Source organism: Nicotiana tomentosiformis, chromosome 10 (genome assembly GCF_000390325.3).
Source record: "Nicotiana tomentosiformis chromosome 10, ASM39032v3, whole genome shotgun sequence".
Lineage (NCBI taxonomy): Eukaryota > Viridiplantae > Streptophyta > Magnoliopsida > Solanales > Solanaceae > Nicotiana > Nicotiana tomentosiformis.
The window spans coordinates 11,879,784-11,951,872 of NC_090821.1; the positions used below are offsets into that span (position 1 = coordinate 11,879,784).

The 72,089-nt window shown below is 39.2% G+C and overlaps 3 protein-coding genes across 7 annotated transcripts; 1 reads left to right on the forward strand and 2 right to left on the reverse strand.

Annotated features, from left to right (window-relative positions):
* Nucleotides 1-18,492: 18,492 nt before the first annotated feature.
* LOC104102886 (probable arabinosyltransferase ARAD2) lies at nucleotides 18,493-23,307 on the reverse strand. Of its 5 annotated transcripts, none has more exons than XM_009610735.4 (4): nucleotides 23,059-23,307; nucleotides 21,567-22,778; nucleotides 20,063-20,608; nucleotides 18,493-19,110 (listed from the first exon to the last, which is right to left on the reverse strand). In XM_009610735.4, exons 2-3 carry the CDS (start codon nucleotides 22,536-22,538, stop codon nucleotides 20,087-20,089), a joined length of 1,494 nt encoding a protein of 497 aa, XP_009609030.1. In that variant the 5' UTR covers nucleotides 22,539-22,778; nucleotides 23,059-23,307; the 3' UTR covers nucleotides 18,493-19,110; nucleotides 20,063-20,086. The 5 variants fall into 5 exon arrangements, with proteins under 5 accessions (XP_009609030.1, XP_009609031.1, XP_033513770.1 ...); XM_009610736.4 differs by lacking the exon at nucleotides 18,493-19,110 and adding an exon at nucleotides 19,663-19,860; XM_033657879.2 differs by lacking the exon at nucleotides 18,493-19,110 and adding an exon at nucleotides 19,663-19,964.
* A 20,252-nt stretch (nucleotides 23,308-43,559) lies between these two features.
* Nucleotides 43,560-44,096, reverse strand: LOC138899762 (uncharacterized). The gene has a single exon (XM_070186451.1). It carries the CDS (start codon nucleotides 44,094-44,096, stop codon nucleotides 43,560-43,562), a length of 537 nt encoding a protein of 178 aa, XP_070042552.1.
* Nucleotides 44,097-68,897: 24,801 nt separating this feature from the next.
* On the forward strand, nucleotides 68,898-70,216 carry LOC104104100 (uncharacterized). Its single transcript, XM_070186452.1, has 3 exons — nucleotides 68,898-69,003; nucleotides 69,589-69,779; nucleotides 69,884-70,216. The coding sequence occupies exons 1-3, from the start codon at nucleotides 68,898-68,900 to the stop codon at nucleotides 70,214-70,216; spliced, it is 630 nt and encodes a 209-aa protein (XP_070042553.1).
* Nucleotides 70,217-72,089: the final 1,873 nt, after the last annotated feature.

Sequence of the window (72,089 nt, forward strand, 5' to 3'; positions counted from 1 at the left end):
CCTAATGGAATAGTAACTTCTACAGGAGAAGCTTTAGTAAACCCTAGCCTAGAATCTATCTATGCGTTGCAATTTAAGATGATGCAGGAATCTTTAGGAGCTGGGGAACATAATTTCATGGTTATGAAGGAGACAAATATAGCTCAACATCAACAAGCTATTGTACCACAAGCAGCAAGTGCTATTGAACTATGTCCTATTGCTTGTGCTTCTGGAATTGGCCAACCAATGCAAATTCTGATTAATGTACCTTTGAAAACACCAATTCAAGTACTGCATGATCTTGTTACACATAATGTTACTGTCACCACCCAATTTCACCTATAGGTCGTGATGGCGCCCAACATCACCGCTAGGCAAGCCAACTAGTGAATTAAATATATATTTCCTCTTTTAATATTTTTGAGTAATTAAACTTTCCTTACTTGCAAGATTTAAGAAGAAAAGAAATAGAAATTCTAAATAAATAAAAACCAAAATAATAATTTCAAGACCACAATTATACTAGTGTATGTGCCAAGACCTGGTGTCACAAGTGTATGAGCATCTAGTAGATTATACAAAATTTCAAGTATTGTCTGAACATAATAGACAAAATACAAATACAAAGAGAGGTACTAGGTGATGCGGAACGGCTCAGGAAAGGCAGCTCAACACTAGTCCTCGGGATAACGGGGATGCGCACCGGTAGGATCGCCTGATGCACCTGTCTCAGTTCCTGCACAAAAAGTACAGCAAGCATAGCATGAGTATGTAAATAACGTGTACCCAGTAAGTATCAAATCTAATCTCGAAGAAGTAGTGACGAGAGGTCGACTTCGAAACTCACTATGGGTCAATAATATTAAGATAAAGATTTTTCTTTTATAAACATGGTTTATGTGGATAACAATAATTTCCTTAACAAGTAGAAATAAATAATTCTTTCATAATTTAATAATTTTTAATAAATTATTTATCTTCACAAGCTGCAATAAAATATCAAAGCATCATGTAATTGTTATTATTAAGCACGATTTATGCTGAGGTCGTACGACCCGATCCAGAGTGACGTGTACATTGCCGAGGGACGTGCAGCACGATCCATAGATGCATCTATCTACTGCTGAGGCATTCGGTCCGCTCCATAAGAAGAGAAGGATATTTTATAAGCATTTGACTTAAACATTATTAATGATTTATATCCAAGGTAATACAAATTTCATTAACTACCTTTCAAAATTTCTCTAACAAGTTCTAATAAAATTTAGGCATTTTTTTAATGTAACAAGTATAGTGTAAAATTTCAAATAGTTCATGAATTGGGTCCTAAGACTACCCGAACAATAACATAATAGTAGCTACTCACGGACTCTCATCACCTCGTACGTACGTAGCCCCCACAATTAGAAAGTAATATTTATTTACAACACCTATGGGGTAAATTCTCTCTTACAAGGTTAGACAAGAGACTTACCTCGTCTCAAAGCTCACTTCCCGATCACAATTTTGCGTTAAAGCCTCAATTTGGTGCCGAAAAATCCAAAACTAGCCAAATGTTATATAATTTAATCAATACATGCTCAATAATTCAAAATTAAATTATTAGATTAATTAACCAACCCAAATTAGTAAAATTCCTAAAATTTACCCTGGGCCCACATGCCAGGATTCTGGAAATCTTTGGAGAAAATCGTCACTCATAACCTTAAGAACCCAAATATACAATTTTCATCCCATTCCATAACCATATTCGTGGTTAAAATCTCATTTTTATCAAAATCTAGGTTTTTCATCTAAACCCTTGATTTTCATAATTTACATGTTATAATCTACTCATAATCTGTTTATCTAACTGACAATAGGTAGAATTAACTTACCTCCAAGTTGCTAGGCGAACACCCCTCTCAAGAAGCTCCAATATCGCCCAAGAATGGAGAAAATGGGCTAAAAAATGGCTGAGCCCCGTTTTTAAGACATTCTACCCAGCTCTGCCGACCCCTTCTTCGCGAACGCGGTAAGTGCCTCACGTTCGCGAAGGCAAAATTTCACCAGCCCTAAAATACTCTTCGCGAATGCGAAGGCTTGCCTGGCCTACCCTTCGCGAACGCGTGGACTCCTTCGCGAACGCGAAAGGTGAAATACACTGGTCCCCGTCCTTCTATGCGAATGCGAGAAGGCCTTCGTGAACGCGTAGGCCTAGGATCCCAATCTTCGCGAATGTGATACTCTTCAAGCGAACGCGTAGGGAAATTGTTCAGCTCCCAAATTCCTTCATCGCAAACGGGAGAGTCCTTCCGCGTTTGCGAAGAAGGAAACCAGAACTGGAATTTCTGTTTTTTCCAACTTAACTTCGGGTGGTTTAAAACTAACCCGAGCCATTCGGGACACCGTCTAAATGCACCAACAAGTCTGTAAACATAATATGGACCCGCTCGAACTCTCGAAATGCGTAAATCAACAATGAAACCAAGAATCGCACCCCAGAACCGAATTGAATCAAAACATGAACTTCAAATTTTCAAATTGCTCCGAACGCGCCGAATCATACTTAGACTACACGGAATGACACCAAATTTTGCGTGCAAGTCTTAAATCACCATACAAAACTATTCCTAAGCTTAGAATTCCAAACGGACCTCGATTACTCCAAAATATACTCCAAACCAAATTTAAATAACCTTAAAACCTTCAAATAATCAACTTTCACTGTTAAGCGCCGAAACGCTCCCGGGTTGTCCAAAACCCGATCCGAACATACGTCCAAGTCCAAAATCATCATAAGAACCTATTGGAACTGTCAAATCCTGATTCCGAGGTCGTTTACTCAAAACATTGACCGAATTCAAACTTGGCCTTTCAAAGCCAAACTAAGGAACTAAGGAGGAAAGATTATTACAATGATCTCATTAAGAAGGTGAAGGCAGAACTACACTCCTGGAAAGGGAAACTACTGTCTTTTGGAGGCAAAGCTACTCTCATATCTAGTGTACTGCAAAGTTTACCTACTCATTTTCTGTCAATGTTGGATCCTCCTGACAATGTTCTTGAACATTTGCATAAGATCTTTGCTAGATTCTTTTGGAGTACTAAAGAAGAAGGTAGAAGCAGGCACTGGACCAAGTGGCAGAACTTGTGTCTTCCTAAAGAGGAAAGTGGATTAGGGTTCAAGTCTTTATTTGATATTTCTAAAGCCTTGTTTGCCAAGTTATGGTATAGGTTCAGGACATCTAAATCATTGTCGTCGAACTTTATGTGGAATAAATATTAAAAGAAGGAGCTACCTACTGTGGTACAATTTAGAGAAGGATCACATGTGTGGAGGAAAATATTAGAGGCAAGAGAAGAAGTTGAACATGAAATTCTGTAGGAGATGAATATGGGATCCACTAATGTTTGGCATGAAAACTGGACTGGCATTAAAGCTTTGTATCATGTAGTACCCCCAGATTTCAATATCAATGAAGAACTATAGGAAGTGGTAGACTTGAGGACTGAAGATGGATGGAATGATCAACTTCTGGATCAATCTTTTTCAGAAGACATTGCAGATCATATAAGGCAAGAAGTATACTTTGATCATAGTCATGAATTTTGGGACACACCTAGGTGGATGCCTACAGCTTCATGTAAGTTTACAGTCAGTAGTGCATGGAAAATCCTAAGGCATAGAGCTCCTACATATCCAGAATACAAACTACTATGGACCAAAGGTTTACCTTTCAAAATATAATTCTTTCTTTGGAGATTATGGAAAGGTAAGGTACCTACAAATGAACTATGGAGGAGAGGTGGATACCTCATTGTTTCTAAGTGTTGGTGCTGCCTACCACCACAAGAGGAAATATTTCAGCATATTTTCCTTACAAGTCCTACTGCTTCTAGGGCATGGAAGGTATTTTTGCAGGTTGCAGGTGTGGTGGTGAATATGGTACAGATTCATCAGGTGATTAGGGCATGGTGGAGTGCTGATTGTTGTGCTAAGCTCAAGCCATTGTTTCAAGCTGCTCCGGCTATTATCTCTTGGGAACTTTGGAGGTGGAGGAATACTATGAAGCATGAAGGTGTTGTCGTCTCTTTTAATAGGGTGGTACATGAAGTTAATAAAATTCTATATTACCTTGCAAGAGTAAGGTATCCTTGGCTGCCAAATATTCCTCTACTTTGGCCAAATATGGTTTGTTTCTTTGAAGGCTATAAGCCTTATGTTGTTACTAAAAGAGTTACTTGGCATGTGCCTTATGAAAGGTGGTACAAATGCAATACTGATGATGCTTCTAGAGGTAACCCTGGTTTTTGTGTGAGGGATTGTGCTGGAGATGTGGTGTATGCGCAGGCAGAAGAGATAGGATTGTCAACTAATATTGTAGCAGAAGCAAAGGTATCACGACCCAAAATCCCACCACAGGCGTCGTGATGGCACTTAATCTCTAAGACTAGGTAAGCCGATTACAATTACAATTCAAGCCATTTTATTTTCGAAACAACAATTAAAATAATAATAACACCTTCCCAAGACTGGTAATATTGAGTCACAAACTCTAACTGAATACATACAATGATCTCAAAGATCGAATATATAATATTGTTCGAATAAGAGTTAACAGTACAATAAAATGAAAAGACTCCAAGGGACTGCGATGACCAAGAAGCTCTACCTTGAATCCTTGCGATCAACACACTAACTCTGCTCGAGTCCGATATCTCCAATACCTGGCTCTGCATAAAAATGTGCAAAAGTGTAGTATGAGTACACCACAGTCGGTACCCACTAAGTATCAAGACTAACCTCGGTGGAGTAGTGACGAGGTACAGTCAAGACACTCACTAGTCAAATAACATGTGCAATATAGCAGTATACAATAGTACTGGAAAATAACTAGCAAATAACAGCAAAATCAACCAGTGATATAACATCAAGGCAACAAGAACATCATAATTATTGCTCAAATGAATAAGGAACACAAGTACAACCAATTAATCAAGTCCTTCAAATATAAATTCTTCACATATTATTCTTTAAGATAAATATCTTTCGAATATACTTCTTTTGAATAATCTTTCGAATGTATTTCTTTCAAATAAATATCTTTTCAAGTAAAAGTCACCATGTCATACCTCATTTCACAATCATAAAAAATTACGGGTGTCAGCCCACTTTTATATTTTTCACGGCACCTCGTGCCCATATTTCTATTACAACTTCACAGACAACTCATGTGCCCAAAAATATCAATATATAAAAATCGTAGGATCAATTTATTTTCGATAAAGTAAGGTTAAAATCTTTAAATTAAGTAAGAAATCAACAAAGAAATAAGTTTATTTTAGAAATAGTTTGAGTGATGAAAAATGATATTTTCAATCTAAATAAAACGTCAAATAATCTACTGATTTGGATGCAATACTGATTAAAATAAAATATAATAGTAACTTCTTTTATTTAAAATAACTCAGTCATCAAAAATCGGTAAACACCAGGAATATAAATCTTCAGAGTCTCATACTAAAAACAACCCGAGCCAACACAATACATCAAGGAATACAAACACATATAAAAATTAAATAATACATCACGGAAGATCACAAGGATTTACCTATCACGGAAATATAAAATAACCAAAGACAAAAGCAACCGTAGAGAAATGTCAACTAAAGGGCACTCCCGAGATACCGTCTTGTAGTTCCAAAAGTAAATGCTCAATAGGGGATCTCCCGAGGTACCACCTCGTAGTCCCAAAAGTAAATATGCAAGAACAATAATGCCCCCAGGCCATCACAAGTCATCACAATTCAATTCCCGATATAGCCCACCTTGTCTCGCCATGTGCGCAATAATAAAGTAAATGCCCGCCTTATCTCGCCACACGCGCATAATAGTATTCCTACCTTGTCTCGCCACATGCGCATATATATATATATATATATATATATATATATATATATATATATATATATATATATATATATATATATATATATATATATATATGACCAATGTGATCTCGCCGCATGTGAATAAATCAATATTAACAATAGCACGACAGAAACCTCGTGCAAACACCCGAATAAACCTCCCAACAATATAGCGTGCTAATATCACATCTCATAAATTGCACCTCAAGTGCTCAAATATTACAACATATCACAGATTAAACATCAAGTGCTCAAATATTACAACTTACCACAAAAATTAACAATATATTATTTTCCACAATAAGGAGCCCATGGCTCGACCATAATGTGCACAAAATCTTAACAAAATATCCGGGAGTGTACAACTCATCAAAATAATATTTCACATAAAATCAAGGTGGTAATCACACCAAATCATCGTATAAAAATAATTTCAACAAACAAGGATCTAGGCATGACAAATAGAGGATTTAATAAGTTCCAATAATTTTTAATTTAATACATAAGGGTGTCTAAGAATTTTAACCAATGTAATTTGCACATATAAACCAAGTACGTACTCATCACCTCGCGTACATGGTTTTCAATTACACAATTTGCAAATAAGACTCAATGCCTAAGGGGTATTTCCCCCACTCAAGGTTAGAAAAAATACATACCTTTTTGAAGTTATGCCGATATTCCAAAATCGCCTTCTTTCTTGAATTGACCTCCGGACCGCTCAAATCTAACCAAACTAATTATATAACTTCATTAGAATTCATCGAAAATAATTCTGGATAATAAAACGTCGACTTAAAAATATATTCTAAAAGGTCAACAAAAGTCAACGCGGGGCCCGCCTCTCGGAACCCGACATAATTTCCATTATAACCGAATACCCATTCCGATACGAGTTCAACCATACCAATTATATCCAAATCCGACTCCGAATCGGTATTCAAATCCCAAAAATTCATTTTTATGGAATTTCTACAATTTCCCCCAAATTTTCATCTCAAAATACTGATTAAATGATGAAAGCAATGATATATTCATGTATGTTAACCAAATCTGAGTTAGAATCACTTACCTCGATGAATTTCTTGAAACACCCATGAAAAATCGCCACAAACCGAGCTCCCAAAGTCCAAATATAAAATAATAACCTAACCCAGATATATAATATCAAGTCTGCTTTCCCAATGTGCGGTTCGCACATTTTCAAGTGTTGCCACACATTTCCAAGTTCTGCAGCCGCACAATTTTGAGTGCGATTGCACTTTACTGTAACAGATTACCAAGCTTTAGTAAACTGCCCATAACTTTCTGTACAAATGTCCAAATGATTACTTCTATACCTTTCTGGAAACTAGATTCAAAGGGCTATAACTTTTATTTTTAAATCATCTCAAATTCGTTGTAGATTAAAAGATATAAGCCTCCTAAGTCAGACCATCGAACCTGAAGAACCCCTAATTTGCGGCCGCACACAAAATTGTGCGGTCCGCACTTATCCTCTGCGGTCCGTACCTTTCCTCCGCGGTCCGCATTTTCCTCTGAAATGCGGCCATACTCAAAACTGTGTGGTCCGCGCTTTTCCAAAAGTTTCAGAACAACATTAGAGTGCCGAAATGCCCGGACATAGCTCAAAACTCACCTCGAAACTCACCGAGAAACTCGGGATCCCGTTCAAATATACCAACAAGTTCCATAACATAACACAGACCTACTCGAGGCCTCAAATCATATCAAACAATATCAAAATGACGAATCGCACCTCAAATCAAAATCTCTGAACTTTGAACTTTTAAATTCTATATCTTGTGCCGAAACGCATTAAATCAATCTGGAATGACTTCGAATTTTGCACACAAGTCATAAATGACATAACGAAGCTATGAAAATTTTTAGAACTGGATTCTGACCCCGATATCAAAAAGTCAACTCCCCGGTCAAACTTTTCGAAAAATCAATTTTCGCCATTTCAAGTCAAAATCCACTACGGACTTCCAAATAATTTTCTGGACACGCTCCTAAGTCCAAAATCACTATATGAAGCTATTGGAATCATCAAAATTCAAATTCGAGGTCATTTACACATAAGTCAAATCTCTGGTCAACTCTTTTCATTTAAGCTTCAAAAATGAGAATTGTTCTTTTAATTAAATTCCAAATCTTCCGAAAATCAAACTCGACCACACCCGCGGGTCATAATACATATTACGAAACTATTCGAGACCTTAAGTCACTGAACGGGGCGTTAATTTTTAAAACGACAAGTCGGGTCGTTACATTCTCTCCCTCTTAAACATATGTTCGTCCTCGAACGTGCCAAGAATTATTCCGATAACATTAGATTACTGAGTGCATTATTTAACACATACTCACGGATGATTCTACGTCACCGTAAATTTAACAGGGGTTCGACAACATCATCTCAGTGGAGATTATTTCTTTTATTCACACTTATAAGCCTTTAAGCCAATTCCTTACACTCCAAATAAATTTCAAATTCCTTACATCAACACACGGTATTAGTCTCAACCAGATATAGCAATTCGTGCCTATGCACACATCATACGTATGTCCATAATCATATCTCTGGTCGTAATAGTTGTTTATAATTAATTTCAGCATCCTTAATTAGTCTCATCTTAACCAAAATCTCATATCTAATTTTCACAACACCGATGGCAACACACGAGGCATGAAGACCTCATAGTTATTTACCTAAATTAACGGGTCATATTTAACGCTGCCTGGGGACTCGCCTTGTAGGCTAAAACTCAATAATCACAACAGAAATATGGTAAATTATGCATAGAGAAATTCATACAAGAATTATTTTTAAATAAGCCTAACATGCATGACTCCATATAAGTACTATAGTACAAATTTAATTTCACATGGGAGAATTTAAACACATAAATTTTTATCACAAGGATCTCGTCCTTATATAACTTCCACCGCGGCTCGTAGCCCGGTTTAAACATATCAAATCATATTAAAATATGAGGATCCCGTCCTAAGTTCTGAATCACAAGTATTTTGCACATTGCGCCAACTGAAATTTTCAATTTTCTTTCTTTCTTCTTTTCAATAAATTTCGTAAACAAATTTTTTTTTCACAACACATAAGGAACCCTCATACCGGTAGGGCATATAATTCGTAAAATTGAATTCAATTATTCCGAAATCACATCGAAACCCACTGTAGTGAGAATAAGAAGTTACCTTTGGACTCATAGCCCACAATAATGTACAAAACAAAAATAATACATACAAGCTAACACCATAAAATCTCCCCACAGGGATAAACATATAAGTGGGCCACAAAGTTACGAAGCTCACCCATAAGTAGAGTATAATAGGAGAACTCGCCTCAAAATTCAGAACCAAATCAAATTAAGGAATATATCATTTTATAACATATCAGGATCATACCTGTAACGACACCATTTGGTGTAATGGCCTCAACCACACCATAACAGATATATCAACGGGCTGGGCCTCCCCCTCTAGGGCACCCTCTACCCTCTTGTCCTCCACGCCTAACTGGCTGTGCATGTGGGGTAGTAACTGCATTAGGGCCCATAGCCTGAGGTTTCTAATAAATTCCACCCCTCCCAAGTCTGGGACAATCTCTCATAATGTGCCTAGTATCACCACACTCATAACAACCCCTCTGAGGTCGCGAATGCTCATACCGAGACTGTGCCGGATAACTAGAATAACCATTGTAAGAATCTCGTGTCGGTGGTGCACTATAAGAACTTACTGGAGCACCCAGAGTAATCTGATGTGCGGACTGAGCTGGCCGACTGCTCGAGCCTCCGCCATAATGGGTCATAGCCGAAGAGTAAAATCCACTGAACCCTCCAGATCTTTGATGTCATGTCCCGAACCTGGGGGGCGAGACCGGCACCCGGTGCCTCACCTAACCTAGCATATCAACTTGTGACTAAGGGACTCTGAACATATAATGTCATAATTTGGCCATGGGGCCACATTGGAAGACACTTTGCGAAGCAAAATATAAAACTGAACGGAAACTAGCGCTGACTAAAAAATAATATAAAGTTGGGCTGACAAGGCCGTCATGACTACTATAGCTGACAAACCAACAAATTATACATATCAGGTCTACAAGTCCAACATACTACACTAGCTGACAGGATATGTCTACAAGCCTCTACTGATGGATATATTATGATCGGAACAGGGCCCCGACCTACCCATAACATATATACATACATATAGAAGATGTACACAAAATCGTAGACTCGACAACTCCGAAGGACGTGGAGTGATGTCGCCCAAACTCACACCACAAATATAGGTAGTGAGGCGATCGAAGCAATAATAAAACCTAACGCAAGTGGGTCGAATCCTCAAGGAGTTAGAATTGGGATTAGGTATATATTTAGTGTAATTGTACGATATGCCTTAGATTATACTTCCACATTCTTGTTTGTTGTTTCTACTTCTACTTTAAACTATCGATTGCAATTATAAAACTAGAAGACAATATTTTTGGTTTTGGTTGTTTTCCAAATGATAAAAGATCTAGGGTCGTAGCGTCCACCTAGGTGGTTACCTAATGGGTTGTAAATTTTAGGGCAAGTTTGATTGGTCGGGGTTGTAATATAGCAATCACATGCAATTACCCACTCTATACCTCTCGGTAGTTTGAGTGATTTTACCCAATTTGGCTTTCTCAAGTCCAACTGGGTATTGCACAAATCAAGTGATAAATGCTCAAGTCGGGTCTTACTATCTCTAGATTCAACCCTTTAATTGGGGCTACCAATTTCTTGAGTTCACCCTAATTTCTTGTTAGCCAAGTTTTTCTAGACTTAGTCTCTCTTTCCCAAGTAGAGACTAAGTCAATTAGGCATGAATCAATGTTTGCAACCATTAATTCTTGAATTCAAGCAAGAACTAGGCTAAATATCACTAACCCAATCACAAACAAGTCCTAAAGCAAACACCCATTAAGTACTCACACTAGGGTTGGGCCACAACCCTAGCTAGAAATTTAGCTACCAATGAAAGATGAAGAAATACAAGCAGAAATTAAGATAGAATGCATAATAATTGATTAGGAAAAGAAAATTTAATGTTTAAATGTTAAGCTAGTACAAAGTTGCCCAATACAGTAAATAAAAACGCTCTCAGTGTTTAGGTGCATAAAACTTAACCTAAAAATGACAAAACGTTTTATACTAAGATGAAAATATATGACAAAAATGCCCCTGCGAAGGTTATGCGGCCGCATAATTTTGTGTGCGGTCCGCATTCTTGGAACTTGGGCTTGGCACTTTGGGATTTCTGCGGACCACATAAATATGAGTGCGACAACGCTTCTAAGTGTGCGGCCGCACAAAAAATAGTGCAGTCCGCATTCCAACTTGACTCTGAAGTCCCATATCTATGATCTTTGTCTGCTGCGGACCGCGTCATATTGAGTGCGGCTGCACTTGATATTCTGCGGCCGCACAATTATGGTGTGGTCCGCACTCCTTGAGATAAAATGCAAGTAAAAGAGAGCAAATACGCGATCAAAATCCCTACTTATTATGGAGCTTACCAATCAGTCTGAACTCAGGAAATACCTACTGAGGAGGTCTACCTGTCTGTCTATCTGAACCTATACGCATGAAATGCAGCGTCCCCAGAAAAGGGACATCAGTACAAAATAATGTACCGAGTATATAAGGCAATAAGATAACTAAAAGCTGAAACTGAACTGATAATATAATAACTGAAAGTAACTGGGAGTCAAAGATGATCTGGAGATATACTTACCTACTGATACTGACTCAACTCCTTCAATATAGTAAGTAAAATAAATGTCCGGCCCTATAAGGCTCGGTACATGTAACTGCTCGGCCATTATAGGCTCGCTCATAGGCGCTCGGCCATACTAGGATTTGTATCTTGGCCATCTTGGGCTCACTCATAGGCGCTCGTCCATAGTAGGCTTGGTATATAACTTACCATCTGATCAAAGGTTGCCGAATAGGGGCCCGCCCACCGATTATAGCTTGATGGTGGTGAAAATACTGTAATACCGTATATATATATATATAGGCCCTCTGCTCTCTTGACTGAAAAAAGACAATAACTCAATTGAATATAAAGTCCCGATAAGGGAGAATACTATAACTTATGAGACTATGATAATGTATATAAATTCGGGAGTATGAACTTCTCTTTATGCCTCGTTATCAAACACATGTAGTTACAAGATCATGCCAAAATGAAGGAAGGGCTTAGCCTTAACATACCTTATCACAATCTTTCCAATCACCAAGTTGAACTCGCCCCTTCTCACCTTAATCTAAAACAACGATAATAATACTATCATTAAGTTACAAAAGGTACAACTATCGCACAACGAATGATAAGCTAATTTTGTATTAAAACGAATAGTGATGTGTGGCTATAATTCATGGTTTAGCACACTATTTGCCTAGCATTTTATACGCTTTAATGATAACTTACACTTTATTTGCTCGTAATGAAGTCCATTTTATGTGTAGGTGAATTGGAGATGAAAGCAGAGCAAAAGGGATACTTAAAAGTCGAAAGCGTTCTCGGGAAGCAGTTGAAAAGGAGAAGCTGGCGAAGCCAGGCCTACACCAGGCGTTATACCTGGCAAAACCAGGCATAGAGCAGGCCTTATACCTGGCGACGGCAGACTTGTAGCTGGTGAGAGACCTGACAAAGTGGGGCAGAAGGCTAGATTGACCAGGCCTTACACCTAGCGACGCCAGGCCTGGGGCGAGGTCCACCAGGCGTTAGGCCTCGCGAGGCCAGGTCTGGGCATGCATAGTCCGAATTTTGAAGACTTATTTCGTCTTTGGGTTTGACTAGGACTTTGCCTACATATTTAGGTATTTTCCTACACATATAAAAAGACATAAAAATGCCAGTTTTGAGGACTTGTGCAACCTGAGGAAAGAATAGCTTGTGGAATCAACCGTTGGGAGTTAGAATCATCGATTTCTACATCCTATCATCTTTACTTTGTAATTGAATTATGCAAAATATTTGGGATATTGTTACTATGAGTATGAGTAGCTAAACTCCTAATCTAGGGTTTTGATGGAACCTATTGAAGGATGATTTTCTTGTTACGTTAATATAAATTTGCTGTAGTATTTTCTCTATTTGTTCAACTATATTATTCATGTGGTTGATTGAAGGGCCCTCAATTAGCTGTGCCTATTTAGTATGTATTACTCAGGAGAGAGTGCATATTTAGGTAGTTATTGAACAACATCTCTCCTAACGTATATGAGGGATCAATACGAAGGGTTTAAAGGTGGGATTAGGGATAACGAAACCTTGGTACGATCTGAGTGAGTCGTACTTAATGCCAGCTAGCGTAATTCAGGAGAATATGTCTAGTAAATTATGGTAATTACTCGGGAGAGAGTTACAATAGTCATAGTGCTCATGATCGATAGAGAAGACTTAGGCAAATTTATAAAAAATGTAGCGGAAAAGATTCCGACAATAGGGGAAATCACAACTTTAGATCATTCCAATTCTTGTTTACAAACTGGTCGTAGTTAGTTATTTATTATTACAATTTCATTACGTAATATTTAATTAATAAACGTCCAAATTATTATTTAAATATTTCTTAAGATTGATTGCGTGAATTTGTGCGGGTCTAGCAGCTGTGGTTGATAGGTTAATTCCCTGTGGGATTCGACTTCGGACTTATTAGCCGGAATATATTTGCGACGACAACTTGTCATTTTTATAAGACATAGTTGAGCATGATCACACAACATCTCCCCTATAATCCTTACTTCCTCCAAATTCAAGATAACGCCAACAACACCAAAAACAACAATAACAACATATATATACATTATTTTCCAACCTTATGTACACCACAAAATACTACAAAACATCCCAACACACCCCAATCTTTTCATATACAAAACAACCACCGTAGTAGTGTCAACAACCCGAAAATATTACGACGAACGACCATCCCAACATCCTGAATTTATGTGGTGTTTCTACACACTCTTCCTCCTCCAAAACTTTACAAACCAATAGTAAAACACGCAGCCCAACAGCAACACCAAACAGTCTACAAAATAGTCCACAAAACAGTCCACTACAAGTAAATAACTCGAACTCACGGCTTCCGATCACCGTCCCGTGAGTTCTTACAAATATAGAACAAATTACTATGCATATACAGCAGAAAAATATAGATGAAGGAGAGCAGTAAACTTACCTTATTTGTTGGATAACTCAGCTCCTATCTTGGTTCTTCAAACTCTAGGCTTTACCTCCAATTAGAACTTGAAAGGGAGAGAAAGTCAATTGGGGTTTGTGTGAAATATTTGGGACACTTTTTGCAGTGATTAAGTCTGGTTATTTTTTCCTATTATCAGTCTAATATATAAAGGGGATATTCCTTTAAAAAGGCCTCTTTGTACGACCCGAACTGGCCCATTTTTTGGATTCTTGGTTAAGCAAGTATGTGACAGTCTCCGCAGTCTCGTAAAATCGCACATATCTCTCTACTACGATATCGTATTGATAAAAGGTATAATTCTTTATAAAATAGACTCATAGATATTTAATTTGATGGGTAGAAAACCCCATAAATCTAAGTATATTGGGAGAAAATTACAGTTACATTTGACCCAAAGTTTCAGTAAAACTTATGAACGTAACTTGTGATGACTTTCATCGACTTTTGTTTCACCACTCGCTTGACTTCAAAACATAACACATGACTATCATACGACTAACATAACTTATAACATAACCTCATTGTTATATTAAACACCCTAGTCTCACACTAAAAGTACATGCTATAACATTCCCAACTTGTCGACTTTCGACGAAATATTATTTCTTTAACTCCTTTAGCTTCTGAACCTTCCAACCCTCTTTGTACTTGTTGTTCATGATCTTCAATATTTGTAACCTCCGAGGTAACATGATTAACTTACTTTATATATTTTCAAAGATGATCTCATTTTTTTTGGTCCTACATTAGTTTACTCACGACGCAGTTTTACGTACAAAAATATAGGGTGTAACATTATTCCCCCCTTGGGAACATTCGTCCTCGAATGTTTACTCTTAGAGACTTTGGAAAATTTTTGCCAGAGTCTCCTCCGTACACTAGACTAAAACCAACCTGCATGCAGCTAGAAAACATACTATGCATGCCATACATGGCCAATGTCTATAAATAGCAACACTTTGCCTCACACAGCCATAAATTATAAATACTGAAAGTCAAGAAATAAGAGCTTACCTGATGACCTACTAGCCTGAATAGAGTTGTGCTGTAGCATCCCATCTCGAGCCATATCTTCAGTTTGAAATAGGTAGGGGTATTTATACATTATTTATTCTCCGCTTCCCATGTCATCTCTTCCACATTCTTGCTTCTCCATAAAACCTTCACGGAGGCTACCTTCTTATTTCGTAGCTTGCGGATTTGTCGGTCTAGGATGAAAACTGGAATTTTCTTGTATGAAAAGTCCTCCGTAATTTGTACATCATCTGTGGGCACCACTCCGGTAGGATCGCCAATGCACTTCTATAGCATAGATACGTGAAATACCGGATGGACTGACTCTAATTCTGAGGGCAATTCTAACTCATAAGCTACTTGGCCCACTCTCCGAATGATCCTATAAGGCCCAATATACCGTGGGCTAAGCTTGCCTTTCTTGCCAAACCTCATCACGCTCTTCATAGGGGATATCTTTAAGAATACCCAGTCATTAACCTCGAACTCTAAGTCTCGTCGCCACACGTCAGAATATGACTTCTGACGACTCTGAGCTGTCAACAGCTGCTTCCGGATAAGCTTTACTTTCTCTAGGGCCTGCTGAACTAGGTCTGGCCCATGTAACCCAGATTCTCCAACATCAAACTACCTTATAGGAGATCTACACTTACGTCCATACAAAGCTTTGTACGGAGCCATCTGGATACTAGAGTGGTAACTGTTATTATATGCAAACTCGATAAGAAGTAGATGTTCATCCCAACTTCTTTTGAAAACTAACACACATGCCCGTAACATATCCTCGAGCGTCTGAATTGTGCGCTCGGCTTGTCTATCTGTCTGTGGATGAAAGGTTGTGTTGAGATTCACCTGAGTCCCTAGACCTCTCTGAAATGACCTCCGAAAATATGCTGTACACTGGGCCCCACGGTCAGATATAATAGATACTGGTACTCTATGTAGCCACACTATCTCCTTAATATATAACTTTGCATAATCTTCTGCTATATATGTAGATCTGACTGGTAGGAAATTAGCTAATTTTGTGAGCCTATCGACTATCACCCATATAGAATCGAACTTACGATGAGAACGAGGTAAACCCGTGACAAAGTCCATGTTTATCGCCTCCCATTTCCACGTCGGGTTCTCTATAGTCTGCATTAGCCCTCCGGGCTTGTGATGCTCTGCCTTCACCTGCTGGAAACTAGGATACTAGGCGATGAACTCAGCAATGTTCTTCTTTATATCGTTCCACAAGTATGCATCCTTAATGTCATGATACATCTTTATCGACCAAGGATGAATGGAGTATCACAAATAATGTGCCTCTGACATAATCCTGTCTCGTAGCCCTGCTACATCTGGAACACACAGACGACCCCTATATCTAAGAACCTTATCTCCCTTGAGCTCTAAAAATTACTTCGTGTCTTAAAAATTGTATTTACATTGAATTATTTTTAACCAGAGTCGATCTATTTTAATTTTTCATTTTGTTGTTAAATTAATTTTTTTCACACACATATACGTAAGGAAAAATCTTGTGTTGAATGACACTCTTTCTAAATATCTCCGCCACTATACGTATAGTTACTTGAGAGAATCTCAGAATCCTATCAACGTGCAAGTTAACGAATTCTTCTTAGTTGGACAAAGCGGGCAATATGGAGAAATGAAGTCTTGAAATTGCAAATACCAAAAAAACGAAAAGGGAAAGGAAGAAAAAGATGGCCCACGAGACACAAGGTGATTGAGAGGAGAAGGTTGTTGGTTTTGGGGGGGTTGAGATGTACCTAAGATGGTCAAGAATGAGTAAGTAGTCTGAAGTTACCAATTTTGAATAAGCTGAGGCTGCACAATCTAAACTAAAGATGGAACAAAAGAAAGGCATGAAGGGAAACCCATTAAACACAAGAATGGAGTCATCTACTTTTTCGGCTAAATTCTAATTTAGTTTTGCTTCTCCTGATCGCCCTAAGCTCCACTCTTTTGACTGATTGTTTGCATTGTATTATGAGCAGTAGCGTATGCAGAATATTTCATAAGCAATGACACAATTTGAAGAAGTGGACTAATGAACAAATAACTATAATGATAAGTGGTGTCATTTTTCTTATACAATCCTCAATATTTTTATTTTTCTTACATATCTAGTAAAAAATTTTGACGAAGCGGTGTCCCGTTACACCACATGCAACAAGGTGCATGCGTCCCCTAATCCCAGATTCTCTATTGCACCATGTGAATATGATTCTTATCACCTTTCCTCATGCTATCTGTACGCGGTCTTTTTTTTCCGACCTCTCACTTTGTTGTTCTTCTTCTGTGCTGTCGCTTGCATGAAGACCCCGATTAATTCGACTTCCCAAAATGCCCACCTCCACCACCACCCCTCACCACCACTACTGCCGCCCTTCTCCTTACAGGTTTGTATTTTCGCATCGTTTTAGTCGATTGATTGAATTTTAGAGAACTACATGGCAAAAAGAGGATTACTCGAAACAAACTTAGAAGATATTTTAGTAGGCCGATCACAAATGACTAAGACACCTTTGAGTACACCACATTTGAAGAATTATTCGTTTAACTTAAACTCGATTGGGTATATAAGTGATTTATGTAGGATTTTTTGCGATGGCATCAAACTAATATCACAAATCGGTTTATGAGCGAATATGGGTCTAGGACTATCTCAATTTTGAAACTTGTCCGAAATTGATATTTACTCCACTTTTTATTATTTAATAAAACAAAAAGGGAAAGGAAGAAAAAAGATGATAGCAAGAAGAAATAAAGAGACAACAGGTTGTTTGGTGTGTGAGTCTGTGTGTGTGTTGGAGAAGTACAGAAGAATGAGAAGAATGAGTTGGAGGTCCAAAATTACCAATTTTGAATAAGGTGAGGCTGCAAAATCTTTACTAAAGATGGAACAAAAAGAGAGGCATAAAGGGAAACCATTAAGCACAAGAAACCAAGACTGTCAATTTTGATGCATGGAGAGAAGAGCTTGGAATTCTAAAGTAAGAGTAGTCATAAAGCAAGTCCTTGGATTTGTCTTGTTTTTAGAAGAGGCTTCTATTCCTCCCATTGTCCAATACCTCTACTTTATCTGCCTTTCTTGCAACTGTTGTTATTCTCATTCTTTTGCCGCCTCAAAACTTATGTTCTCGCAATTAAGCCATTTCATTTCAAAATAAAAATAGCATAGAACAAAATAAAAAGGCTAAAAGCTCACTTATAATGGACCGGAGGGAGTAATGTATTAGCTGAACATGTTAGCAAAGCTAAAATGCTAAGAGGTTCAAAAATCAAGAGCAAGCAAGCCGTGAGCATAATCTGATGAGGTGGCAGATGAGTTGGCATAAAGTTCAAACAGACTGGATTGGTCATTGTTTGGTCCAAAAGAACAAGACAAATGATAGGGATGTGGGGAACAAATGTTAAGATTCTTGTCTTCCCAAGAATGGTTCCAATTTTAACTTTCTATTCAAACCTGCCAGTGTCTTCTAAAACAGCCTTATATTATTGCTTCCATAGCAGGTTCATGATTGAGGTGAATCTTGAACTTCTTAAGATATTTGCCCTGGGTCCCTCCCTGCTTTAGTACCTTTAGTTTTGCAAATCCCATTAAAGATGACACACAAGTTTATATATAAATTCCTTAGGAAGATATAATGCAAGAGTATAGCCACAGACAAAGCACTTATTCTCTCTTCTATTCCTCTTTAAGTGAAGAAATATGTGCTGTTCTTCCTGTAAGGTGATGGTTCTAATTCTTTGTATTGGGTTCTTAAATATTCAACCAAAGATGGTTTCTGCTCTGGGAAGTATAGATATTGCTCTCAGATGGGGAGAAGGCAAGTTGTTTTTTCTCAGAAGTTCTCGGATTCTAAAGGCTGTTGACATGCAGGATCTACACACACAGCTGAATATAGCGCCTGCCCCTGCAATAACGTTTGATCCAAATCAATCGAGCAAAAGAAGTGTGAAAAAAGGATCAGACCCCATCCACAATAGGTGTTGACGATCTTCGCAGAGTATGCAAAGATGAAACCATAACAATACTCAAGAGCAAAGAAGGAAATGGCTGCCTTCTTTTTTCATCAGAACATTTTGTTCGAGTATAAGTCATTATTTGAAAGCAGACGATGAAAGAGGGCAGCCAGCAGCTTCATATGTTATGTAAAGCAAGAACCATAGTCAAATAGATTAGGTTTGTCATGCTCATTGTGATACACAACAGAATGTTATCTTACACTACATAGGTTTTGTTAAACTTATCATTGTTTTGTTGTTTGAATATCAGTCTTTATTCAAAGCAGAAGATGAAAGAATGCAGAACCTCATATTTCTTGTCAGATAGATTAGGATTTGCAATCTTGCTGTCATGAACAAGCAAAATGTTATCTTCAACTATATAGGTTGGTTAAACTCATCATCACCTCTTGTGCATGCAGAAACTTCATATGCTATGTAAAGCTAGAACAAGAGCAAAATAGAAAAATATATCCATGCGCATAATAGTTAATTTCAAACATCAGCAATTCTTGCATGTATGATGAATTACATTGAATTTTCTGAACCTTTTTCTACTGCGCAATTTTCTTCATCTCATGCATATGCTTACGATAGTAACATATTGTCAAGACTGTCTATTGTTGGTTTCCTTTATTCTCTGCTGACAAAGTATCACTCTGCATTTGAGTTAATTTCCATTTACATCAATGGTAATATTCTGGTTGTAAATAAAACATCTCTGCCAGAGAACAATCCAAGAGCCATAAACTTGTATATGCAACTTCATAATGAAAATAATATACAAGGAGTTGTTAAGAATGGCACAAAACAGTTAAATATATTCATAGTGCAAGTACTTCTTAAAGAATCGAGACTGACCTCGCAGCTGATCTCCTATTAGAACTAGCGGTCCTTGAGGAACAGCTGTGAACTATGGTATCTGTTGTTGCGATGAGCCTTGAGTTGTATAAATGACAATTTTCTTGAAATTGCCTGCCAAATCATATCCACTGCATCATTAGGTTGGGATGGATGTTGGTATTCAAAATGTTTGGTGAGCTCCTTTAGCCTTTTCCACATTTTGGTCCATTGATCCTCCTTGATTCCTCTAAGAAAGTTCAGAAGATAACCCTTCTTTACAGCATCTGAAGAACGGACAAAAATGCAGAACTTGGAATAATCTATAACATCTTCAAATGGTAGCTCAATGTCATCGCTAATTATTACAGGAACACAGTGACTAGCAATGGCATCAAATAGGCGATTGGAAGAGGGAGTGTCTCCAGCAATATTCAGGCAGAATTTTGAAGAGGCCATTCCTCGTCCAGCCTCCCTGACGCCGTTTGATCTGATGCTCCCAAAGGTAAAGTGTACATCTTTTTCATCCTTGAGAAGGTAGTATAATTCTTGACGGATTGTTCCACCCTGGTATTATATAAGCAAAGAAATGACATCATGTACTTCAGGTCAACAGCATAACGATCAAGCTCCTATTCTCAAGCTTGAAAATGACGTTTACAAGAAAATCACAATTTTGTTACTTAAGTGACATCTCAAAATCATAATAAATAACTTCATTTTTCTGTTTGGCTTCTTCTGTTCCTATATCTCTTCTTTCTTGAGGAGCTACTGACAGTACCAACAGCTCATCATGGGATTCTTCCCGAATTTCTTTGATAACCTTAGAACTAAATTAGATCTACAATGTCCTGAAACTATTAAAACAATTAAATCCATGACATCTTCCAAATTCCAAACACGATATTCAAATCTTAATAATCTATCATATTTGGATAAAAGAGAACCAAGGGAGTAAAATGGGGAATGGCCAACGTTGACTCCGGGGGAAGGGGTTGGTGGTAGGGTTTGTGTAGGTTATCATCATATTAATAAAGGTCAACAAAAAAGGAGAAAAAGAGAGAAATCTGTTATACTTGAGCGATAGAAAGAAAGAAATAATTTCAGTTCCTCTCTTAAATGCTGTACGTCCTCAACTATTCCAATATTACAACATAGAAACGGCTATTGTCTGGAGGTACCAGGCAAGAGAATATTATGGTGCATGCTATTTGTGAACCATGAACAATTTAAGTAGCATAGGGGATTCAAGGACGACAAAGGTTTGAAATGAAAAACTGCTGCTACTTTATTCTTTCAAATTGATTTCGTAATTTCCAGTGAAGGTTTTACCATAATTAATAAGAGGATATGTAGAAATTTATCTGGCAATAGTACTCAATTTTCGCTGCTGTTAAGTAGATTGGGGTGCACCGACTAAATGCAGGCTATGTTATAGTTAGATATAGATTTAATTTTATCTGCCCTGAAAATAGCAACACAAGCAACAATATAAAATGTAGGCAAAAGAAGATATGCAACTTACATCTTTCCTATAAATTGCCCCCTGGAAATAAACCAATATATCACGCTGTCTAAAAGAGGGCGAGTTCTCAGCATCTAATGTCCTGACCATATGTTTGTAAGGAGCAATCACATCCTTTTCAATGTTTGCTGTTTCAGCTCGGTACCTTCCAAAATCTGCAAGGACAAACATGGCTGATCCCAACTTCTTTCTTGCAACCAACATGCTATTGGGATGGTGAGCGACAATCAGATGATCCGCCCCACCCTTTAACTTCCACTCATCTCTACTTCTTAAATATTCCACCACTCTATCCTGTAGTATTCTATTTAGACTTACCTTCTCCTTCCCATGAGGCTTAGAATGCCGATTGTAACTCAAAGACGAAAAAAAAGCCACAAAAATCACATCGGCTTCACTTGAATTCTGCACTCTAATAGCAGTGCATGGTCTAGTAATATTTGGTATATTTGAAGATAGAAGGTCAAGTGTAAGCCAATATTCGATGCTATGCTGTAAATTTAAGCCGCCAGGGTATGAGGGTACTTGACCCTGTATACCAACATTAGGCCACATTTCATTCCCACTTCCTTTCCAACCTAATAGCCCAAAGTGAAATTCAGGGGGTAAGTCATGCATATACACCCTAAGAAGAGCTTGTTTCGCGTCACAAGCTTTATTAACTCCTACTCCAGCTGAACTGTTGCTGGAACTGGATGTTTGACACGCTACCTCTTGGCTTTTCAAGCTTTGTTCAGAAGAAGTTTCAGGGGTCAAGAAAGGGGTTTTAGATTCTCCACTTGTGACACTCGAGGTCGAGTAAAGGGAAGTAGTATTAACAAGAATTAACCTAAACACTGATCTTGGTATGAAAGAATTGTCAGCAAATTGAAGAAGGGACAATGAAGAAACTACCAAAACGAAAACCGAAATAGCTATTAAACAAGATAGAAACCTGGATGCTAGCATGCTCTTTTCAAGAAACAATGACATTTTTTAAGCTAAAGAGATTTATGCCAACAATACTGATATAAGAAAAATTAGTATCTGCTTTTTCATTCACACAAATTCAGCAGGCACTAACTACTTTCATAAACCCCTCAAGGTTTTCCAAGAACCAAAATTGGTAAAGTTGAGATTTTTCACCACCTAAATTTAGCTCCTAAAATCCATAAAGTTTGAATCTTTAACCAGAATTTATGCTTTTATACTGCAGAAGAAGCTAATATATACCTGCAATACCAAAGAAAAATAAGGAAGCAAGATTTATCAGACATGCATTAGCTGCAGAATTAAAAAAGCCATAAAAAAAAAAACTTTGTCAGCTGAAAAACAGATTATATTTACCTTTTATGATCTACTGAACAAGAAAAACCAAACCCAAATTGAGAAAAAAAGAAAAACATGAATCTTGATGATTTGCAAAACCGAATATTTAATTCTAATAAGGGTCATCAAGATTCATAGATATTCAAGAAAGGAAATACTCAGCTAAAAGTTGAAAGAGGAGTACCAGGTAAAGTTGATAGTACTTTCACATGGTTAGTCTGACCAGTTCCAGGCTTAAAAGGACCGATTCTTGGGATTGTTGGGTACAAAATATATTCCTTAAGCTTTCTTTTAATAGCCTTTAATATACTCTAAGTTAATACCCCATTTGATTTAATTAATGTCCATGTTAAAAATTGCAACTTTTGGAGAGGACTAAGAATGAAGTAACAGCTGGTGTAGTTGATTTTTGTGACCTCTACTTTTCTTGTGCCTTACCCACACCGCCATTCAGTGGCGGAGGTGTAAAATGACATCCTTAGCGAAGAAAATATATTGTGTAGCTAGATAAAAAAATAAATTATATATGTATATACAGGAGCGGAGCTATAGTTATGGGTACGGGTTCGGGCAAATCCAATAACTTTTTTCAGAATTCTGTATTTGTATTAAAATATTTATTAAATCTATATAAATATATACTGCCGAACCCAGTAACAAAAGGGGTCTTGGTTCAACGGTAAAGGTTATGGGTTTGTTGGAAAAGATGGGGGTTTGATTCCCCCTAGAAGTAATATTTTATTTTAAAATTTAGAACCCACACACTTAAATCTCTAGCTCCGCCTCTGTGTATATACTATATATTGACTCACCTTAATTTCTTGATATATTTACTTTTATATATTTTGACACACCTTAACGTAAATTTGATTTATTAGGGAAGACAAGATTCGCTTTAACCAATACGGTAATAACACATGATGAGGTTTTTGTTTCTTTCTGGTAATAGGTTCCTTTGAGATTACGGAGTCAAAGGAATTACGTGTCAGAACACAGGCAGTTGATCAAAGGTAAACTAATCTTGATTATTTTTGGGTGATGGGTCCTATTGACCTTCTGAGTAGGATTTACGTTGTCATCACCGGCATATGATTCCAATGATATAATGAATATATGACATGTATCTTTAAATACATTATTAATATTAGCACTCGCACGGACGTTAATCATATCAAATATTTGAATTATTTGGATTCTATATAAATAATCTTAAAATTTAAACGTTCTCGATAAATATAGATAATCATTGGATATTAATTGAGAAACACTACATGAAAAAGATTAACCATTTCTCAAATCTCCTTGTTATAATTCTATTTTCTTTTTTGGTATCATTTTCTCCGGTGTCATTGGATCGTAAAAATAGTCAGGAAACAAAATAGTAACTCATATTTATGGCAAAACAATCAAATGTTAAGACTATGAAGGACTCTTTGGATACGACTTGACTCTTTACTACTACTTGAACTCTTATTTGGTATGTTGATATCTTTCAAAAATTATTTCTATTTTAAAATTCCAGTTTCTAAAACTTTATTTTTCAATAATAATTATTTCTATAATAATGTAAGTGAAAATATTATACTTAATTCAAAACTCAGGCTATCTAAAAATTTAAATAATTCTTTAGCCAGTGAATTATTTTTTCCAGTCTGACTCCATTTTGATATTTGACACTAACCATGTTAAATATTTGAGTTATTTGAATTATATGTAAATAAACTTAAAATTTAAACCTTCTAGATAATTATAGATAATCGTTCGATATTAATTAAGAAACACTACGTGAAAAAAGACTAATATTTTCTCAAATGTCGTAGTGATAATTTTGTTTTCCACACCATTCTCATTGGTGTCATTGGAACATAAAAATAATCATGAAGCGAAATAATAACTTGTATTTATAGCAAAGCACAAAGGTTGACACAATATGAACGACTCTTTGGTTACGACGTGACTCTTTTACTACGACTTGAACTCTTATTTGGTATGTTATTTTCTTTCAAAAAATATTTCTATTTTGAATTCAATTTCTAAAACTTTATATATATTTCAATAATGATTATCTTTATAATGATGCAAGTGAAGATATTATCCTCAATTTTAAAAACACTTTAATCGGCTATCTAAAATTTTAAGTGATGCTTTAGCCGGTGAAACTTTATTTCAGTATGACTCTATCTTGAGTTTAATAATGTCTCTAGCCACATATTTTGAATTTTGAATAGGTTTTGTTCGTTGAATTGTTACATGTTAATTAATTGATTGTTATTATATAACATTGCATATATTATCTTAAAATTTCCAAGTAATATTTTTTCTCGACACCATATTTGGCTTAACGTCAATGCAAACTACTCAAATTGCATTTAAATTCAGATTCGAATATCATATCAGTTTGTTAGTGATAGTAATTATTTTTAAAACAACACACTATGTAAATTAAAAACAATATTCTAAGATATACTTATCTTATAATTTTGTATTTGAGTTGAAAAATATATTTGAAATCGATGAGATCAGCTTCCAAATTTTTTATACTCAACAAAGATGAAACATAAGAAACAATTCGTTGTCATCTCTTATTTCTGGTTATTAGATTTTCCATACATTTTTTCTATATTTATTTTCTTTTATATTATTTTTTATGTCTTTCTTTTTTTACAAAAAAATAATTTATTTCGCCGTAAATGGATGAGTTTTAATAGAAAAGTCCATAAGAAATTTATTTCTATTTTTAGTCTTTAGTTGATTCTTTCGTATTTTTCTTTTGGCTTTATCTAATCAACCTAAATAGGTGCTCACTCAACCACTTAAATTAAAAAAAATTGAAGGATATATAATTTATATATAGTTCATATATAATATGTGTATAATCGTGTGTTATCGGTGTCACGACCTATTTTCTGAACAAGCCGTGACCGGCACCCGATCACTAAATATGACCGAGCGAACCATCTGTGCTTATCAAATCTATTATAACTTCAAACTTTATATGCAACAAGGCAATACTTTAACCAAATACTTTTGATTAATTTAAATATTTAAAATAAATCAACTCCAAAACTTTATTCGTAGTAACTACTGAAATACTGCTAAGTTATTATCAAAAACATCTGAATCTTAACCCACCGACTGTGTCTATGAAGCCTCTACTGATAAACTGACGCACTGCTCAGGACATGAGAATTCCTGGCCAGTTCTCTAAGTGAACAAAGAAATAGCTAAATAAAGATGACTCTAAGGAGTACTCCACGAACAAAAGCGGAGCTCACCAATAGCACTGGAAGTGAGGGAAGTCCTAACACGTAACCTGCTCGCCTGTAAAACTGGTTCCTACGTTGTACCGCAGACCAACGTAGGTTCCCAAAAGAGAACGTCAGTACCATCCATTGTACTCAGTGAGTCTCAATGACAGGGGACGAAACTTTAATAACATATACATTACAAGCAAAGATTCTAAATGCATGTAAAACATAAAGCTTATAAGAACAATTCTAAAATAATTGCATAATAGCAGTTTATGAATATTCTAAAAGAAATTCTTTTCTTTCTTTTTTTCTTTTAAAAAAAAATACATCACTTTATACTTTGGGAGTTCCAACTATCCTGACCTATTTCTGTCTTAGTCACCATGTGATTGGCACGGGTTCGATCCCAACCTGATCGAATAGGCCCAATCCACGAGGTACCACTCGCTTCATGGTTCTCAGCGCTCATGTATCATACCTTAGCCTGGCTAAGTAAATTCTCAATAACGAGACCCTCGGCTCGTGTGCTCCCTACTTTGGCACAAGTAGTTTCAGGAAGTCAACGCCTTGGTCAGGACCCTCGGCCTGGACGATGACCCCTTCTCAGAATAAAGGAAACTCCCAAAAATCTTTTCTTTCTAAAACTTCTTCTTGTGACTTTTCAAGTCTAAATCTTTTCTGGAACATCCTATACATACTCATGCTGGCATCCTTAAATGTAAAGCATGATATAAGAATAAAATAAACATTCAAAAGTATTTCTAAAGATTCTTGCTTCTTCATAAATTTTCAACATGAAAATGGCATATAAGAATAACACAAAAATCTGAAAATTTACGGCCTTTACAACATACACAGCAGCAACTTAACAGCTCTACACCTTCAAAGAATGAATCAAAGTAGTAGCTTTTGGGAATTTCTGGTCTTCGTAATATTTATATTAGTTTCTTGATAGATGTTGCAAGAAGTACTGTCATTCAATTGCATTTATTTATTTGTTTTGAATTACAAGAAAATACGCTAAAGACATGGTATTTATCTATAGGACATGCATGTTCATTGGAGTAACTAAGTATCATAGAATCTTTTGGTGTATACGGTTCCTTTTTCACATGATAACTCATTTTGTTGTTACGGAAGTTAAATTAAAAATGAAATTGGCTTGCTTTCTGGTCCTTCGAGTTACAACGTTGACTAGTAATTCTTCTGTTTCTCTTTCTATGTGATAAACTTATGTGTTGTTTGCTAATATATTAGAATAAATCATCTAAACTTTAACTAGAACAATTCTAAGTCAACAGGTGCTCATTCGCTCCAATTAAGTACATATTAACTCTTTTAAGCAATTCATCAAATATCTTGTATGCGTGCTTTTGTGAGTTAAACCACTTTAGTAACGGGTTATATCAACTCACCTCAAAACTCCTTGAGTCAATACGTAGGCCCCAGTCCAATTTATACCCGTCAAATAATTGATTCTACAATAACCAGTGCATTTGAATTAATTTCAAAGTTTCACGCCTAAACATGAAATTTACTGTTGATACAGAGAAAGAAGGTAATTAACTATCCAATTCTTATACTGTATAATAATTGAGAATAAAATTTTTTATATACCTGAGTACAAGAATTAGTTATTTGTAAAGAAATCTAGAACTTCCTGTTGCCTGCGTGAGTAAGCTGCCCGTGGTACTCTGTTCGTGAGAATGAACAGAATGCTTGTTCTCGTATAAGGATTTTCAATCCTTTTTGGTTACAACAACCCTTTATGGGCTTTTAGGCTTGCCCCCCCTTATTTTTGTTTTATTGCTTTTATTTATTTATTTTGTTTTATTTTCACTTAACTAATAATTAATAATACCCACTTTCAATAATTAATAATATTAAAATTATTAATATTCCCGTAATTATATATCCAATTCTTTATAAATAGAGAAGTAACTCAAAAATCAATCACAAGAGTTTAAATCCGTAATAGAAGTATAATTTAAGATTAAAAAAAATTAATTCTATATTTAGCGAGTGCTTAAACTTCTATAGATTTGAGGAGTGTTACAGTCGGTATATCAGTTATAAAAGTAAACAATAAATCTGGTCGGATATTTATGTAAATATTTCATAAGATTTCGAGTACTTGATTTTATCCATGATATGACTTCTATTATAATAATTTTAAAAACTCTCTACTAAAATTTCAAAAATACCTTATTCTTTTATTTTTAAATTATATCATATTTTAAAAAATAATCCCATTTCAAAATAATTTGTTTACGTTTTAAAAAATAATATTTCAAGCCATACCAATTGTTTTTAAATATAATTTGACTTCACTATGGCTGGCACCGTTCTGTGGGCCCGAAGCGGATCGGGCTCCAGTCTGCTTTGTACCTGAGTCTGGCGCTGCAACTGAGCTATCGCTATTTGCTGGGCTTGTAACATCTCGAAGATCATCCGTAAGCTGACTCCGATCTCATCCACGTTATGGGCGTTTCGAGCTACGGATCGAGTACCGCCCTGAATACTTTTTTTCGGTTCGGAACGCTGGTTCGCCTCAAGAGCCACTTGTGAATTGACGTCTAGTGGTACTTCGACTCAAATTTCAAGTACTTCGACTCGAGCTTCAGTGACATAGTTAAGTGGCCTTTCGGCCCTGGGTATCAAGTTGTTGGTTTCATATTGAAGCCCGGCTTCGTGGTCGATAGGCAAAGCCATGAATCGAGGGTTCGCCATTGCTGATTCGGAGTTGTAAACTGGTGCGTATTGCGGATTTGTATCAAACAACCACTGTTATGCTTAGCCCCACAGTGGGCGTCAAACTATTTACCCGGAAAATCGGATATAGTTGAATTTATAAGTAGTTCTAAGGATATGTGATATAACTTGACCTAAATCGTACGTAGAAGTGGAAATATTTAGATTCTTGGCTATAGAAATGGGATATAAATTATTGAACTAGAAGAGTGAGTATGCTGAGTAAAACAAGCTTAAGAGATTTATTCTTCAATAAATAGAAGTAGTCTTTTCTTCCAATGTATCCCCCTGCTTACAAGAATCCCCTCCCATTTTCTCCCTCTTTATAGTAGGGGGATGTTACTTTATTTATAATAAAAAATATATAGTGGAGAACCCATGATGAATTGTCTCTTCTTCGATTCCTGCCAAGATTCTCTCCCCTAGTGCGGTTGCAACGGCTCCTGTCTGCGAGCTCGATACTGGCTCGAGCTCGGTATTGGATCGAGCCCTCGGCCTTGAGTTCGAGTTCGACATTCGGGGTGAGTGTCAATCGATCGGTGCATCTCCGACAACCTTCTTCTTGCCTTGCGGTTCGATTTGGTCATGGGCTCGATAACAATATCGAGTCGATTCCTCGATCGGTCTTGGAGCTCGAGGCTTGTATGTACTATCCTCGAAACTCGTCTCGAGCTCTCACTTCGATCGCTTACCATTCGAACTCGAACAAACGTACGGAAGCCGAAATCTATTTCGACCGTATACATAAGCTAAAATAGCTAATATGTGATGTCTGTTGGAGTAAAAGACAGCTAGAATCGGAAGACACAATTAAAGGACACGTAATCTTTCCCACGCAAAAGAGCATTAGTGAGTGATGCTAAAAGTCCATAATTCCTTCAGATTTCATTAAGTGACAAGAAACAACGGTCGAAAACACGGCATATTTATATATAATAAAAATAAATAATAGAATTGAAAAATATTGAATTTGTCTTTTTAATTTAACCATCTCGATTGTGAATCCATTAATCCGATTAGTCTAAATTTGTATCGCATGTGACCTATTTAAAGGACAAACACTTCCTATTAAAAATTTCTTCATAAGAAATATTTTTTCGTACTCGATGTTTATATCAGATCAAATAATTTGATTTTAACAGTTAAATTTTTTTTCGTACTCGATGTTTAGTGGCCGACCGTCGACTGACGTGCATTAAATACCTGGGAAACTGTACCGACCAGATGTTTCGGTCACTTCTGCTACTTATGTCACGACGATTACGTCATGATCGAAGGCTCAAATCGTTTCTTGTCATTACTCTCCAAAAAATGCGGGGACTATCTGTATACGGTCAAAATCGGGCTTGTCTGATTTTGTATGGTTAATCGAGACCGGGGTGGCAGACCTAGATTCAATCCCAAGTTATATTGGATCGTTACATGAATAAATATTGCCTAGCTCGTGATTCAGGGATCGATTGAGATCAAGACCAGCTAAGGTCGAGACCGAGAAGGATAGAGATCTAGCGAGATCGAATGAAGCCTACTAAGTCGAATAACAGAAAGTCGAGGAATCCGTGAACGGGCGAGGATTATGGCGGAGATCTCGACATGTATCAAGTCAAGACCAGTTGATTAGACAATCAGGAGATTTTCTTCTGTATTTAAAATTGTACCATATGTAGAACTCCTCTACTATATGAAGGGGGTTCCAATCATTTTGTAAGCACGGATTCACGTATAACAAAGCAATATATTATATTTTCTCTCTTAAGCTCTCTTATTCAGTATTTCAGTTCTTACTCTTCAATAATACACTTAGTTGGTGTGAGGGCAACCTAGCTCAAGGGCCAAAGCTGTATGATATATCGGTTTGCTTTATTTTACAATTAATTTCTAACTTCAATTTTCATATTTCTCAGTTTGTGCCAAGTGAAATCACATATCCTTAAAACAACTTATAAATTTAATTGTTATATGATTTTAAGGGTAAATAGTTTGGCGTCCACCATGGGGCTAAGGATAATAGTGATTACCTGGTGCTAATTTTCATAACACACACTACTTTACACTTGTTCTTGTAAGCATTTTTGATTCCAGGATCAACATGTCGAACTCTCGAGCAGTACCCACACACATCGACAATGGCCTTGGTTTTCATGGCGAAAACGACAACGTAGCCGCCCCAGGAAACGAAGTGCCTCCAATTGACGTGGAGGGAGTACTAGTTGTAGACCCCATCGACATCAGTTCCCATATTGCCCTGGATGCAAATCTGGGCGTCGACCCCCAAAAAAGCATCCGTAGAGACGTTCGATCAGCCGGTCAGGATGCACAGGGCGACGAAGAAGGCAGAATCAGCCTTTGAATAATATTCGAAATGCTGCAGGCTCAACAAGTTGCAATAGCACAACTTCAAAATCAGAACCACGCACCGAGTAGGGTCGAACCCGAGCGACAACAGGAAGTTGTTCACAGGGCCGAACCAGTGCCGGGGAGGTCAAATATGAATGAGTCAGGTACCGACCCCGCTATCTTGAAAATGTTCGAGGAGCTGACAAAGAGAATTGAATCGGGGGAGAAGAAAATTGAAGCGAATTACAAAAGAATGGAAACATATAACTCCCGAGTTGATCAAATTCCGGGGGCACCACCGATTTTGAAAGGTTTGGATTCAAAGAAGTTCGTACAAAAGCCCTTCCCCGAGCGCGGCTCCTAAACCCATTCCGAAGAAATTCCGCATGCCAGAGATCCCAAGTATTATGGAACTACCGACCGCAACGAGCATGTCACTTCTTACACATGCGCAATAAAGGGGAACAGTCTAGAGGACGATGAGATTGAGTCCGTACTGCTGAAGAAATTCGGAGAAACTTTATCAAAGGGGGAGATGATATGGTACCATAATTTGCCACCTAACTCCATTGATTCTTTTGCCATACTCGCAGATTCCTTCGTCAAAGCACACAATGGAGCTATAAAGGTCGAGACTAGAAAATCGGACCTCTGCCAAGTAAAACAGAAAGACAACGAGATGCTAAGAGAGTTTGTATCTCGGTTCCAAGTGGAGCGTATGGATCTGCCCCCAGTCACCGACGATTGGGCCATTCAAGCTTTCACTCAAGGCCTAAACATATGAAGTTGGGTAGCCTCACAACAGTTAAAGAAGAACTTGATCGAATATCCAGCTGTAACCTGGGCCGATGTACATAATCGATACTAGTCAAAGATTAGGGTTGAGGATGACCAGTTGGGGGCTCCTTCCGGGTCCATTTATCCAAACAGGACCATTGACAGAGTTAAAATGGATATTGACCAGGAACCACGGTCAAATAGAGATCGATATCAGCCATACGGTGGAGATTGGAGAAACAACGGGCCTGGACGCAACCCCGTTCAAATTGATAGAAGAAATGATCGAGGATAGAGCTCTCGAGGGCTCATGAGTAAGAGTGATTTCGACAGAAATGTCGAACCCAAAGAAGCACCATGAGTATCGGAATACAACTTCAACGTTGATGCATCAGCTATTGTATCGGCCATTGGGCACATCAAAGACACCAGGTGGCCCCGACCTCCACAGACTGATCTGGCCCAGAGAAATCCTAGTCAAATGTGCAAATATCATGGCACCCATGGTCATAGAACAGAAGATTGCAGACAGTTGAGGGAGGAGGTAGCCCGTTTGTTCAACGAAGGGAATCTTCAAGAATTCTTAAGCGATCGGGCTAAAAACCACTTCAAGAACAGAGATTCAAATGGACAGAATGAGCAAGAAGAGCCGCAACATGTGATCCACATTATTGTTAGAGGGGTCGATATTCCTCAGGGGCCTGCATTCAAACACACCAAGGTGTCGATCACGAGGGAAAAGCGGGCTCGAGACTACGTACCGGAAGGGACCTTGTCTTTCAATGACTAGGATGCAGAGGGGATCTTACAACCCCACAACAACGCATTGGTAATATCTATCCTTATGAATAAAATTCAAGTTAAACGTGTTTTGATTGATCCAGGTAGCTCGGCAAACATTATTCGATCGAGGGTCATAGAACAACTCGGCCTACAAGATCAAATTGTGCCCGCAGCCCAAGTACTTAATGGCTTCAACATGGCAAGTGAAACAACCAAAGGTGAAATTACTTTGCCAGTGAACGTGGCCGAGACCATCCAAGAAACAAAGTTCCATGAGGTACAACGCCTTGCTCGAAAGGCCGTGGATCCAAACATGAGGGCAGTACCTTTGACCCTTCAACAAGTTCTGAAGTTCCCGACATCGGAGGGAGTCAAAACAGTGTACGGGGAATAACCCACTGCCCAGGAGATGTTTGCAGTCGATGAAGTGACATAGGTATCTGAACTCTCATCAACGAAGGGATCAGATTCGAAGGGAAAGCAGGAGGCCAAATAGAAACCACAAACACCGGCCTCGACCCAATTGCAGAAGCAAGGGATCGACCAGGATGACGACTACTGGATCCCTCGATCCTTCATAATTCCCGATGACTCTGACGCCACCAAATCAACGGTCGAATAGCTAGAACAAGTCACACTAGCCAAGCATCAGCCCAAACGAAAAGTATACCTGGGCACGGGGTTAACCCCCGAGCTCAGGAAATAACTTATCCATTTCCTTAAAGCTAACATGGATTGCTTTTCTTGGTCTCACCTCGATATGACAGGGATCCCACCGGAAATTACCACTCATAAACTGAGCCTGGACCCTAAATTCCGCCCGGTGAAGCAAAAAAGAAGGCCCCAGCCCGAGGTCAAACATGCCTTCATTAAGGACGAGGTAACCAAACTTCTCAAAATAGGATCCATTCGGGAAGTAAAGTATCCTGAATGGTTAGCAAACGTAGTGGTAGTCCCTAAGAAGGGAAACAAACTTAGAATGTGTGTAGACTATAAAGACCTGAATAAAGCATGACCTAAGGATTTTTTTCCTTTGCCTAATATCGATAGTATGATCGATGCCACGGACGGCGACGAGACTCTCAGTTTTCTCGATGCCTACTCCGGGTACAACCAGATACAAATGAACCCGGAGGCTCAGGAAAAGACCTCGTTTATCACTAAGTACGGTACCTACTGTTATAATGTAATGTCATTTCGGTCTAAAGAATGCTGGTGCAATTTATCAACACCTAGTAAACCGAATGTTCGAAGAACAAATAAGAAAATCAATGGAAGTTTATATTGATGACATGTTAATTAAGTCCCTGCTAGTAGAGAACCATTTAAAGCATTTGCAGGAGACTTTTGATATACTGAGGAAGTACAATATGAAGCTCAACCCTAAAAAGTGTGCATTTGGGGTTGGCTCGAGCAAGTTTCTTGGTTTCATGGTGTCCAATCGGGGAATCGAGATCAACCCCGATAAAATCAAAGCTATCGAGAATATCACGGTAGTGGATAATGTAAAGGTCGTGCAGAGGCTGACGAAGCGGATAGCTGCCATAGGACGATTCATTTCGAGATCCTCAGATAGGAGCCACCGATTCTTCTCGCTGCTTAATAAGAAGGGCATTTTTTCATGGACTCCGGAATGCCAGCAGGCCTTGGAGGAACTAAAGCGGTATTTATCAAGACTGCTACTGCTTCACACCCCGAAAGTGGACGAACAACTTTACCTGTACTTGGCAGTCTCGTAGATAGCGGTAAGTGGAGTCCTGATCCGAGAAGAACAAGGTACGCAATTCCCTGTCTATTATGTTAGTCGGACCTTAGGTGAGGCCGAAACTAGATATCCACACTTAGAAATATTAGCGCTTGCTTTAATAAGCGCCTCTAGAAAACTAAAATCATATTTCCAATGTCATCCAATATGTGTTGTAATAACTTCTCATCTTCGAAATATTTTGCACAAACCCGAGCATTCGGGTCGATTGGCCAAATGGGCCGTAGAAATAAGTGGGTACGATATTGAGTATATCGACCCCGAACCACCATCAAGTCTCAAATCTTGGCAGACGTCGTGGTTGACTTTATGCCGGCCCTCGTACCCGAGGTTGAAATAGAACTACTGATAAAATTGGGTACATCTTCGGGAGTCTGGACCCACTTTACAGACGGTGCTTCGAACGCGAAGGGGTCCGAATTAGGCATCATACTAAAATCACCCACAAGTAATCTAGTTAGAAAGTCTATCAGAACTACAAATTTGACTAACAATGAGGCCGAGTATGAGGCCATGATTGCAGGTCTCGAACTAGATAGAAGCTTGGGGGTGGAGGTAATAGAGGCTAAGTATGATTCCCTCCTCGTGGTGAACCAAGTTAACGGGACTTTTGAAGTCCGAGAAGACCTAATGCAGAGATACTTGGATAAACTACGGGTGACTCTACATCAATTTAGGGAATGAACCTTGCAACATGTACCTCGAGAACAGAACAGCAAGGCCGACGCTTTTGCAGACTTAGGTTCATCGATTGAAGACGATGAACTCAACTCGGGGACTGTCGTACAACTCATGAGATCGGTAATCGAAGAAAGTCACGCCGAGATAAACTCCACAAGTTTAACTTGGGATTGGAGAAACAAGTATATAGAGTACTTAAAGAACGTGAAGCTTCCATCAGATCCAAAGGAGTCGAGAGCTCTGCGCACAAACGCAGCACAGTTCACTTTGTCCGAAGACGGAACACTGTTTAGAAGGACGTTCGATGAACCGTTGGCAATATATTTGGGACCGAGAGATACTGACTACATCCTATGGGAAGTTCACGAGGGCACTTGTGCAAATCATTCCAGCATCGAATCGCTGGTCCACAAAGTAATCAGAACTGGGTATTATTGGACTGATATGGGGAAGGATGCAAGGGAGTTCGTTCGAAAATGCGACAAATGCCAAAGGCATTCACCCATGATTCATCAACTCGGGGAACTACTCCACTCGGTCCTGTCCCCATGGCCCTTCATGAAATGAGGAACAGACATGTTGGCCCTCTCACGTCGGCCCCAGGTAAAGTTCAGTTTATTTTGTTTATGATTGATTATTTCTCTATATGGGTTGAAGCACAGGCTTTCGAGAAAGTCAGAGAAAAGGAAGTCATAGACTTCATTTGGGACCACATCATATGTCGATTCGGGATGCCCTCCGAGATTGTATGTGATAATGGAAAATAATTCATCGGTAGCAAAGTAACTAAATTTCTCGAGGATCACAAGATCAAAAGGATCCTATCAACACTTTATCATCCCAGCGGGAACAGACAAGCCGAATCGACCAACAAAACCATCATCCAAAATATTAAGAAGAGATTGATCGATGCTAAAGGAAAATGGAGAGAAATACTACTCGAGGTTCTATGGGCATACCGCACAATATCGAAATCCAGCACCGGAGCAACACTGTTCTTGTTAGTTTATGGCGCCGGAGCTCTGATCCCGATCGAGGTCGGAGAACCTAGCATCAGGTTTCGATATGCAATAGAGGAGTCGAATAACGAGAACATGAATACAGGCCTAGAATTGTTGGACTAAAGACGCGAAGCCGCTCTCGTCCGATTGGCCGCCCAAAAATAGCGGATCGAAAGGTACTACAATCGAAGAGCCAATCATCGACATTTTAACATCGGGGACTTGGTGCTAAGAAAAGTCACCCTCAACACCCGAAATTGTCACGCCCAAAATCGAGGAGCGCGACCTGCGCTCAACCGAGTGAACCCGACTGAGCAAGCCTGTTAGATTTCATTCTACCCAAACTCATCCACGAATAGAGATAATACATATTATCATTAATTAAACGAAAATGTATTCATGTCTACAATACCAATTCATTTCCAATAGTTTTATCATTTTTAAAGTCTCAAATGGACAAGTAATACAACCACAACATAACATAGTTTGTCTTTTCCCAGCACCAATACACAACCCACACTATGTCTACGGAACCTCTATAGATAAAGAATAGTACAGTGATAATACCGACAATAAGGCTCCGGCTATACCTCAAACCGAATACACAAAGTACAAAAGATACATGACCCCGGAATGAAGTGGGGCTCACCAAGTCAGCTGGGAAGAAGGTGTACTGCTATCACTGATCAATATGTCCTGTTGTGGAACCACCTGCATCCATTTAAATATGCAGCGCCTCCGGCAAAAGGGACGTTACTACCGTCGAATAGCACTAGTATATATAACTAAACAGTCTCTTAATAGAATGACAATTAATACAAACAATATTATCATAATATAAATGAAAGCCTTTATTAACATCAAACCTCGATTTAGGATCAAGACAGTGTTTAAATTAATTCCCATATCTCACATTGGGAGATTTTTAGTATTGATATACCATTGTCCACAATACCATTATTCATAAAACCAGTACCACTGTACTCTTAGCACGGGTCCGATCACGACCCGATCGGCTAGGCCATCTCATTAGAGACATCAACCACAATTTCTCTCGATATCAATACCACCGTCTTTAGCACGGAGTCCGATCACGACCCGATCGGCTAGGCCATCTCATTAGGGACATCAACCATAATTACCATTTCAATTACAATTTCCAACACAATCACCACCATGTGTGCGGCATGGTATCTGATCATGTCTCGATCGGCTAGGCCGTCTTATTTGAGACATCAACCTTTTTATATCAATCATCGCATTTCATTATACTTTCACATCTTTTCATTTCATTGGCACTATTGGCCATAATTATAAGATCATTCTTGGCACGTTGGCCATATTCAGTATTTCATGCTCACATTAGCAATTTCAAATATCATCCTCATCATCAACAACAAACACAATTCAAATCAAAGTGTGTAGTACACATGTGAGCAATTTAGAGTCTAATGCACATAGAGATATTTCACAAAATTTGGCATAATAGCCTTCATTTGAACTTGACTTAGAGTCGAAACATTATTAATGCACAACCCATATTTTAACACATCCTCAATTAGTAACATAACATGAATAGAGCATTTGTTATGCTTGCTGAACATATATCGTTCAACCCAATCTTACTCGGAATAGACAATTTCATAATGAATCACTCGAAACTTGCATAATTTACATGAATATCGTGGGATTCAATTATAAGAGGAGAGTTTAGCCAATATACCTCACTTGAGCTTCCTTACATTCTAAATGTTCCGAAATTTTTAGCAACTTCAATCTGTTATAGAAATATACAAATTAAACCAAAATTAGGAAGATGATCAAGGTTCTAGCTCATTTGAGCATTTTATCAAACACTAGATGTGCATTAAGGTTTCAAGATCCTTTTATGGAGGATTCCATCATCCCACAACCCAACCTTTATCATTTTTAGATCAACAATCATTCTACACCCCTTGATAACACATGCATGTAAAATAACCAACCCTCTTGCCCAGAAATTATCTTGCTTATTATCCATTTCTACACAAAGTTCGAAATTGAGGGTTAGGGTGTAGAATCTTACTTCTAGGATGAAGACCTAGTAAGTTTCCCTTCTCAATCTTCCAAAACTTGGGCAAGAATTGAAGAACAATTATTGGAGAACACCTTCCCACTCTTGGGCACCCTCTCTCACTCTAAAATATCAGATAATAGCTCAAAAATGACCCAAAGCATGTATTTAACGAAATAGGGTCGGGTTTTAAAAACCCAAAAATGAAGCTCCGAAACAGGTTCTACAGTCGCATATGCGACCGCATAATGGTTATGCGGACCGCATATCAGTCGCATATTGGTGTCCAAAGTTGGCCAAAATCTGTCTGTGTATGCGGTCCGCATAACTGTTATGCGATCGCATAATGCACCGCAAAACAGTTATGCGGTCGCATAATCGACCGCATAATTTCCCCGGATTGGCCCTTCTCCTGCTCACTTCTGCGGCCATTATGCGGCCCGCAGAGTGATTCTGCGGTCGCATAATAGACCGCAGAATTATATTTTTCTGCCAAAAATTTTCCTTTTCATTCTCGTGCATTGTTCAACCCAAAAAGTTCGAGCCTTCTATAATCCTCAAACACGTAAGCCTAGTTCGGCACCATGAAACATTATTTTCTTTGCAAAATTTACCAGGCCTTACACTTAAGTACTTAAAATAATTTTGGGGTGTTACAATCTCCTCCGGTTAGGATCATTCGTCCTCGAATGAGGGTCAAATTCTGTTATTTACATCTTATGCAACTTAGTCTTTCATACCACACACCAGCAACCCAAAATTTGACTAACTCACTAAAATTTCAAAAATTTCGCCAGTTTCCTTTGTAATTAGGCATATCCACCTGTCAGAGAGCCCCAGAAACACATCCTAACAGCATATATATAATCCAACAGCGTAACATAATACAAAACAACACCAACTTTCTTTATAAGGATACATGGTTACTCAAATAAAGATACTTTTTGAGTTAGGCACAACTCATAATTACATGGTTACTCAAATAAATAAGGATACTTTTTCTTCATTTCTTCTTCGGCCTCCCAAGTAGCCTCTTCAACCTGTTGGTTTCTCCATAACACTTTCACGGATGCAATTTCTTTATTTCTCAACTTTCGGACTTGCCGATCAATAATAGAAACTGGAATCTCTTCATAAGTCAATTCTTCATTTACCTCAATAGTCTCAACCGGAACAATGACTATCAGGTCTCCAACTACTTTCTTTAACATAGACACGTAAAATACCGGGTGTACTAATGACATCCCAGGTGGTAGCTCAAGCTTGTATGCTACCTCACCAATCCTCTGAATAATTTTGTATGGTCTGACATACCTCGGACTCAATTTCCCTTTCTTACCAAATCGCATTACACCCTTCATGGGGGAAACTTTCAAAAATACCCAATCATTTTCTTTGAATTCCAAATCTCTAAGACGAACATCCGAATAGGATTTCTGACGACTCTGAGCAGTCTTCAACCGCTCCTTAATAATTTTAACTTTTTCCATAGCCTGATGTACAAGGTCTGGCCCTATCAACTCTGCTTCCCCAATTTCGAACCACCCAATGGGAGATCTATATCTCCTACCATATAAAGCCTCGAACGGTTCCATTTGAATGCTAGCATGATATCTATTGTTATATGCAAATTCTATGAGTGGTAAATGATCATCTCAGCTACCTTTGAAGTCTATAACACAAGCGCGCAACATATCCTCAAGCGTCTGAATAGTCTGCTCTACCTGCCCGTCAGTCTGCGGGTGAAAGGATATACTGAGATTCACCTGAGTACACAAACCTTGCTAAAATTTCTTCCAAAAATTAGCAGTGAATTGTGCTCCCCGATCATAAATGATAAAAACTGGGGTGCCATGCAACCTGACTATTTCTTTGATATACAACTGAGCATACTGCTCCGCTGTGTTGGTAGACTTAACCGGCAAAAAGTGTGCTGACTTTGTGAGTCAATCCACAATCACCCAAATTGAGTCACACTTGCGCGGAGTGCGCGGTAATCCTACCACAAAGTCCATATTAATCATTTTCCATTTCCACATTGGAATTTCTATATTTTATGCCAACCCACCGGGCCTTTGGTATTCGGCCTTCACTTGCTGACAATTCGGACATCTTGCCACAAAGTCCGCCACATTCCTCTTCATATCATTCCACCAATAGACTTTCTTTAAGATCATGATACATTTTTGTAGAATCTGGATGCACAAAATACCTAGAAGTGTGAGCTTCAGTCAAAATGCTTTCTCGGAGACCATCCACATTTGAAACACATAGTCGCCCTTGGTACCTTAGTGTACCAACATCCATGCCAAGAGAAAAGGCCATGGTCTTATGTTTATGAATCCCCTATTTCAATAGCACCAACAATGGATCGTTGTATTGTTTTTCTTTGACTTCCACTACAAGTGATGATTCAGCCCTATTTTGCACAATTACCCCTCCTTCGCTAGAGTCCGCAAGACGAACTCCCAAACTAGTCAATCGGTGAACTTCTTTGGCTAATGGCCTATGATATTCCTCCAAGTGTGTTAAGATACCCATAGATTTTCGGCTAAGAGCATCCGCCACAACATTAGTCTTCCCTGGGTGGTATAAAATATCAATGTCATAATCCTTGAGTAATTCAAGCCATCTTCTCTGCCTCAGATTCAATTCTTTCTGTTTGAAAGTATATTGAAGGCTCTTACGGTCGGTGAATATATCTACATGGACCCCATATAAATAATGACGCCAAATTTTCAATGCAAATACCACCGCCGCAAGTTCTAAATCATGTGTTGGATAGTTCTTTTCATGATTTTTTTAGTTGTCTAGAAGCATAAGCTATCAACTTCCCATGTTGCATTAATACACACCCAAGCCCGATTCTTGAAGCGTCACAATATACCACAAATCCATCTAGACCCTCTGGTAGAGTCAACACCGGTACCGTAGTCAATCTTGCTTTCAATTCCTAGAAACTCCTTTCACAAGCATCTGACCATTGGAACTTAATTGTCTTCTGCTTCAATTTAGTCAATGGAGAGGCAAGAGTAGAAAACCCCACCACAAACTTTCTGTAATACCCAGCTAAGCCTAAGAAACTGCGAATCTCTGTTGGAGTTATAGGCCTCGGCCAATTCTTCACAGCTAAAATTTTCTGAGGATCAACCTTACTTCCCTCACTAGAAACTACATGACCCAAGAATATGACTGATTCAAGCCAAAATTCACACTTTGAAAATTTTGCATATAACTGGTGCTGATGCAGGGTTTGCAGAACTACCCTGAGATGATCGACATGGTCTTCTTGACTTTGTGAATATACAAGAATCGTCAATAAACACTATCACAAAAGAGTCGAGGAATGGCTTAAAAACTCGATTCATAAGATCCATGAAGGCTGCTGGGGCATTTGTTAGCCCAAAAGATATCACCAGAAATTCAAAATGCCCATATCGTGTCCTAAAAGCTATTTTCGGAATATCCCGCTCCCTGATCTTCAATTGGTGATACCCGGATCTTAAATTAATTTTGGAGAAGTACCTGGCACCTTTCAATTGATCAAACAAGTCATCTATCCTTGGCAGTGGGTACTTATTTTTTATTGTTACCTTATTAAGCTGCCAATAGTCAATACACATTCTCAGTGACCCATCTTTCTTTCTCACAAAAAGGACCGGTGCACCCCAAGGCGACACACTTGGCCGGATAAAACCCTTTTTCTAACAAATCTCTCAATTGTTCCTTTAGCTCCTTCAATTCTGCCGGTGCCATTCTATAGGGTGGAATAGATATAGGATGTGTGTCTGGCATCCCATCAATCCCAAAATCAATCTCCCTGTCTGGTGGGATCCCAGGGAGTTCATCCGGAAAGACTCCCGAAAATTCATTCACAACTGGCACGGACTCAAGTGTAGGTGGCTCAGTATCGGTGTCCGTAACCCGAACCAAATGGTAAATACATCCCTTGTTGATCATTTTCGTGGCCTTAAGATAAGAAATAAACCTACCCTTCGGCACTACATCATCACCCTTCCACTCAATAACTGGCTCATTTAGAAATTCGAACCTAACAGTTCTGGTTCGGCAATCAAGCTTGGCAAAACAAGAGTAAAGCCAATCCATCCCCATTATCACATCAAAATCGACCATTCTCAATTCAATAAGATTGGCCACGGTATCTTGACCATGCAACATAACAACACAATCCCTATAAACCCGCGTGTCTAAAATAGACTCACCAACCGGAGTAGATACAGAGAACGGCTCATAAAGCTGTTCTGGTTCTATCCCAAATTCCTTAGCAACATAAGGTGTGACATATGACAAAGTGGAACCGGGATCAATAAGAGCATATACATCATGATATTGGACAGTCAATATACCTGTGACAACATCTGGAGAAGCCTCTGAAATCTGGCGACCCCTCATAGCATAGAAACGGCTGGATCCTCCCGAACTATGTGCTCCACCCCTAGATGCACCACGCCCTGCGGGTGTTGGAGTGCCTCGAGCTGGAGGAGGTGCTGCGGATGTAGTAGCTGCAGAACTGGCTGGCTGTGCCATGCCCCTGCCCGCACCCTGGCGGGACGAACGACAATCCCTCTGAATATGACCCCTCAATCCGCATCTGTAGCATATGGGTAAGTCCATGTAGCATATTCCTAGGTGCATCTTTCCACACCTAGGGTATGGGGGCTTCCTCTACCGCTGGAATCTACCACCATGACGACCCTGCTGATTGGATACCCTGTCGCCCTGACTGGGCTTGAAACGGCTCCACTGCTGCTGCTGACTAGGCCCTGATGGCGGTGCACTAGCTGAAGACTGAGAAAAGGACGGTGATGGCCCTAACGACCCTCCTCTGAATGTTGACTTGCCACCACCTGAAGAACCACCAAAGTTGCCTGTAGACCGGGCCTTATTACTACCCTCTCGCTCCATTCTGTTCCTTAATTTGCGGGTCTCTGTGGCTTGAGCGAATGCCACCATCTTTTCATAGTTCATATCAAAATTCAAGGCTGCTGTAGCGGCCTCATTAATTACCAAGGGACTAAGGCCCTGCACAAATCGGCGAACTCTAGCCTCCATAGTGGGCAGCATGTAAATAGCATATTTAGACAGGTACGCGAATCTCATATGGTAATCCCACACACTCAGGCTACCTTGCCTCAAGTTCTCAAACTCATCAGCACGGGCTGCCTTAGTCTCGGCAGGCAAGAAATGATCAATGAAGGCATCAGCAAACTCACCCCACCTCGCCGGAGGGTTCCCTTCTTCACGGGACTCCTCCCATAGTTCAAATCAAGAATATGCCACCTCTTTCAGGCGGTAGGATGCCAATTCCACTGCCTCTATTTTAGTAGCACGTATAACTCTGAGAGTCTTGTGCATATCATCAATGAAATCCTGGGGATCTTCCTCTGGATTAGTACCCGTGAACACTGGAGAATCCAATTGGAGAAACCTGTTCACCCTGGAACCAGTAGAATCCCTTGGCTGACTAGAAGAAGTGGGTGCAACATTTGACCTCTGGGTCTGGGAAGCCACTATTTGAGCCAACATATGTATGGCTCCCCTAAGATCAACATCAGAAACACCAGATTCGAAAGCTGGAATTTGAGGTGGAACTGGTATATCAGCTGGAGAAATTGTTGCACCTTCAGTAGGTGTAGGGATAGGTGTGGTCTGATCAGTTGTAGTAGAGTCAGACAGTGTAGTAACTAGAGAAATATTCTCACTCCTCGGATGCTCACTCGCATCATTAATTATAGGGTCAGTTGTCACTCCTGGGGTGACATTGGCTCTTTGGCCAGTTCTTGCCTTCTTCTTAGGTGCCATGTACTGAAAATTAGAGCAACGCAGGAGTTAAAGGAGGAACAATCGTACAACCAACTTTATCGCACGATCAAGAACATGAAAGAAGGGTATTATTCCTAAATGCCCATGTAGCATCCTAATTATAGATGTGGTCGACAACACACCGATAATAAGGACTCTACTAGGCACGGCTCCGAGACATCCTGGGACACTTTAAAACCTTAGGCTCTGATACCAAGTTTGTCACGCCCCAAAACCGAGGAGCGCGACTGGCGCTTAGCCGAGTGAAACCGACTGAGCAAGCCGGTTAGATTTCATTCTACCCAAACTCATCCACGAATAGAGATAATACATATTATCATTAATTAAACGAAAATGTGTTCATGTGTACAATACCAATTTATTTCCAATAGTTTTATCATTTTTAAAGTTTCAAATGGACAAGTAATACAACCACAATATAACATAGTTTGTCTTTCCCCAGCACCAATACACAACCCACACTATGTCTACGGAGCCTCTATAGATAAAGAAGAGTACAATGATAATACTGGCAACAAGGCCCAGGCTATACCTCAAACCGAATACACAAAGTACAAAAGATACATGACCCCAGAATGAAGTGGGGATCACCAAGTCAGCTTGGAAGAAGGTGTACTGCGATCACTAATCAATATCTCCTGATGTGGAACCACCTGCATCCATTTAAAGATGCAACGCCCCCGGCACAAGGGACGTTAGTACCGTCGAATAGCACTAGTATGTATAACTAAACAGTCTCTCAATAGAATGACAATTAATATAAATAAGATTATCATAATATCAATGAAAGCCTTTATTAACATCAAACCTCGATTTAGGATCAAGACATTGTACAAATTAATTCTCACATTGGGAGATTTTTAGTATTGATATACCATTGTCCACAATACCATTATTCACAAAACCAGTACCACCGTACTCTTAGCACGGGTCCGATCACGACCCGATCGGCTAGGCCATCTCATTAGAGATATCAACCACAATTTCTCTCGATATCAATACCACCCTCTTTAGCACGGAGTCCGATCACGACCCGATCGGCTAGGCCATCTCATTAGGGACATCAACCACAATTACCATTTCAATTACAATTTCCAGTACAATCACCACCATGTGTGCGGCATGGTGTCTGATCACGACCCGATCGGCTAGGCCGTCTTATTTGAGATATCAACCTTTTTATATCAATCATCGCATTTCATTATACTTTCACATCTTTTTATTTCATTGGCACTAGTGGCCATAATTATAAGATCAATCTTGGCACGTTGGCCATATTCAGTATTTCATGCTCATATTAGCAATTTCAAATACCATCCTCATCATCAACAACAAACACAATTCAAATCAAAGTGTGTAGTACACATGTGAGCAATTTAGAGTCTAATGCACATAGAGATATTTTACAAAATTTGGCATAATAGCCTTCATTTGAACTTGACTTAGAGTCGAAATATTATTAATGCACAGCTCATATTTTAACACATTCTCAATTAGTAACAAAACATGAATAGAGTATTTGTGATGCTTGTTGAACATATATCGTTCAACCTAATCTTACTCGGAATAGCCAATTTCATAATGAATCACTCGAAACTTGCATAATTTACATGAATATCGTGGGATTCAATTATAAGAGGAGAGTTTAGCCAACATACCTCACTTGAGCTTCCTTACACTTTAAATATTCCGAAATTTTTAGCAACTTCAATCTATTATAGAAATATATAAATTAAACCAAAATTAGGAAGATGATCATGGTTCTAGCTCATTTGAGCATTTTATCAAACACTAGATGTGCATTAAGGTTTCAAGATCCTTTTATGGAGGATTCCATCATCCCATAACCCAACCTTTACCATTTTTAGCTCAACAATCATTCTACACCCCTTGATAACACATGCATGTAAAATAACCAACCCTCTTACCCAGAAATTATCTTGCTTATTATCCATTTCTACACAAAGTTCAAAATTAAGGGTTAAGGTATAGAATCTTACCTCTAGGATGAAGACCTAGTAAGTTTCCCTTCTCAATCTTCCAAAACTTGGGCAAGAATTGAAGAACAATTATTGGAGAACACCTTCTCACTCTAGGGCACCCTCTCTCACTCTAAAATGTCAGATAATAGCTCAAAAATGACCCAAAGCGTGTATTTAACGAAATAGGGTCGGGTTTTAAAAACTCAAAAATGAAGCTCCGGAACAGGTTCTGCGGTCGCATATGCGACTACATAATGGTTATGTGAACCGCATATCGGTCGCATATTGGTGTCCAAAGTTGGCCAAAATCTGTTTGTGTATGCGGTCACTATGCGGTCCGCATAACTGTTATGCGATCGCATAATGCACCGCAAAATAGTTATGCGGTCACATAATCGACCACATAATTTCCCCGGACTAGCCCTTCTCCTGCTCACTTCTGCGGCCATTATGCGGCCCGCAGAGTGATTCTGCGGTCGCATAATGGACCGCAGAATTACATTTTTCTGCCAAAAAATTTTCTTTTCATTCTTGTGCATTGTTCAACCCAAAAAGTCCGAGCCTTCTATAATCCTCAAACACGTAAGCCTAGTCCGGCACCATGAAATATTATTTTCTTTGCAAAATTTATCAGGCCTTACACTTAAGTACTTTGAAATATTTCGGGGTGTTACAGAAATACGAATGAAGGAAAACTGGGTCCGAACTGGGAAGGACCATACCAGGTTCTCAAAATCATCGGAAAATGATCCTAGAAGCTCGGCACGATGAATGGCGAACAACTACCGAGCAATTGGAACGTATCGAACCTAAAACGATACTATTGCTAAGGTATGATCCCTTCCATTTTCATTTATATTTTAAACTAACCCTTGCAGGTGTTCGACCAGAAACAACGATGGATTCTTTGACACGAAGCCTTTAGGTCTGAAAGCACGCGTTGCACTCTTTTTCCCTTAGACCGATTTTATCCCAAATGTATTTTCCGGCGAGGTTTTTAATGAGGCAACCATTGATCGTGCTAACTTAGAACAATTCAACAGTATCTGAGGTTTCTTTACAATCAACCTTGAATACTGGGGGGCATTGCCCTCGAATGTCAACTTTGATGTTAAGAAATTACTTCATGGCAGCAGGGTCTCGATAGAAAAAATTTGTAAGGGCCAAACGGTCAAACGAACCGTGCCCGCGTAGTTTGCTCGAGCCCTGGCATAGAACATGTATGCATGTATAATCATTTATAAAGATAAGTATTTTTCTTTACCGATATCTCATGCCTTAGAAAATATTTTCTACTTTACAATTTCATACTCTCGATCTATTATGTAAACAGGCTTAAGGGCCGAACATAATAGGAGTTCGAATAATTATCCCCACGCTCGGGGACAGCCGTCCGAAAAATAAACGAGATCGAATTATTAAAACTCCGAGAACATAAGACCTTTTAGGAAACCCTCAATTTTTATAGGCCACGGCCACCCCACTCAGGGATTGACACTTCGGGCAAGCTCGAAGTAAAACGGGAAAATAAGCCCAAGGGGAAAATCCTGAACTAAAAAGGCTAGGGCCGAATTAACACGGTTCGGAGACGTCCGAATTCCGTAATAAAACAGGCCTTCGAATTCCCTCATAAACCGGTTAAAAGGGCTACCCCCGGAAAAATCATAAAAGGTTTCGATAATATCAAGCCTAGAAAACTCTAATGAGTGCAAAATTGTTCGAACTCTCGAACAATTCCTTATTGCATGCTAAGGCATTACAAGATTTGCAAATACAAATGATAAAAAACTTTATCACGCCGAAAAGGGGAGAAAGCCATAAACAATCTTTTTACAAAGGCAATATCGGCCTAATACAAAAGCCTAAGGGCTGTTTTTGCTTTGAGTTCGAGAGACCATCCTAGCTCAAATAAAAAACCTAAGGGTTACCTTACTTCGAGTTCGAGCAAGCACTCACTCGATCGTAAAGCCTAAGGGCTATACTAGTTCGGTTTCAATCAAACTGTCTAAATCTCGGACCTTAGAATACAACTTCATAATTTTATAAGGCAGAAAGGAAGAAAGTTTTTATATATATACGCCAAAAAACATTTACAAAAGCAACATGGCCCGATCAAATTTCTCAACAAAAGACCGAAACGATCTTAAAAGAAACACAAAAAATACTAATCCTAAAGGACTTAGTCTTCTCTGGGAGCAGCATCTTCGCTCTCGAGGCCTTCTCCACTTTCAGATCCGCTCATACTCCCAAAACCATCATCATCAGGAAAGGCCAACACCCTGTCTTCAGCTTCGAGCTCCTTAGCATTCTCGATCTTGGCTGTAAGATCGAAGCCACAAGCATGGATCTCCTCGAGAGTCTCCCTTCGAGACTGGCATTTAGCATGCTCGGCAACCCAGTTTGCTCGAGCCTGAGCAGCTTCGGCAACCTCCTTTGCTCGAACCTAAGCAGCTTCAGCGTCGGACCGGTAGACGGCCACCATTGCATCAGCATTAGCCTTAGCCGTTTCGACCTCCGATTTGGCCGTTGCGAGTTCTGTGGCTAGCCTCTCTCGATCGGAAGTTGTTGAACCCAACCGAAACTGGAACTCCTCAATTTTCTTGGCTTGCACTAAGGCCTTCTCTTTCAAGCTTCGAAATTGGGTCTCAGTCGAGGCCAGTTGAGCTCGGGAAGCTTCCTTTTCTGAGGCAAGGCGGTCCATGTTCTTCTTCCACACCTCGGCCTCCACTTTCACTGCGTCCACTTCCTCACGAAGCTGCCCGATCACATCAAGCTTTCGCTGGACCTGTGGGACTGAACTGTTAGCCACCACGCCCGAGTCAGTATCATTAACTTCAAAGATTCTTTTTACCTGCTCGACCAGATCAACTTGTTCTTTCTGAGATGCTTCTAGCTTGGGCCGAAGTCCTTTTGCTTCCCCTTCTCTCTGCTCACTGAGAAGCTTGAAAGCATCTCTCTCCTCAGTAAGCCCTCAGTTTTTGGGTTCGTACTGGCTCAGCTCCTCTCGGGATTGGAAAAAAGCCTTGTGATGAAGAATAGAAGCCTACAAAAATAGAAAGAAGGAATTATACAAGGGGAGAAAAGTACAAGTATGAAAATTGACAAAGAAAATATGAACTTACCCGGTTCAGGGCCTGTTGGGCTTCGTTGAAAAGACAAGGCGCTCCCACCTCGTCCATTTGGGCTTGGTCTTCTTTTGTGACCAAACGTCAGAGGTATCTAGCCATCCTTACGGGGGCAGCAAGAACCTGAGCATCCTCCGGGGCCGTGATAACGATTGTTCGCTTGCACCCAGGATTGGCACTAGGGGCCGAAAACTGATTGGTCAGTTTAAAACTTGAGGAAGCCTCACCCGAACTTTTCTTCGGAACATCCAAGTCACTCAGACCGGTGACACCTTTTACCCTAACAAAATAACCACGGAAAGGATCTTCCTCTCCATGGGCTACTTCCCCGTAACAAGTCTCCACGGCCTGAGCGTCGCATATCATCGACTCGTAAAATAAAAGAAACGAGGGGGAATACCCGATCTCTATTGCCCCAAGTGGGTCTTTTGGGGCGCCGCCTCCGTCTTGGGGAGCCTCGAGCTCGGTTTTTGCACCAACATCCACTACCTCTTCAACGGTCATTTTGCCCCGAGATAAAGCATCTTATGTTCCTCTTGTCTCGGGGACTTGGGCCGAAGTCTCCTCCTCGACCTCATCGAGCCTAGACGGAGTAGTATCAACTCTCACCGGTTTCGGAGTTCTCCAAATCTCAGTGCTAGCTCATGCACGGGCCACCAACCTAGAATCATCTTCTTTCTCTTCTTCTTCTTCTTCTTCTTCTTCTTCTTCTTCTTCTTCTTCTTCTTCTTCTTATTTTTCTTCCCTTAGCCTTTAGACTGACTCCATAGTCAATGGGATTGTGTTCCCCTTGGGTTTACGGGCCGTTCTCTTCTTGGGTTTTTGACCCTCGGAGTTCGAGGCCCTTTTTCTCTTATTCGCCTTCTCCGATTTTGAGATAGGTGATGAAAATTCTTCATCCCCGGACGGGGGTCTCATAGTCACGTCCTCTCCGAGACCTACAAAACGAGAAAGTAAGTAAACTCATGTTTGAAAGGATGTTTGAACGATAGACAAATCGGTAAGTTAGGAAAAAGGCTTACCATGAGTACGAGTCTCCCACCGGCTCTTTGACAAATCGCGCTATGAGCGCTCGGCATGTGTAGACATCGAAACCAGGCTCCTAACCCAGTTCCCGAGGTGGGGAATCATACCCGGCATCCAAGCATCATATGCATAGAGAAAAACACTGATAAGAAAGGATGAAGAAGTAAAAATAACGAACAGAAATTAGAGACGGAATCATACTTACGTTTCATATTCCATTTCTAAGGAAATGGCATGATCTCAGCCGGGATTAGGTCCCTGGTCTTCACCCGAATGAACCGGCCCATCCAGCCCCGATCTTTGTCTTCATCTATACTCGAGATAAGAGCCTTGGTGGCCCGGAGAGGTGATCAAGGGTGAAGGGAAGGCCGTCGATTTTGCTCACGAAGAAACAGAGCAGTATCACGATCCTCCAGAAAGAGGGGTGAATTTGGCCGAGGGTCACCTGGTATTTCTTTCAGAAGTCTACGATGATCGGATCGAGGGGACCCTGTGTGAAAGGATAAGTGTAATCACTTAGGAACCCTTCCACATGGGTGGTGATCGCTTCTTCTAGTGCCGGTATCACAACCTCTTTGTTTCCCCAATTGCAATCTTTCTTCACCTGGTCGAGGAGGATTTTGTGTATCAAGCATATATATCTCGATATCGGCTCGCATCGAATAGGAACCGATGAGGTTTTCTCGACCTTAAAGTCGGAATCTATGACACACTCCCCGAGAATAAGTTCTTCAGGGCGTGGCTCCACCACTGGTTCCTCGCCGGCCGGCCGAGATGAGGAAGTAGCATCTTTCTGCGCAACAGTTTTAGATGTTTTGCCCATTTAATTTTTGTGGGAAAAGAAGAATGGAGACTGAAGTATTTGGTGTTTTAGAAAAAACAAGCAAAGAAACTCAAAGATCTGAAGATAGGAAGATTTGAAGAAGGCAAAGAACTAAGGAGATTTGAATGAAAAAGATTTGAAAGTAAAGTTTGAAATAATGAAGAAGGGGGATATTTATCGGTTTCACAACGACGGTTCAAAACTGTTAGTGGCCGACCGTCGACTGACGTGCATTAAATACCTGGGAAACTGTACCGACCAGACGTTTCGGTCACTTCTGCTACTTATGTCACGACGATTACGTCATGATCGAAGGCTCAAATCGTTTCTTGTCATTACTCTCCAAAAAATGCGGGGACTATCTGTATACGGTTAAAATCGGGCTTGCCTGATTTTGTATGGTTAATCGAGACCGGAGTGGCAGACCGAGGTTCAATCCCAAATTATATTAGATCGTTACATGAATAAATATTGCCTAGCTCGTGATTCAGGGATCGATTGAGATCAAGACCAGCTAAGGTCGAGACCGAGAAGGATAGAGATCTAGCGAGATCGAAGGAAGCCTGCTAAGTCGAATAGCAGAAAGCCGAGGAATACGTGACCGGGCGAGGATTGTGGCGGAGATCCCGGCATGTATCAAGTCAAGACCAGTTGACTAGACAATCAGGAGATTTCCTTCTGTATTTAGAATTGTACCATATGTAGAACTCCTCTACTATATAAAGGGGGTTCCATTCATTTTGTAAGCACGGATTCACGCATAACAAAGTAATATATTACGTTTTCTCTCTTAAGCTCTCTTATTCATTATTTCAATTCTTACTCTTCAATAATACACTTAGTTGGTGTGAGGGCAACCTAGCTCAAGGGCCAAAGATGTATGATATATCGGTTTGCTTTATTTTACAGTTAATTTCTAACTTCAATTTTTATATTTCTCAGTTTGTGCCAAGTGAAATCACATCTCCTTAAAATTACTTACAAATTTAATTGTTATCCGATTTTAAGGGTAAACAATATGTCTTTTTTATATTTTTTTGATGTAAACATCGGGTACATATAAAATTTTATATTACTTTATTACTTGTGACCGAACTCGAAACCTCCCGTTAAGAGGAGTGACAGAGGATTCACATGATTACATCCTTAATTAGGTGCTGGTCTGGTGGAAATGCTTAAAAGTTAAAAGCTGAAGCTGGTAAGTAAGAATAGTAGGATATTAATCATAATGACGTGAAAACTTATTCTCGGGGTTTGGAGGGGGGAGTAAATGGCACATTAATATTAAGTGCATACAACTTGAATCAGGTATGGTTTAAAATTTCTTAGTTGTATTAAGGTTGAACTTATTGTTACAACTAGCAAGGTTCAGCCCGTGCTATGCACGTGCACGTGCCCAACATTAAAGATTTTGGAACAATCATAATTCCTTGATGGTGGTCCAAAGCAGATATTTGGTGATGTTAATACACCAGGAAGTCATAAATATGAGTTTGATTCAGTTATAAGGATTTGGAAACCATTGGCATTTGACATGTTGAATAGCCAAGGAGTCTTTCAGAAGCTAATTAGGATAGCAACATCATATATATACCACATCATTTGAAAAAATACCAAACATGTACATCTTGCATAATATCTCCATTTTATCATATTTAGGATTCAGCTTTACAAAATACATCTAGAAGTGCTGATAAAAAATAAGGATACAACTTCTTATTTTGCTTATCCCTTTTATTAACTTTGAATATGCAATGTGATTAGGAAATAATCCATTTAGCTCAATTTTCTTGAGGATATTTCTTGCAGAATCCAATTGCCATCTATCCAATTTATAAGCAGGAACAATCCTCTTTTCAATTCACCACTTCACGCCCTATAACATCTTTGTCAATCACTATCATCATCCAATAAAATTAATTAAACTGTGAAAAGATTGCATAAAAAGTGGACTGCATATTTGTAACTAATAAAATCTAGTGGTTATTTTAACTTGTCTCATAATTTAATGGTGAACTGCATGCTTCAGAAACTTTGTAAGACCAACATACATTCATAAGAAATCTACAAATTCATTCACAGTTTGAATTATCCACAAGGTAAATTAAGATAATAATAAAAATAAAAATAGAAGTAAAATACCTCAGCAGGAACAATGGAGCAATTGCTCGATGTTCCAAGCTTGCAGTCAACCTTCCATAAATAAGGACACCAGCAGAATCTAGGCCCGTCAAGGGATCTATCTACACAAAGGCTTTTGAATAATTTTATCATAAACGATATGGTACATTAGATAATGATAATGGTCAAATTAACAGGTTTACATGATGGGAACTTTTTGCTCTCGATAGGACTATATAGGGCTGACGATGTGTGATGACCAGATAGGTCATTTATAGTTTTAACTCTAAATTCTGTATTTCGAAATCTCGATTAGCTCCGTTTATCCTTCTTCGATTTGCATGCGCAATCCGTGTCTTTTTCTGAAAGGGTTTTATGTGAAAATTGATGAAAATGCGAAATCGTGCTTTAAAACTCATTTGAATTGACTTCAGTCGACGTTTTGAGCAAACAGACCCGGATCAGTGTTTTGACGGCCCTGGTGGGTCCGTATCGTAATTTGGGACTTGGTGCAGGCCTCAGATCTCGCAATTGCGAGGTCTGAGTTCGCATTTGCGAAGTGGAGCCAAGCCTGCTGAGTTGGCATTTGCGAACCCAGTGTTAAAATTTGTGAACCCAGTATTCGCATTTGCGAAGTGCACTTGGGGAGAGCTTCTTCGCATTTGCGATTATCATGGTCGCATTTGTAGAGGTTCCATTGTTCGCAATTGCAATGACAGTAGAGATGGAAGGACTTCGCATTTGCGAGTGGTTCTCGACTGGACAAATAAATGAGGGACGGGAGTTTTGAGTTCATTCTCTCATTTTTTGAACCCTAGACTCAGTAGGAGACGGCTTAGAGCGAGGATTTTCACCTACAAACCTTAGGTAAGTAATTATAATCTATTTCTAATCATATTCCATCAACCTATCTTAGATTTTAATATTAAAATTATGTAAAATAAAGTAGAGATTTATGAAACTTTGTCAAATTTTTGAAAAATAAGAAATTGAGTTTTGACAGTCGATTTGGACTCGGATTTTGAAACTAATCACATATATGAACTCGTGGGGTCATGGGTAAACGGAATCTATCATTGGACTCGGGTTTCGACCGGGCGAGCCCCGGGTTGACTTTTGTTGACTTTTTGAGAAAAGTGTAAAATTTTAACTTTATCAATTGTAATTGAATTTTCTAGCATTTTTTGATGTTATTGAGTCTATTTTGGTTAGATTTGAGCCTTGTGGAGGCGGACTTTAAGGGAAAAGCTATTTCCGAGTTGTGAATGGGCCTATTTGAGGTAAGTGTCTTACTTAACTTCGTATGGGGAAAACTACCCCTTAGGATTGGTATTGTTTGATTCAATTGTGCTAAGTGAAATCCGTGTACGCAAGGTAACGAGTGGGTACACGGGTTGTGCGTAGTATTTGACCGGTTAGGCTACTTAGACTATTTTCATTCTTAATTGAAAGGCCATATTATGTTCTAGATTCTCATAGTTAAATTGTCCTTAATTGTGATAGACTATCCTTAAATACTTTAGTTGAATTGTTTAGTAATTGTCTTACATCCTACTTGCTAAATTGCTTCCATGCTTTAGTTGAACTTGTTGCCCCTTTATTTTCCCATGTTATCTCTTCGTTATTAATTATCATTGTTGAATTAATTGTTCATGTTGCCTTTAATTGTTGACTTCCGTTATTTGATACTCATTATTGAAGATTGTTTCCTTTATTGTGATTTAGATTTATCTAATATTGTGATTACCCGTTATTTTTCCCATTGTTGAGTTAATTGATGTTGAGGTTGTGGAAGTTATCAATACGTTGAGGCGATGTTAGTTATTGTTGAAACATCTATCCTATTGAGTATTTTCCATCCATTATTGTTGTTGATATTCTCATATACGTTGTGTTGGAGCCATGGGCTATTGTTGTGAAAACATTAGTATTGTTGTTGTTGGCAAGTTATGATATGCGGGCACTTATGGTGAGATGTTACTGTGATATGATATTGATGTGCATGCGGCGGTATAAGGCTTCGGTTGATGTGCAAGCAGCAGTATAAGGTGCGACTTATGTGCGTGTTGCTTGTAGGGGAACTACGTGAAGTCACGCGGCATCATAAGGTGGGTTAAAGTACGTGTAGCTATTTCGGAAAAACTATTTTCAAAATCTATTTGCAAATGTAAGGCTCACGCGGTGGCATAATGAAGGACTATGATTGAAATTGAGAAATGTGAATACGAGGCGGTACCTCGATTTTGATTTCATTATGCATGGGGCGGTACCTCGATGTGATTCTTGCTGTTATTTCACGTTGCAAAGTGTTTTAGTGGAAATATATATGTTGTTTCATTCCTTAGTATTCTATCAGTTGTTATCCGTACATGATCATTGTAGTCCTATAGTTGCTTCTTTTATGCTATGTCTACTGTTGATTTTCCAGTATTAGGTCATGCTATCATCTTGTCCGTATTAGTTGCCTTCCTACTTTCCATTTTATATCCGTAATTCATTTATTATTATCTATTTTATATCCTAGCGAGTGTCTTGACCTAGCCTCGTCATTACTCTACTGAGGTTAGGCTTGATACTTACTGGGTACCGTTATGGTGTACTCATACTATACTTCTGCACATTTTTTGTACAGATCCAGGTATGTCTGTTCGTGCCGATAGATAGAGAATTTTCAGCTAGCTGCATTTACCGGAGACTTCAAGGTATGTCTGCTCGGCGTCCGCATGCCTCGGAGTCCCTTCCCTTATTCTCAGTTACGGTTGTATTGTCTTGCAAACAGTGATGTATCAGATGTTTTAGTTATCCCATAGTGCTTATGGCTCTGTTCCACAGTTCTTGGGAATTGTATGGTTGAGATTTTGCTTTTTAGTAGTTATATGAGTTTATCAAACTAGGTTGATTATTTTGTTATTTATATTTGTTTAATTGCTGTCAAATATTAGGCTTATCTAGTCGTAAAGGCTAGGTGTCATCACGATTTCTTACGGAGGAAAAATAGGGTCGTGACACCATGAAGAAGTTGGTACACGTTTTGGACAAATTATAATCTATTGTTTTCAAGTTTTAAAGAAATAACCTTTCATCTACGTCTGAAAATTGATATTAATAATATATGGTTATTTTGCATCTATGTCTGAATGATGTTCTCAAAATATGTGATTATTTGTCATCTATGTCTGAAAGATGTTCTCAAGGATAGGAGTGTCCGGAATAAAGAGTGCTAGATACCGAAAATGCATGTTGATCACTTCTCTCACCTGATATAGCGCCCAATTAAGATCTTCCTTTGAAAAATATAATTATTAGCCAGACAATTCGGCCATCACTTTCCTTATAAGGCAAAAGAAAATTAAGATTTCAAAAGAATCTGAGGAGAAAATAGTGGAAAACTATAACTCTTATTTGAATATGAAAATAATAGGTCGATGTGCACAAGGGCTTGCAAAAACACAATGCTGAGTTAAAAGTTTTCAGGAACTACCTAATGTAGTTAAGATATGTTCTGAGTTTACTCATGAAATATGCTATAGAGACTATTTTATTTACATTCAACCTCATTGTAAGCACCTAATTTTTGCCCCACATAAAAATTACTCCTAAAAATAGTCCAAAAATAATTTTAATGATTTTTATAGAATTTTAGGAGTTTTTCTTTTATTTGTTTTGCATTATTCGCAGTGTTCATGCATATTTAAAAATATTTTTTTTAAATCGTAAAAAATCATCAAAATATTTTATCTTTCAGTGTGTTAATTGCATTTAGGAATTAATCATAGGTTACAAGCATGGTTAAAATAAAAAATTACAAAAATATACATTAGCTTTAATCAATTAGTTTAATTAATTAGTTAAATGCTAATTAGGTCATTTTTGGCAAAACAAATTCAATTAGTAGTAATGTGGCCATTTTTGAAAGATCAAATAAAAGAGGAACAAGGTCTTCTGCTTCTTGTTCCAAATTGGCCCAATTCCAGCGGCCCAAAACCCCACCTGCCCAACCCGCCTGGCCCAACCTACCCCCTCTTCATTAAAACATTCCACATTCCCCAAAACCTGTAGAAGATCGGACCCTCCCCATTTTTTAAGATCCTAGCAGTTGTCACCCTTCTCTTTCATTCTCTCATCTTCAACAGAGATCGGAACATCCCCTTTAGAGAAAACCTAGTCGCCGCCCTCTTCTTCTCGATTCCCTCCAATATGCCTACACTTCTCACGCCCACTCTCTCGTCCTTACCTCCTACACTCACCTTATCTCACTCACACACATTTAGAAGCACAGACTAGAGCTAAGAATTCTTTTTAAAAAAAATACCAATTTCCAATATCGGAAAACAAATACTCCAAAAATAAAAGCAAGAAATTCAAAACAAAGAGATTTCAAAAGTTATTTCCTCCTCTATTTGTTGCGGCACATTTTCTGGGATTTGGAAGATTGTTTGAGCTTGGAAGTGCTAATCATTGTTGACTGTTGCTAGATCAGACTTGCTGAGTTTCACCACTGTTGCTAGATCAGCCTTGCTGAGCTTCACAACAGTCAACAGTGATTAGCACTTCCAAGCTCAAAACAATCATTCAAATCCCAGAAAATGTGTCGCAACAAATAGAGGAGGAAACAACTTTTGAAATCTCTTTGTTTTGAATTTCTTGCTTTTGTATTTGGAGTATTTATTTTCCGATCTGGAAAATTGGTATTTTTTTTTAGAATTCTCAGCTCTAGTCTGTGCTTCTAAATGTGTGTGTGTGAGATGAGGTGAGTGTAGGAGGTGAGGACGAGAGAGTGAATGTGAGAAGTATAGGCATATTAGAGGGAATCGAGAAGAAGAGGGCGGCGGTTAGGTTTTCTTTAAGGGGGGATGTTCCGATCTCTGTTGAAGATGAGAGAATGAAAGAGAAGGGTGACAGCTGCTAGGGTTTTAAAAAATGGGGAAGGTCCGATCTTCTCTAGGTTTTGGGGAATGTGGAGTATTTTAATAAAGAGGGGGTAGGTTGGGTTTTGGGCCAATTTGGAACAAAGAGCAGAAGACCTTGTTCCTCTTTGATTTGATCTTTCAAAAATGGCCATATTACTACTGATTGAATTTGTTTTGCCAAAAACGACCTAATTAGCATTTTAACTAATTAATTAAACTAATTGATTAAAGCTAATGTATATTTTTGTAATTTTTTATTTTAACCATACTTGTAACCTATGATTAATTCCTAAATGCAATTAACACACTGAAAGATAAAATATTTTGATGATTTTTTACGATTTTAAAAAAACATTTCTAAATATGCATGAACATTGCAAATAATGCAAAACAAATAAAAAAAATCCTAAAATTCTATAAAAACCATTAAAATTATTTTTGGATTATTTTTAGGAGTAATTTTCATGTGGGACAAAAATTAAGTGCTCACACTCATGGTCCTCAAACAATCAGACATCCTCATTAGGGGAATCAACATCATAAGGGAAAAGTCACACATTACAGGAATTCCAAATTAAGTAGAGTTTAGTCATATTGCCTCAAACAATCAAGTTAATGCTTCCTAATCCAGCCAGAAATCTTAAATCCAATAATATGCAATTCAAAATTTTAAAAACTATCAAAAGAAAGCTAAGTCAGTTACTAAAATTAAATCTAGAGGTAAAGTGTTTCTTAAGTTTTGTATTACAACATTCAAGTTGCAACTTTTATTCAAGAACAACTGTGCAATACAAATACAACATCAAAAACTTACCTCAAGTTTCAGCCTTTAATTTTACTGCTAATTTCACAGCAGCATCAAAGAACTCAGCAAGGGCGTCTTATCACATTCAGATCCAATTGAATTGAAATGAATAAAGAACAAGAAATTCATATATAAAATGTTGACCCCCCAAATAACATTCTTTACATAAGGCCGTAACCCGACCAACAGTAAGGGCGTCATTGGACTAACAGACTTCCCAGAGAAATCCCTTTGGAAGCTATTTTACCTAACAAAAATAAGAAACACATATTATTCACCCAAGTATCTAACTCCAAACATGCATGTGAAAAAGAGGTAAAAATATTGACTTGCATGTTCAAAATCCACCAAAAATATTCAGAATGAGAGGAAGCTAACAGATATCTGTCAAAATCTCATAACCAAGGAATGGGTACAATAAAGAAAGAAAGAAATAAAAAGAAAGAAACAAGAAAACTCACCACCATACTAGTACAGAAGAGGCGAAAAACAAAAAGCAAATGGAGAAATCTGGAATCAAACCAAAAGCTGAAAGTGAGGGAGATGAATTAATAATGAGAAGCTGAAACAGAGCCGTAGTTAAGCATGGAACAGGCTACAGTGGATTGCACATCTATTTATTTGCAAACAAAGACCTACGTGAGAAATGTTTTAGTTGTGAGATTACGCACTTCAAATTTAATGTGGCATAGAGAATAAAAAACAGAGAGAGAAATAGTAGTAGAAAGAACTAAGGGGAAGTAAAAATCTCAAGAAAAAACACAGTTTTCGAGGTTGAAGTAAAATGAAATAGAAACCAGTTGTCCCACACAAATACAAAATGCTCTACATGTGTCACGACCCGAAATTCTCACACTCGAGACCGGATAACGCATAACATTTCACTTGCTAGGCAAGTCAACGTTAGATGTATTTATTAATCACTTTTAACAAACTTCAAATACGATGACAATAAAGAAATTGAATAGTCTGAAACAAGATAAATAAACTAATAAGTGATGAAATTCAAATACAACCCCGGATCTGGTGTCACGATACATGAGCATCTAAGATACTACAGATAAAGGTCTGAAATAAACATAACTGTCTGAGTCAAATAAACAGCTAAAGAAAATAGAAGGGGACTTCAGAGTGTAATATGAGTACAACCGACCTCATGTACTCTGTAAGTGTCTAGCCTAACCTCGACAAAGTAGTGACGAGGCTAAGGCGGGTCACTTACATTAACTTGTACGCAATAATAATGATAATAACAGAAAGAGAGGAATAGAAGTAAAGCAGGTAACTCATAACAACGAAACTCAAATCAACAAGCAGGGAGTCCCGAATAACCGATCATATAACTTATCTCAACAACTGAGGCTAATCCAATAGTCACAAACAAATATTACTTTTATCAATAAGTTACGGCGTGCAACCCGATCCCACTATATCAACTTTAAACTATTTGTTGCGGCGCGCAACCCAACCTCACAATAAAATTATCTCTCAATATCATAGTCTATCCTTATTCCGACATTTCAATTCATTGGCTTTCTATTTCTGTTGCGGCGTGCAACCCGCTCCCCAAATAATACCAATTAAAAATAGTAACTCAGTAACTAAGATTTACAAGAAATCATACATCAAGAGAACAAATGTAAGAGCAATGGAGAATAGCATGATAATCAAAGAGACTCGGACTACTCGGATGTCTCAACTTTACCAACTCAGCGGTATCTACTTTTAACAATACGTACAAGTGAAACTACTTCAATGAGGGCAACAATTAATACGAAACTATAAGGCAATAAGGCATAAGACAATTTAGATATATGAGGGAAACAAATAGAGACCAGTAGTAAATAAGCATGGAATCAGGGAGGGGATGGACAATTTAATACAAGAAATGCTAAATGGAAAGTAGAAATTATGGCATGAAAGTCAAATAAGCTTGTAGCAATTAAGGCATGAAACAAGATATAATATGAAGCAATGAAGATGGGGAAAGCAAGAAATGTAACGGTTAAGTCATGGAACAAAGTAATTAATGAAATACGGGAAAGCATGGTAACAAGTAATTTGACGGCGTATATACACTCGTCACCTAGCATATACGCCGCTACACATATAATTCACATAGCACATAGATCAAAGGTTCCTAATTCCTTCAAATCAAGGTTAGACCCAACACTTACCTCACTCCGCAATCAACTCAAAGTTCAACCACGGCCTTGCCTTTCGAACAAGCCTCCAAAGCAAAACAATCTAGCAAATTATTAACCAAACGGTTCTAAATAAGCCTTAGAAGCTACCCACGAATGATAGAGATTCAATTTAGATCATTATTGAAAAAGTCAACAAAATTTAACCCCGTGCCCAGTTGGTCAAAACCCGAGGTTCGAGCCAAAATTCAATCACCCATTCACCCCCCAAGCCCGATAATGCAATTCAATTCGAAATCCAACCTCAATTCGAGGTCTAAATCCCAATTTTATAAAAATCCCAAATTCTACCCAAATCTCTAATTTCTAACATGAAAATTCTAGATTTGAAGTTGAAAACTTATAAAATGTATTGGGTAATTGAAAAATAGTAGATTAAAGTCACTTACCAATGAAGTTAGGAAGAAAGTCTCTTGGGCAAATTGCCTCTAGGGTGTTTAGGCTTGAGAGTTTGAAAGAAATGAGGAAATTCTCGTTTTTTCCCTCTTTTACCAGCTGCAATTATTGCAATTGCGATACATAGTGCGCAATTGTGATGATCGCAAAAGCGATAAACCCTTTGCAAATGTGAATAAGTCACTGAGCCTGCTGTCGTCGCAAATACAACTACTTTTATCACAAATGTGAACCAAGGATGCCGCAAATGAGAACAATCGACTCGCAAATGCGAACCAAGGCTGCCGCAAATGCGAACAATCGACTCGCACATGGGAGCCTACCTCAGTCTCCCTGTAGTCGCAAATGCAAACCCGCCCCTTCTTTGCATCTGCGGACTTCTCTTCGCAAAAGCGAAGCTGACCCAGCCCACCACCAACTTCGCGTATGCGAGCCTCACCTCGCATTTGCGAACAGGTCCTCGCAAATGCGAGATCTGCAGACTTGATGCACCAGCACTCTTCTAAGTTCAAAAATCAATCTGTGGCCTATCCGAAACTTACCCGAACCCCTCGGGATCCAAACCAAACATCCACACAATTGTAATAATATCATACGAACTTGCTCGCGCGGTCAAAACACCAAAATAACACCTAAAACTATGAATCGAACACCAAAACAAATGAAATTCCAAAGCAGCTTAAGAACTTTCAATTTTTCAATAGGACGTCTGAATCATGTCAAATCAACTCCGTTTTGCACCAAATTTTGCAGACAAGTCATAAATATTGAAACAAACATATATCAAGTTCCGAAACCGTAATTCGAACCCGGTAGCAATAAAGTCAACTTATGGTCAAACTTAGAAATTCTTTAAACCTTTAAACTTCTAGTTTTCAACAAATTATATTAAATCAAGTTAGGGACTTTCGAATTCGATTCCGGGCATACGCCAAAGTCCCAAATTACGATATGGACCCATTGGGACCGTCAAAACATTAATCCAGGTCCGTTTACACAAAACGTTCACCGTAGTTATCTCAAATGAGTTTTAAGGCTAAATTTCACTTTTTCATAGATCTTTCACATAAAAATATTTCAAAAAAAAGATATGGACTGTGCACGCAAGTCGAGAAAGGTTAAACGGAGCTATTCGAGGTCATAAAACTATAGATGACCTATCAGGTCATCACATTCTCCGCCTCTAAATCAAACGTTCGTACTCGAACGGACATAGAAAGGCACCTAGGCTAGTGAAAAGGTGTGAATATCTACTCTGCATGTCTTACTCGGACTCCCACGTGGCTGCCTCAATCGGCTGACCTCTCCACTGCACTCGAACTGAAGGATAACTCTTAGTCCTCACATGTCGGTCTAGAATAGCCACCGGCTCTTCCTCATAAGTCAAATCCTTGTCCAATTGTACTGAGCTGAAATCTAACATATGGGACAGATCATCGTGATATTTCCGGATCATAGATACACGGAACACCGGATGGACTGTTGATAAACTATGTGGCAATGCGAGCCTGTAGGCCACCTCACCCACTCTCTCAAGAATCTCAAAGGGTCTGATGTACTTAGGGCTAAACTTGTCCTTATTTCCGAACCTCATCACACCCTTCATGGGTGAAACCCTGAGCATACCCTCTCTCCAACTATGAATGCAACATCACGAACTCTACGGTCGGCATAACTCTTCATCCTAGACTGACCGATGAGAAGTCAATCCTGAATAATCTTGACCTTATTCAAGGTATCCTGTACCAAATCCGTACCCAACAACTGAGCCTTCCCCGACTCGAACCATCCAACCGGCGAATGACACTGCCTCCCGTATAATGCCTCATAGGGAGCCATCAGAATGCTCGACTGGTAGCTATTGTTGTAGGTAAACTCCGCAAGCAGCAAGAACTGATCCCAAGAACCCCCGAAATCCATAAGACAAGTGCGAAGCATATCCTCCAATATCTGAATAGTGTGCTCGGACTGTCCGTCCATCTGGGGATGGACTATTGTGCTCAACTCAACCCGCGTGCCTAACTCACGTTGTACGACCCTCTAGAAGTGCGAGATAAACTGCGTACCTCGATCAGAAATGATAGACACGGGCACACCATGAAGATGGACGATCTCGCGGATGTAGATCTCAGCTAACCGCTCTGAAGAATAGGTGACTGTCACTGGAATAAAATGTTCCGACTTGGTCAACCTGTCCATAATGACCCAAATCATGTCGATCTTCTTCTGAAGCAAACCATCATGCCTATGATGCTCGTACTTTACTTGTTGACAATTTAGATACCGAGCTACATATGCAACTATATCCTTCTCCATCCCCTCCACCAATAATGTTGCCGCAAGTCCTTATACATCTTGGCAGCACCCGAATGAATAGAATACTGAGAACTGTGGGCCTCTTCAAGAATCAAATCATGAAGCCCATCCACATTGGGCACATAAAGACGACCTTGCATCCTCAAAACCCCATCGTCTCCAACAGTAACCTCTATGGCACCACCGTGCCACACTGTGTCCTTAAGGATAAGCAAATTGGGATCATCATACTAACGCTCTCTAATGCACTCATACAAGGAAGATCGAGCGACTGTGCAAGCTAGCACACGACTGGGCTCTGAAACATCTAACCTCACGAACCGATTGGCCAAAGCCTGAACATCTGCTGCAAGCGATCTCTCACCAGTTGGGATATTCGCAAGACTACCCATACTCACCGCCATTCTACTCAAGGCATCGGCCACCACATTGGCCTTTCCGGGATGATACAAAATGGTGATATCATAGTCTTTCAACAGCTCTGACCCCCTTATCTGCCTCAAGTTGAGATCTTTTTGCTTGAACAAATACTGCAGACTCCGATGAACCGTGAATACCTCACATGACACGCTGTAAAGATCGTGCCTCCAAATTTTCAGCGCATGAACAATGATTGCCAACTCTAAGTCATGAACATGGTAATTCTTCTCGTGAACCTTCAATTGCCGCGAAACATATGCAATCACCCTGTCATCTTGCATCAGTACTGCACCGAGCCTAATGCGAGATGCATCACAATACACCGTATAAGATCATGGACCTATGGGCAACACCAACACTGGCACCGTCAAAGTAGTCTTGAGCTTCTGAAAGCTCAACTCACACTTGTCCGACCATCTGAATAGGGCACCCTTTTGGGTCAATCTAGTCAATGGGAGATAATAACTCGCCAAACCCAGGAAAATCCGGATCTCTGTAGCTGAAGTAGGTCTAGGTTAGTTCTAAACTTCCTCAATCTTCTTAGGATCCACCTTTATGCCCTATACCGATACAACATGCCCCAAAAAGGCGACTGAGTCTAGCAAAAACTCACACTTTGAAAATTTGGCATACAACTGGTTATCTCTCAGAGTCTGAAGTATAATCCAAAGATGTTGCTCGTGCTCCTCTCGATTGCGGAAGTAGATCAAGATATCATCAATGAATACAATCACAAAGGAATCCAAATAGGGCTTGAATACCTGGTTCATCAAGTACATGAATGTTGCTGGGGCATTTGTCAACCCAAATGACATCACTAGGAACTCATAATGCCCATACCGAGTCTGCAAAGCTGTCTTAGGGACATCAGATGCCCTAATCTTCAACTAATGGTCAAATCAATCTTCGAAAATACCTTGGCACCTTTTAGTTGATCAAAGAAGTCATCAATCCTCGGCAACGAATACTTGTTGTTGATGGTCACTTTGTTCAACTGTCGATAATCTATACACATCCTCATCGAACCATCCTTCTTCTTTACAAACAACACAGGCGCACCCCAAGGCGAGACACTAGGTCTAATGAACCCCTTATCAAGAAAATACTACAATTTCTCCTTCAGTTCCTTCAAATCATGTCGCGCCATATGGTATGGCGGAATAAAAATGGGCTGAATGCCCGGAGCCAAATCAATACATAAGTCAATATCCCTGTCGGGTGGCATCCCCGGCAGATCTGCAGAAAATACCTATGGAAACTCACGCGCAATTGGTATTGAATCCATAGAAGGAATCTCCTCACTAGAATCATGAACGTAGTCCAAATATGCTAGACAACCCTTCTCGACCATATGTCGAGCCTTCACAAAAGAAATAATATTTCTAGTAGAATGGCTAGGAGTCCCCCTCTACTCTAATCGAGATAACCTCGGCATAGCTAAGGTCATCGTCTTGGCGTGACAGTCCAATATAGCATGGTAAGGTGACAACCAATCCATACCTAAGATAACAGCAAAGTCCACCATATCAATAAGTAGGAGATCTACATTAGTCTTAAGACTCCCAATGGAAACCATACATGAGCGATAAATATGATCTACAACAATAGAATCTCCCACAGGTGTGGACACATACACATAAGCACTCAAAGAATCACGAGGTACAATCAAATATGAAGCAAAATAGGATGACACGTAGGAATAAGTAGAGCCCAGATCAAATAGAACTGAAGCATCTCTATGGCAAAATGGAACAATATATGTGATAACAGAGTCATATGACTCGGCCTCAGGCCTAGCTAGGAAATCATAACATTGGGGCTAGGCCCCACCACTCTGAACTATGTCTCTGGGATGGCCTCTAGATGGCTGGCATCCACCTCTAATGGCCCGACCTCTACCTCTGGCTACCTGACTCCTACCTCTGGCTACCTGACCCCTACCTCTAGTTGGTTGCGCGAGCGGCGGGGCAACCAGTGTTGGTATAATGGCACGAGAACCCTACTGAGATCTGCTACTCGACAATCTAGGGCAATACTTCCTAATGTGACCTATGCCCTCACACTCAAAGCAACCCCTCGACTGCTAAGAATGCTAAAATGAAGACTGACCCTGACGGTCCGAATAGCTGCTGTAGTAACTCTGTAGCGGTGGTGCACTGATAGGAGCTGAATATGCACTGAATGTTGGCTTCTTAGGACGAGACCCTTAAGAACCACGTCCCCCCGAAGCACTGTGGGCTACCTGAAATTTGACTTAAACGGCCTAGGAGGATGGCCTCTACCAAAAGAACCCCTGCCTCCAGACGAGGCACCACTGAACCCACCAAAATGAAGAGGCCTCTTATCAGACACCGGCCCTCTCTCCTGTGCACGAACCAGCTCGATCCGTCTCGCAATATCTACAGCCGTCTGGAAGGAAATATCACTCCCGGTCTCCTTGGCCATATGCAGTCTGATAGTGTAAGTAAGTCCACGAATCGAGTCTCTTACTGGGTGACGGTTATACTACCCTATTGAAGACACTCAAACAGCCTGCGGTACTCCACTCTTAGAGTGACAGAGATGAATGATATTCGGCTTAATATATGCATATTATGATGTATACTACCTCGCATTATGCTCATGTCTCATAGATTTTGGATGTATAATATGATGATTTGTGCTAATTTGTGATATTTCAATATGTAGGAATCATTCAGATGCGATTTGGGATAAAAGTGCGCGAATTGGAGCAAAGATGGGAAGAAAAGGCAAAAGTGCACATTTGAGGGCCACAGGCAGCGTGGGGCGCTGCCTGTGGCTCACAAAACAGAAAGTTGAGCGCCAGGGCCAACGCCCCACGCTGCCCTGGATGCTCAAAATGGGAACATGTCCTATTTCGACTATGCCTCAATTATTTTGACCCCAAGACGCCCCCAACTCATATAAAAGCCAACCTAAACCTATTTTTGAGGGAGAGGGCGTGACTTTGAGAGAGAAACAAAAGTATGAAATACTCGGGATCACGAATTTGATCAATATTTTCATTCTTCTTCTAGTATTCATTGATTTTATGTTTGAAAACATTATTTTTGATGATTGTATGAAACATGAGTGGCTAAGAACCCTATTGTTCTGGGGTCATGGGTGCTACATGAATGTTGACGTTTGAAGTTAAAATTGACGAGTTTGATTTTATCATATTGGGTTGTTTATTTAATTCTGTTTTTAATTATTTTGCTGAGTAGCTAACAGTGAAATACTATCTATGAATCTAGAGTTGAACTCGAAAATAGGAATTCTAGATTGCATATAGAATTAAATAGAGCAAGTTCTTGAACCCGGGCATCGGGGAACAGACTCGCACTTAGGATAGAAATATACCTAATTGCCTTGCTTGGTTGAAATACAGGAAGTGTAAATGCATTCTTGTTAATCTTTATTCCATAGACATATAGGCATTAAGTTAGCTTGAATAGGCGAGTAAGAACTCAACAGATTCTTATGAGCAATATCAACTATGTCAATCAACAACCCAGATAAATAAATTAGTCATTTTCACCCAAGAACGCAGCAAGATTGTTAGCTAGCCTATGACCCTAGAATACTCTCTCCCACTAATTGTTATTCGAAATTACTTAAGTGTTGTGGTTCATTTCAAGTTATTTCATTACTTGATATTCTCTTAGGTAGTAAATTAGTCACTTACACATTTTTGTGAGAAATCTCTTGAATCGATAAGTTATTTGAGTTTGAATCAGTCAAAAGTTAATCATAAGTCTTTGTGGGAATGATACTCTACTTACTACTCTATTACGTGATGACCACGTATACCTGCGTGAGTGTGTTTGGTCGCAACAAGTTTTTGGCGCCGTTGCCGGGGACTTAGAAATTAGCTACTTGTCTGAGTTAAGCTTTTATTAGTTATCTGTTCAAGTTTTAATTTTCAGTTTACCTTGTTTGTGTTAACGCAAGCTCTTCTCTTGAATGCGGAGGAGTAGAAGCGCAAACAATATCCTTCCCCTTGATCTTGAAATTGAACGAATACTTCACAGAGTGAGGAGGGAAGTCGAAACTAGAACTAGAATATAAAGAGAGTTGGACATCGTAGTTTAACCACAACCAATAGAGATGGAAGGTAATGAAGAGAATCCGGTGATAGAAGCCGCAAGGCCCAATCTTTCTAATATGACTCAGGCTATTGTGAAGCCCGATATCACGGGTCACTTTGAACTCAAACAGTACATGGTACAACTGATTCAGTCCACAGGGCAATATGTGGGTCTATCTCATGAAGATGCGTAGAGGCACATTAAGAACTTCCTGGAAATTACAGACACTTACAATTATTGGAACGTTTCTAAGGACTATGTCAGGCTGACATTATTTTCCTTTTCACTGCTGGGGGAAGCTAAGAAATGGTTGCAAAAAGAGCCTGCTAACTCAATCCACACTTGGGATGATCTAGCAAGGAAATTATTAATCAAGTTTTTCCCCACTAAGAAGACAAAGTCGTCGAGGAGCCAGATTCTTAGGTTCAACAACGGGATGGTGAGACTCTTCGTCAAGCTTGGGAAAGATACAAGAAGCTACTCAGAGACTGACCGCATCATTGTCATACTGATGAGGTGTTGGGTTATACTTTCGTTGATGGGCTAGACGAGACATCAAAGATGAATCTTGATTCAGTTTGTGGGGGTAGTTGCATGGCGAGGCCGTATAGTGAAATCCAGCTCCTGCTAAACAACTTCACTACTAATGACCATAAGTGGAAAGGAGGTGAGGAATCACGAAGAGCAATTAAATAGAAAGCAGCCGGTGTAATTGAGCTTGATGACTTCTCAGCCATGAGAGCAGATATAGCAAAATTGGCAAATAAGATGAATAGAATGACAATGCACCAAACACAATAGATTCTACTTGCTGTGAATTATCTGGTGACAGTCACACGAGTGACATGTACCCCACGAATCCTGAATCTATATACTATGTGGGGCAACCGAGCAGAGGTCCGATGAACCAGCATTCACAATAGGGGAACACTTACAATCCAAATTGGAAGAATCATCCTAACTTCTCATGGGGTGGAAATCAGCCGACTCAGAATTATTATAGGCCCCAAGGAAATTTTAATCAACCTCAGAAGCCACACCAGCAAGTAGATGAAAGCACGAATGACATGTTGAAGAAGTTGCTGCTTGATAACCAATAACTCCCGGACCGATTTCAGAAATATCGAGAGACAAATGAGGCAGTTAGCGTCAAATCAAAATACTAGACCTGTAGGCGCTCTTCCCAGTGATACAGGGAAGAACCCTCAAGTTAATGCAGTTACACTCAGAAATTGGAGGGAATTATAAGAAGTGCCAAAGAAGAGAAAGGACAAGCCTATACCTGAGGGGGAGTTGATTCCTAAGGCAACACATGAGTCAAAGAAAGATGATGCAAGTTCAGAGCCAGTGAATGCTGCAAGGCCACCACCACCTTTCCCCCAAAGATTGCAAAAGAAGAATGATGACCGCATGTTCAACAAATTCCTCTCTATGTTGAGCCAGGTTCAATTAAATATTTCATTGGTAGATGTACTTCGCGAAATTCCAAAGTATTCTAAGTACATAAAGATATAGTGGCTCATAAGAAGAGATTGTCTGAATTCAAGACAGTCGCACTTACTGAGGAGTTCACTTCAAGAATCCAAAACAAGCTTCCTCAAAAGCATAAGGATCCTGGTAGTTTCACCATCCCTGTGCGGATTGGTAATATCGATGTGGGTCGTGCTATTTGTGATTTGGGGGCGAGCATAAATCTGATGCCCTTGTCCTTGTTCAAACAATTAGGCCTGAGAGCTCCAAGACCAACCACATTGATGTTGCAACTAGCTGATAGATCCATAGCCTACCTTGAAGGAGTGGTTGAAGATGTGTTGCTGCAAATTGGAAAATTCATCTTCCCCGCGGACTTCATTATCCTAGATTATGAGGATGATGAATAAGTTCCAATCATATTGGGATGACCTCTCTTGGCTTCAGGTGATGCAATTATTAAAGTGAGAGAGGGAAAAATGATTACGAGGGTGGACAACGTGGAAGCAGTTTTTAATGTCTACAAGGCGATCCAACTTCCCCGCCATTATGAGGAGCTCTCTATGATATCTGTTGTGGAGGTGAATGGGCAACTTATTGACATGAGTGTACATCTAGACGATTCTCTAGAGAAAGCACTCATGTTATTCGACAACTTGGAGATTGATGATGAGGTTGAGGAGATGATGCATATCCTAGATGCATCATGTACTTACATGCGGGTATTAAACCTCTTTGAGCCCCTAAATAGGCCAAGTGGGCCTCCTCCAAAGCCCTCAATTGAAAAAGCTCCTAAACTGGAACTTAAACCCTTTCCCTTCACCTTCAATATGCTTATTTGGGTGGTTCTGGCACTCTACCTGTTATTGTTTATTCTTACTTGTCTAAATTGCAGGAAGAAAAACTGTTGAGAGTGCTACGTGAGCACAAGCGAGCAATAGGGTGGACGATGTCTGACATTAGAGGCATTAGTCCAACTTTCTGCATGCATAAAATCCTCATGGATGAGGGGCACAAACCAAGTGTAGAGCAACAACGCCGCTTAAATCCAATCATGAAAGAGGTGGTAAGAAAAGAAGTGATTAAGTGGCTTGATACAAGTATTGTATTTCCAATATCTAATAGCAAATGGGTAAGCCCCGTACAATGTGTGCCTAAGAAGGGGGGATGACTGTAGTGGTTAATGAAAATAATGACCTGATTCCTACAAGAACTGTGACTGGGTGGAGAATATGCATAGATTATAGAAAACTAAGCAATGCCACTCGAAAGGACCACTTTCCCCTTCCTTTTATTGATCAAATGCTTGATAGATTAGCCGGACATGAATACTATTGTTTCCTATATGTCTATTCAGGGTATAATCAGATTGCTATAGCACTAGAGGACCAAAAGAAAACTACATTTACGTGTCCCTATGACACGTATGCGTTTAAGAGAATGCCATTTGGTCTCTGTAATGCACCTACGACTTTTCAAAGGTGTATGATGGCTATTTTTACTAACATGGTTGAAAGATTTGTAGAAGTGTTCATGGATGGCTTTTCTGTGTTTGGGTGTTCTTTTGATAATTGTTTAATGAACCTTGATAAAGTGCTTGCTAGGTGTGAAGAGACAAATTTGGTGCTAAACTAGGAAAAGTGCCATTTCATGGTACGCGAAGGTATAGTCTTAGGACACAAGGTATCCAAAAATGGTTTGCAGGTGGACAAAGCAAAGGTGGAGGCGATTGAAAAATTGCCTCCACCGACATCCGTCAAGGGCATTCGCAGTTTCTTGGGCCATGTAGGTTTTTAGCGTCGTTTCATTAAAGATTTTTCAAAAATTTCTTCTCCTCTGTGCAGGCTCCTTGAGAAAGATATCCCATACAAGTTTGATGATACATGTTTGAAAGCATTTGAGGAGCTGAAGGGAAGATTGGTGACTGTACCAATTATTATTGCCCCGAATTAGGCGCAGCCCTTTGAGTTCATGTGCGATGCGAGTGACATAGAAATCAGAGCTGTTCTGGGGAAGAGAATGGAGAAATCTTTCACTTGATTTATTACGCAAGCAAAACTCTGAATCAAGCCCAGATGAACTACATTGTTACTGAAAAAGAGTTGTTTGTAGTGGTGTGGGTGTTTGACAAGTTCAGATCCTATCTAGTGGGAACCAAACTCATCGTCTACACAGATCACTTAGCTATAAGGTACTTGTTTGAAAAGAGAGACGCCAAGCCGAGGCTAATTAGATGTGTCTTTCTATTGTAAGAATTTGACTTAGAGATTCGAGATCGAAAAG

Bases quoted from the DNA above. Each gene is read 5' to 3' on its own strand.
- LOC104102886 (XM_009610735.4), bottom strand. From the start codon at position 22,538: ATGTCATTGTTTCTTGAAAAGAGCATGCTAGCATCCAGGTTTCTATCT. The intron at 20,609-21,566 runs GTAAGTTGCATA...ATATAATACCAG, and splicing joins GGGCAATTTATAGGAAAGAT to GGTGGAACAATCCGTCAAGA.
- LOC104104100 (XM_070186452.1), top strand. From the start codon at position 68,898: ATGAATCTTGATTCAGTTTGTGGGGGTAGTTGCATGGCGAGGCCGTAT. The intron at 69,004-69,588 runs GTGAGGAATCAC...AATTATAAGAAG, and splicing joins TGACCATAAGTGGAAAGGAG to TGCCAAAGAAGAGAAAGGAC. The intron at 69,780-69,883 runs GTTCAATTAAAT...TCTGAATTCAAG, and splicing joins TCCTCTCTATGTTGAGCCAG to ACAGTCGCACTTACTGAGGA.
- LOC138899762 (XM_070186451.1), bottom strand. From the start codon at position 44,096: ATGGCACCTAAGAAGAAGGCAAGAACTGGCCAAAGAGCCAATGTCACC.